The sequence below is a fragment of the Gossypium hirsutum genome, chromosome D01 (genome assembly GCF_007990345.1).
Source record: "Gossypium hirsutum isolate 1008001.06 chromosome D01, Gossypium_hirsutum_v2.1, whole genome shotgun sequence".
Classification (NCBI taxonomy): Eukaryota; Viridiplantae; Streptophyta; class Magnoliopsida; order Malvales; family Malvaceae; genus Gossypium; species Gossypium hirsutum.
In genome coordinates, this window is record NC_053437.1 from 17,755,421 (window position 1) to 17,827,509 (window position 72,089).

At 32.1% G+C, this 72,089-nt stretch overlaps 1 long non-coding RNA gene and 2 other non-coding genes across 3 annotated transcripts; 2 read left to right on the forward strand and 1 right to left on the reverse strand.

Moving 5' to 3' along the window:
• Positions 1-13,265: 13,265 nt before the first annotated feature.
• On the reverse strand, positions 13,266-18,356 carry LOC121213893 (uncharacterized). The gene is made up of 4 exons (XR_005909416.1): positions 18,170-18,356; positions 15,651-15,712; positions 13,500-13,867; positions 13,266-13,424 (listed from the first exon to the last, which is right to left on the reverse strand). It is a non-coding gene; the product is annotated as an uncharacterized lncRNA (long non-coding RNA).
• A 43,938-nt stretch (positions 18,357-62,294) lies between these two features.
• Positions 62,295-62,401, forward strand: LOC121214380 (small nucleolar RNA R71). The gene has a single exon (XR_005909963.1). It is a non-coding gene; the product is annotated as a small nucleolar RNA R71 (small nucleolar RNA).
• Positions 62,402-65,440: 3,039 nt separating this feature from the next.
• Positions 65,441-65,547, forward strand: LOC121214272 (small nucleolar RNA R71). Its single transcript, XR_005909856.1, has one exon. It is a non-coding gene; the product is annotated as a small nucleolar RNA R71 (small nucleolar RNA).
• The last annotated feature ends 6,542 nt before the right edge of the window (positions 65,548-72,089 follow it).

Here is a 72,089-nt window from a genome sequence, read left to right on the forward strand (position 1 = left end):
TTCCCTGACAAAGAACAGGTCCATCTCAACGTGCTTGAATTTTGAGTGTAGGACAGCGTTCCCTGCTACTGTAACAGCAACAGCAGCTAAACTATTGTACCATATCAAAGACTTCTTAGGAACTGGAACATTCAACTCAGTTAGCAATGACCTGATCCAAACCAACTCAGCAGTGAGATGAGCAACACTCCTGTATTCTACTTCTGCCGTCGATTTAGATATTACTTGCTGCTTCTTTGAGCTCCAGGAGATTGGATTCCCCCAAGAAACACACAGTATCCAGAAGTGGACCTACGATCATCCACATCAGAACCCCAACTGGCGTCCGAGTATCCTTCAAGTAGAAAGTTTGACGATCGAATGAACTTCAACCCATAATTCAATGTCCCTTGTAGATACCTTAAAATTCTTTTCACAGCCTTAAAATATACATCCAAAGGTTTATGCATGAACTGACAAACCTTGTTAACAGAATAAGCAATACCCGGTCTCGTGATTACTATATATTGCAAGGCCCCAACAATGCTCCGATAATGATGCTTATCCTCTACGAGGCTGCCTGTAGTAGAAGAGAGATGACATGTGGTGACCATCGGTGTTGGCAGGTTATTCGACCTGTCCATGGAAGCCTGTTGGAGAAGATCCAAAATATACTTTCTTTGGGAAAGAAATAATCCTTGTGGAGTATAGTTGACCTCAATACCAAGGAAGTATTTTAACGTACCTAGGTCTTTTAACGAGAACTTTGCATGAAGTTGGTGAACAAACTCCCCTATGGCATTAGCATCATTTCCAGTGATGATAATATTATCAACGTAAACCAACACATAAACTAATTGAGACTTTGATCGAAGAATGAATAGAGAGTTATCTGCTTTGGAAACTTCGAACTTCATGGACACCAAGAACTCTCTCAACTTATGAAACCAGGCCCGAGCTGCTTGTTTAAGACCATACAATGCCTTCTGGAGCTTGCAAACCGACTGCTCACCGTTTGACCCTTGTTGTTTGAACCCTGGAGGCTACACCATATAAATTTCCTCACTCAAATCCCCATTTAGAAAGGCATTGTTAATGTCAACCTGCCTAAGTGACCAATTGAATGACATTGCTAATGCAAGAACAATTCTGACTGTAGTTGGCTTAACAACAGGGCTGAACATCTCTTGAAAGTCGATACCAGCTTCCTGTAAGTATCCCTTGACCACAAGCCTGCCCTTGTACCGAGCAACTGTTCCATCCGCATGTCTTTTGATCTTAAAAATCCATTTACAACCAACCGCCCGACGTCCTTCAGGTAATGGCATGAGATCCCAAGTACGATTTGCGATCAAGGCATTGTATTCAGCTCGAGCAGCTTCTGTCCAAGCAGGACTTTGAAACGCTTCATTTATGGTCAACGGTTCCTTCTCAATCAGAATTGAAGCTAATATTTTAGGCTTAAAAATTCCACTCTTAGACCTAGTCTGCATGGGGTGAATATTGTCCGTTACTGGAACTCCTATACTACACGCAGTCTGACCACAGGGAGGAGACACTTCTGTGTCTGGAGAAAGGTGAGCAGATGAAGGAGACGGAGTATAACGAGGTTGAACTGAAGAGGAAGATGCCACAGGAGAAGTATAACGAGGTGGAGCTGAAAAAGAAGATACCACAGGAGGAGTGCTGACCGGTGCTAACATACTGCCAGAAGAATTACCAGAGACAACGATAGGAAGCATGGTCTGCTTTAAACAAAATCCCTCGGGGAATTTGCTGGAAACTTGGAACAAAAACCATCATGAAATGGAAACTTGTCTTCATCAAAACGAACATGACGAGTGAGATAAATGCGACCATCTTCAGCAAGACACCTAAATCCTTTTACATTAGGGACACCTCTAAGAAAAACTCACACTTTTGACATGAACTGCAACATATACTTTTGAAAAGGTTTCAAATCGGGGTAACATGCACAGCCAAATACACGAAGAACACCATAGTCAGACTTGCGTTCATGAATGACTTCATATGGACTTAATTGATGTAGCACCGGAGTAGGGAGCCTATTTGTTAAGAAAACCGCATGCGCAAACGCATAATACCAGAACTTCAAAGACATGCCAAATTGAGCAAGAAGTGATAAGCCCATATCAACAATTTGTTTATGCTTCCGTTCAGCAACTCCGTTCTGTTTGGAGGTGTAGGGACAAGTGACCCTATGTTGTATACCTAGACGAGAGAGTTCTTTTGTTAAAACACAATACTCTCCTTCCCAATCAGTTTGTAGCATCTTGATAGATCGACCAAACTGAACTTTGATCATCTGATAAAAGTTGATAAAACAATGAACAACCTCAGATTTATTTTTAAGAAAATAGATCTATGTGTATTTACTATACATATCAACAAACGATATGTAATAGAAAAAACCATTCGAAGGCATGTGAGGTGGCCCCCAGACATCAGAGACCACGAGTTCAAAAGGAAAATTGTATATGGTTTGTGAAGATGAGAATGGGAGCTTTTGAGCCTTGCCCATCTGACAGGACGTACATATACGAGCCAAACGACTTTGTACAAAAAGAACTTTACAAGACTTCAATACATGAGCCAAGACATTAGAACAAGGACGTCCAAGTCTGTTGTGCCATAGAGTAACAGTTGAGAATTGAGCACTGTTGACCAAGCACGAGCTAGACTTCAAACCCGAATTGGCATTGTTGGAGGTAGACTTGGAAAACTGAAACCTGTAGAGACCTTCATGCATGTGGCCCTCGAGAAGAGTCTTCCCTGTCTGAATGTCCTTCACAAAACACAGAAATGGATGAAATTCAAAGTAAACTCCATTGTCTTTAGCGAACTGTCCCACAGACAACAAATTTTTGCACACTGTAGGAACATGTAAAACATGTTGAAGATGTAGAAGTCTAGAACTAGCCATAATAGTAGAACCAATTACAAGTATTTAAAGTATGCAATCTGACAGTAACTAATAACTGAAAATATTAACAGCTTACTAACTAGCAACTGCTTGTAACAGAAACCGTTATTCCTAACATTGGGCAATTTGTGTATTTGATCCCCCCTCTTTGGTGGCGTGTTCAAATCAATTTTTTTCATTTTTTTAAATTCCGCCCTGCATTTTGTTTTTGTTTCATTTTGGCCCAGGTTGAAACACCGCGTTTTGGAGGGACGAGGATTATTCCCCACTTGGTCCCCCAAGTTATTTGCGCATTACATTCGGCCCCTTTGCTTTATTTTGTTTTTATTTTTTCCTTCAATTCTATTTTTATTTTAATTTAATCCTTATTGATTTAATTTGCTTGATTTTCTTTAAATTTTATTTAAGTATTTATTATTCCATAAATTTTAATGTATTTAATTTTAAACTTAATATTATTTTAGTGTTGAAGCTTGATATTAGTTTTATCGTATATTATTATTTTAGGTTTATCATTATTTTAAGTGTATCATTATTATTATTTTAAATTTATCCTTAATATTATTTTAAATTTATTATGTATTATTATTTTGAACTTATCATCTATTATTATTTGTAAATTCAATATAATTTGTACATGTTCTTTAATTTTAATTATAAAATCCTCTTATATATATTGCTATGTTTTAAAATTTATATAATAATATTCTCGTATAATACTATTTTATATACATACATACATAATGTATATTAAATTATTTTTATCTTATGTGTATATTATTAATTTCATATTATTATAATTGACAACTTTAAGTTCTCTTTTAAATATATTTGTATATATATATTCTTTTTTCTTTTCAATCCTATTTTCATATATAATTTATTTCTTTTAAAACCCTACTCTATTATATACTTTGTTTATTTCAACATTTTATATATATTACTACATATATATATTATTTATGTTAAGTTTTTCATTTTATATGTATTACTTATTAGATTAATATATATTATTTTGTATTCTACTTATTTTGAGTTTCTTCTTATGCAATATTTACTTTAAAATTCATTTATATATATTATTTCATATAGTATTTATTTCTAACTCTATTTTATTTTTTATTTTTTATTTTTTATCTATTCCAATATTCATTTTTTATTTATTTTAAAACTTGTTACATTTTATCTGTGTTAATTTGTTTGGTATTTCTTTCAAAATTGGCTTTTAATTCATTAACCTTCGAATGTTAATTTTAGTATTTGCATAATATATGATGTGAGACTATTGCTATTATCTGTATTTTAATTTGTTCTTTGTATTTTCACATTATTGACATTCTTATATAATTTTATTTCCATGTATTATTGTGCCATGCTTGCAAATATATTCTTGTTTCTTGTTATCGTATCGTGAATCAAACTTTAATGTAGGTAATCGATATTAGTCGTTGCTTCTTCTTTTTTTCAAACAATCCAAATAAATGTATTTTAAGGCGGTTTTATAATCACTCTTATTTAAAATCTTCTCAAAATAAAGTCATATTTCACGTTTCGAAGCTTCGAGAAATCGTACCCTAACTTACAGGGTTTTGATTTTCTCGTTAATCCGAAACGATCATTTTTTTAATTTTCAAAATATATGGTTCTTTTAATAAGATTAAAAGCAAGTTATATGTCGTCTTCGGAACTTCGAGAAATCGTGCCCTAACTTACGGGGTTTCTGTTTTCTTGTCGAACTAAAATGACCAAATATTTAGTTTTCAAACACACAGTTTCAATAAAGGTTTTTAAAGGTTAACTTATGCTCGGGAATTCAAATGTTGCATCCTAACTTACTGGATACGGCATTTTGTTGCCTCGGGGTGAGAAAACCTTTCTACATATGTTCAAATTTATACAAATATTGTTTAAAAATATGTTATTAATAAAAAGAGATCATTTTTAATCTTTTCGAATTTTCGACATTTGACTATAAGACATTAATAATCAATTAGGTATCAATTTTGGACGTTACGAGGGTGCTAACCTTTCCTCGTGCGTAACTGACTCCCGAACTCGTTTTCTTACTAAAACTCGTAGACCAAAATTATTTTCAAGGTGATCCAGTAACACCTCAATAAAAGATCGGTGGTGATTCCAATTTTCATTTTCAATAAGTCGACACTATTTTTGTTTTCAAAAAAATGGTTTCGACATGTGAACTTTATTTTAAGTAATAACTGTTGTCAAACTCTTGTTTGGCGAGTATTCGTTGTGGACTCTTGATTTAGAGATAGTCATTGGCGGACTCTACGTGAAGAAGATTCCAACGATTTTGGCTTGATAAAACTAGTTCATACAAACTCTCGTAGCTTGAACATATGAATAAGCCCATGCAATCTCTTGCTTGGAGAATAGTCCATGTTGATTCTTATGAAGCATAGTGCTAAACTAAGCTTTATTTGATAATATGTTTTGATATAACAAATTAAAGTGTTTTTGAAAAAAAAATTCAATCATTACTTTAAAACTCTTAGAAAATTTTTGAATCAATCTTAAAATCAAGTTAAAATTATTTTAATCAAGTAATAACTCTTTCAACTAATCAAACTATTTTTGAAACAAGTCAGAATAGCTCCAGGCCAAAAAATACCGATAGTTTTCAAAATATCGATATCCTTTCTAAAAATGGTACCAAATTGACATTCTGTTTTTCACAAATAGTGCTTACATGAGCTGTAAAATGGGCTTGCTCACACGAATTGTGGAGAATCCGCAACAAATGCAGGACCTCACCCATCGATAGGACATTCAAGACCAGCCCCCGAAATCGTATAACCTAATGACATGTCATTTGTATCCTAAGAATTCTTAAGGTTCAAACGGGATTACTTAACCATCAATTGTTCAAAACATCGTGATATATCTGAGTCTAATTTATATTCAACATATTATAACAAATAATCAAATCAAACTATAATTAATAAGATTATAATTCATGCTAACTTACCTCGATACCACGATCGTTTTAACAGAGTCGAAAACTAATCCAACACCATAGATTTGCCTCGATTTAAGTCCGGTTGTTGCGTATCTTGATCTAAATAATAATTTCATTCAATCAAGTACTTCAATTAACCTCAATTATTCAATTCAATCTATAATTCATATTATCATGAAATTACAAAATTACTCCACTGTTTTAACTTTTTCACAACTTAGTCCTTAAGCTTATAACTTAAAATTTAACCATTTTTAACCTAAACCCATGATAACCGGTTCTTCCCTAAGCTTAAATAATCTACATATTTCCATTATTTCATACACTATACATGGAAATTTTCAATTAAGCAATTTAATGCCTAAACCTTACATTCATAAAAATCCACTTAACAAATTATGGTCATTTAACAACCAAATTTAATTATCTTACACCTATCATCACAAACACATCAATTTTATTCATGGAAAAACCTCTGACCTTTAACGAATTTACAAATTAATCCCCGGGCTAAGTAGATTAAGCTAAAATGAGCTCAAAAACATAAAAAATCATTAAAAACGGGACTCAAACACATACCATGCAATGAAACAAGTCTAAACAAAACTTCAAACCCCTTCTTCAATGGTATTTTTGGTTGAAACAAGCAAAAAGGAAGAAGATGATATCATTTTAGTGATTTATTTTAGGTTTATTTAATTAATTACAATTTTACCCTTAGCTAATAAACTTATAAAATAACTAAATCATGTCCATCATTTCTCTACCACATTTATAAATGGCATATTTACCATCAAAACCCATTAATAAATACTCCTAAATCCATTTAATCCATGTAATTAATAGAACCATCTTTTGCATCTTTTTTTAGTTTAGTTCTTTTTAACTAATTAACCAATTAAACTTCAACATTTCTTAACAAAATTTTAATACGACTCTATTTTTAAAAAACCCACCCTTGAAAATTAAGCTTTATCACTAGATCTAGGCTCCACACTCCAATGATAATAACCAAACTAGACAGATCTCGCTTGATCTAATTAAACAATAACAATATGACACCAAAAAAATATTCATTAGTTTCAGCCTTGAACCATATTATTTATTATTAAGGAATCAAGTAGAGAACTCACTCTAAACACATTTTGGCAAGATAATCCAATTGATTCTCTATAGTTAAAAAGGGATTTGAATGGTCCTGGTTAAATCCTTCAATAACAAATCATGCAACATTAGTCTGCACAACCGGCTATCATAAGAGATGAGAGGATTGATATAAGTTTCATCAGTTAATACTTACCTTAATACAATTGGGTTAGAAAGATTGACGATTCACTACAGTTTCAGTTCGATTGAGGAGTATTGACTAAGGAGAAATCAACATCAAAATAAAAATAATAATGACTAGAAATTTGAAGAGAGGATGAGAAACGAAGGGCGATGAAGGTGGTGGTGTGACGGTGGTAAAAAAGGAGTGGGAAGAGGAAGGGCGGTGGTGTTTAGGTGGTTAATGGTGGTGATGTGGTGGTAAAACAAATAAAAATGATGGCTCAAGAGGATTAAATTATTTATTTAATATAAATTAATTATTTAGATTTTAGTGGGGCTGTGATGGGCTGTGGGCTGCTAATATATATTATATACAATATATATTATCATTTCATTTAATTTGATTAATTACTCAATTTTAAATCGAATTAATCGATAATCGAATTTCCAAAAAAAAATCATTAACTGACCTCCGATCGAATTAGATTGTTTAACCGACCAATTAACCGAATTAGATAGGTTCGATCAATTAATTTTGTTTTAACTGAAATTTATACCCCGTAATTAGGTGTTGAGAGAAGAGAAAATGATGATGGTGAGGGTGAGTTGAAGAAGGTGATATGTCGTGTATGGTGGTTGACAAGAGGATCGAGTAGGGGTGTACTATTGAGAGCGAGGGAGGATCTAGTTGTTTCTTGGTAGAATTTATTAATTTTTTTAGATTTAAGATCAAATTGATGGAATGTATGAACATTGGAGAGCTAAATTTATTATTCGACCAGTAAAGAAAAACTCACATTAGCACAACAACTAGAAGGAGAGCAACTAAAATATTTAATTTCAAAAAGTTGAGTGACTAAATCGAAAAAATTAATACTTGAATGAGTAAAATAGAATGAAGTGCATAGTTAAATGACTATTGTTGTTGTTTGCCCCAAATATAATTATACACATAATTTAAATTAAACCGGATGAAATTGCGATTAAGAAAAGATTGAGTGGACCGAATAGAATTACAAAAACCGAAAAAAATTGGCTAGGTCTAATTGTAAACTTCTAGTGTTATATGTACATATTTTATGTTGGTAGGAAAAAATGTTAAGATGAAAAATGGAAAGCAAAATATACCAATTGGGGTTGGCTTTAGCCCGTCTCTTCCCCATAACTTCTATTCTTCTGCTTCGGTTAAAATGTACTCTAGGTTCCTATACTTTTCAAAATTTTAGATTCCAATCCATCTATTTTTTAGATTTTAAAATAAAGATTCAACTTGCAATTTTCAAAAATCTAAAAGAAACACTTAGTTAAATCGTGTTGAATTGTGGAGGTAAGGTTACACTGATTTGTTCCAAAGAAGCCGTTAACCAGGCTGTCAAAATGCATTACTTCAATTGGTGAATATCCTTGGGTCAAAACAAAATTCTTACAGTTATATTTTAATTACTTAATAAAATTTTAATATATATTTATTAAAATAATTATAATCTACCTACCAATGAAAACAACTAATTGATAACAAAAACATTGAGAGAATACATTTATTTTATTTTCCTTACAGTTAAAAATAAAATATTTCATAATTAGATTCTTCAAAAAATTTAAATTTGCTATTTTTTAAAAGAACACAATAAAAATGACTATGTCAAGTCAAATAATGGTCATGATTCCTCTTCTATATTTTATCTTGACTCGCATCTCCAAATAGTTGACATCTTATGTATTCTGAGATGAATTTTTTTCTCATATTTTACAAAAATGTTATATACTGAATAGTTAAGCAAGAATTAGTGGGTGAAGCAGCAAGCGTAGGCAGGCTAGTGAGTGACACTATCAGGCTTCTTTATACCCATAGCCAGGTTTTGGGCCTAGCTTTAAGGACATAGGCTTTTGGACCCATACATTTGCTTCACTAAAAATATGAAAGAACTTACAACTTTAAACAATGTTGGCTAAACTATATAATTAGTTACCAAATTATTAGCAAAAACATTCTATTTTGTCACTAACATTCTTTTTAAAATTGGTATAATACCACATTTAGTCCTCAACATTTAAATATTTTATCAATTTAGTTCTAATTCTAAATAATTCAACAAATTTAACCTTCTATATTGATAAATTTAATCAATTTAGTCCTAAAACTTTTTTCACCAATCAATTTTTATTTTGACCACTAAATTCTTCTTTTCTTCTGATTCAGCCACCAGCCGCCCGGCCTTGTGTCGACCACCAACCGCCCCTCTCTCATAGCCTTGCTTTGCGCCTCCATCAAACTCTCCACAACACCTACTACCCCATGCCTTTTACCACCATCAGCCTTAAGCCATTGCTCCAACCACCAAGCACACACTACCCAACACAAAACTCAACACCCACAGTTGCGTCCACTACCACTCCTCAAAGCTCTATTGTTCTCCCAACTCCAGGCCGCAAGCAAGCCTTCAGGCAAGCCGCACCATTACACTGATCAACGCTCCTACATTAACATTTCCACCACGTCCAACCAAAGCTCCTTCCAGCTACACAAGGATGTTTATAGTACCACTAGAAAACACTGTAAAATAAAACAAAATGGCCTAGTTATAATAATTCCTAACCGTTTCTATTTTAATTTCCTTTTTTTCTTAAAAATTGGTGTACTTTGGGGGCATCATTAGGAGAAGAAATAGAAGAGAATAAAGGGATACAGCAGAGAAATCAAAATAGAAGAGAATAAAGGAATAGAACAGAGAATTTGATCTTTCTGGGTTTTCCTTTTGGGTGATGAGAATCAAAGGAGAAGAAGAATGAACAACTGCGATCGAGATAGGGAAAGCGATTGTGATGCGAACTAGATGGCGGAAGAAGAGGCGGCTGATGCAGCGGCGCCACTGAAAAAGGATAACAATGGTGATGCGAGAACAACAATAAGAAACAGTGGCTGTCAGGGGTGAACGAGTAGTTAGTTGTCGTGGTGGCTGGGGAAGCGATAGTTAGAGAGAAGAAGAATTTGTAAACATGGACAGTTGAATTTGTTGAATAATTTAATTAAGAATAAATTGGTAAAATGTGTAGTGTTGAGGATTAAATGTGTAATTATATCAATTAAAAAATTTATTAATTTAAAAGACATTAATTAATATTTTTATAATTTGATAATCAAAATTGAAATACATTAATAGTTGAGTGGGTAATTGTATAATAATTGGAATTAAAATCAGCAATCCATGATAAATTTAACCTCTATTTGATTTCTAAAAGTATTTTCTATTTTTTTTAAAAATTGTTTTCAATTTTTTGAAAATAAAAAAAATATTATTGAAAACATATTTGGTACGAAATAAAATAAAATCTTTATATTTATATAAATTCGAACCGCGATACTAAATTTAATATTTGTAAAATTATAGAAGAAAAAGAATATTTTTATATTTATACGAGTTTGAACCAGATTCAATTCATTTAAAGTTAAAACCTTATTTTCATCATTTTTAATTTTACAAAACATTTTTAACGAAAACAATGAGTTTTTTTTCTTCTAATTTTCATTTTTTAAAATTTTCAACTTTTCATTTTCCATAAAAACAAAAATGAAAATGACTTAACTTTTGTTTTCAAAATTACAAATAGCTGATCCAGTAGGCAGTGCATACTTTCTGTTTTTGATAGCAGTAGACCAAAATATATTCAACCATGCCTTTATCAAGATAGCACTTTAATTATGTTTTAAACAGTGGCAATAAGCGTTTAATTAACTAATATTTTTATGTCAATGAAATAATTTTAAAAAACAGTATATATAATATAACAAGGTATAAATGCATAATATTGCTACATAATTTTAGGCGTAAAATACATTTTTTTCCTTAAATTTTGTTGTTTTTTCATGTTAGTATTTAAAATTTGTATAGGTTCATATTGATACTTGAATATATATTTCATCACATATTTATCTATTTTTGTAATAATATTAAAATATAATTACGGGATATTCTGAAATGCACCACATTATTACCTAAAATTTAAAAATAAAATAAAATTTATATAACACTAACAATCATATAAAATCTAAATAACATGAACCCAATGGTCTCATAAGCTCAAAATTCAAGTTTCTTTTTTTTTTTTTGTAATTTCACATTTCAGGTTTCATTTAAAAAAAAAATTGAAATTTAAAATTTCATGACCAAAGTTTAATTAAGTGCCAAAACCTTAAATTTGAATAAAATTGAACCCCAAAAATATTTGAAGTAATCTAGATTTAGGTATGAAATATTACATTGCGATGTAGTAATCTTTTCAAATTTATATTTAATCTATTATCACATATAAATTCATACACTAACAATATACATCACCGTATATATTAAAAAGTTCAATTATTTACATTTATTTATAGATATGAACTATGTGATCATGAAGTTGAATTATCAAGAAATTAAGTAATTTAATCAGGATTTATGAATTACTTAAATGCTTAGTGATTAATTAAGTTTTTAAGTAACATTTAATGAATTAAGTAAATTTTACTATTGTTCACAAATTACTTAACACCTTCAAGACACCTAAAGGTGTTAAGTACCGTTTAAGAAATTAAGCACAATTTCCATTGTTATAATACCTTCTTATATGAGTATATCATCGGTGCTTTGCCGTTCTAAATTCAAAAAAGGTTCGTCAGCTATTCCTTGAAACTTTGTCAACCTCTCGGCAACGTTCCCTCTTTCTTCAACTCTCATTTCAGTGCCTTTTTAATTGCTTCACCGACTCCACACCTCAGTTACCTTTGTGGTCGTTGTTTGTTGTTTGTCAAAGAACTAATAAATAAGGACACGTTTGATTCGCTGTAACGGAATAGAGGTGTAATGAAATAGAGCTGTAATGGAATAGATGCGTAATAGTAATTCAATTGTTTGGTTGAATGGAATGAAATAAAACTGTAATAGTATTATTGTATTTGGTTAAATGGAATGATGTTGTAATAGCATAAAGAAAAAACTAAAATGACTAGAATACCCTTAGCAAAATTTGTTTTAGGTAGATGATTATTGTTATTAAATTTTAATAAGATTATTAATCTAAATAATAAATAATTTAATCATATTTTAACATAATTATTATTAAATATAATTTAATAAAAATATATAATTTAATAAAATTCTTAATATTAAATATTCTTATATGAATTTACTAAAATCATAATATATAATACTATAAAATATAATTTAAAATAATTATTATTAAATATAATTTAATAAAAATATATAATTTAATAAAATTCTCAATATAATTATTCTTATATGAATTTACTAAAATCATAATATATAATACTATAAAAATAATATATAATCTACTTTATTATTTTTAAACTGCAATATATATTTAATGTGCTAAAATATTATTAGTGGAAAAAATAATTTAATTATTCTACAATAAAAAAAATATTAGCAGTAATAAATAACTTGAGAATTATATTTTGCATAAACATAATATTCATATATTAACAAAAGGTTACATGAAATTCATGAAATTCTATGTCATAATCCATATGTTATACATTTTTACAACATTAAAAAATTAGAACATTGTAATGACATACCATCCCAAATATTACAAACAGAAAAAGTTACCAAAATATCATCAACAGGACCATGATTTTTAATGGTAAACAAGAAATCTTCTGACCCATTCCAACCGCACATCAAAAGGTAAACTAAAGAAAATGAGCATTTGCGTTGGATGATTTGGAATTTTGCTCAATGCTCGATAGCGCTCATCCACAGTTAAACCTTCTATTTCACATAATGTTGGACATAAATTTATAGCTTTTTCTTGGATGATCTGGAATTCTTCTGACTTTTGTTGAACTACCACATCGGAGGCAATACTCCTACTGATTTGTTTGCCAATGGCCCGCATGTTTTCCGCCAATAAAGTGGCAGCATAATGAAATGAAGAAGAAATATGATCACTTGCATCAGAATTCTTTTTTTTCTTCTTTGAAGATGTGGAACCCCCTTGGTGACTATCTAGTTGCGGTTCTGTAGCAGAAACATCCATGTCATCCAAAGAGACATCAGCTTCACAGTCATAGAATTCGTTTCTTTCTTCATTAATATCTGTAGTAGGTACATCCTGAACATTTATTTCTTCAATAACATCAGCGGTTGTTTGAGCATCTTTCCCAGTCGCTCGATCTTTTGCGTAGATGGCAGTAAGTTGGTTGTAGTAATGGAAACTACGATGTCTGAATTGACCGGCTTCTTTATGACTCTATAAAAACGATGAATTCATATTAGTTATAAGTTTGGTCAAAATAAGATAATAAAGACTTGAAATAATTCTTACATTTAAATAAGAGTTCCAAACCGCATATTCAGCAACAACGAGCTGCCTATGCTCATCCCAACCAAAACCGCTATTTGGCCATTAAGCATGTCATACACGATTGACCAATCCCTTTTCAGTACCCTAATCCTCGATTCAATATTAAGTCTAACCTTCAACATTGCATTGGGTAAAGCTTTTTCTAATATTTTTTCCAACTCGTTTAAATAACCGGCTTTGAACCCCGTATCAGCATTAAAGGTTCCAACATTGTGCAAGTCCACCATATAGGAAACCAACGCTGCATCTTCTTCTGGAACCCATTTCCTTTTGGTTCCTCGAGAAGTTTGGAAAGAAACATTTGATTTTGAAACACCTAACATAATTATCTTAAGAAAAAAACAAATTAAAATTAAGTTTAATATCATGAATCAAAAGGTGAGCACTTTATAAAATTAAAATTAAGTTCAATATCATGAATCAAAAGCTCAAAACTTTATAAAATTATAACATGATGAATGAAAAGAAATTAAATTATAATTCAACAAGTTTAGTACAATACAAAAAACAATTCAAACACCACCAAAGTTTCACAGACTAGATACATAAAATAACATAAACAAATTAACTCAAACTCATTTTGTCCCTAAACCTAACTAATTTCTAGATGCTTGCCATTCATCAAACATTTGGTTGGCTAGTTCCATCCTCCAAGTAGCCCATGTATCCGATGGATGAATATTTACGATATTTAGTTCATCGTCATCTACCACATTACTAGGTAATCCTTCTCCCAACTCCGCTTCAATAGGATCAATACTCATATGTGTTCGAATAAAATTATGAAGCAAACAACATGCAATAATAATTCTATTGTGCACCATTACAGGATAGAATGATGGACTCCTAAGTATTCCCCATCTAAGTTTTAATAACCCAAAGCATCTTTCAATAACATTACGTGCTGAGGCATGTTTCATATTAAAAAATTCTTCCGGAGTACTTGGCTGATAACCCTGACGCCACTAATTCAAATGATATCGTTGTCCTTTAAAAGGTGCAAGAAATCCCTCACAATTTGTGAATCCAGCATCTACTAGATAATAACAACCTATAAAAAAAACTTTTTTTAAAAATGATTAATTCTCCAATAATGTTTGATCTTAAAGAATAATTCAAAGTCCTCTAATTTTGTACTTTACTATGAGGAACTTTTAGTCCATGTCTCCTACTAATGGCATCTCGAAGAACCCGTCCATCAACAACAGAACCTTCCCAACCAAGAAGAACATATACAAATTGCATATCAGGTGTACAAACACCTAATATATTTGTTGCTATGTCACCTTTTCGCGTTTGATATCTAGGTTTATCAACTGTTGGAACCCTAATCTTGATGTGGATTCCATCTAAAGTACCTAAGCAATTCTATATCACATGTATAAAACCTTGAGTTAGGATACTATATTTAAATCTAAATCAATTAAATTATGTAAAAGCTATATATAGAACTCACTCCAATACCTTAAACCATTTCCATCTTGGGTCTGTAGAATTAGCTCTAATTGGCTCTGCCTTTTTAAATAACATATCTTGTAAATGTATGACATCATTTAAAACATGGTGAAATAATATGCTAATAGTTTCCTCGGACTTATTAAAGTGATGCTTGATAACTCGATTTTTAAGGTGATGGGAAATGATATGTAAAAACATTACCACTTGCTCATCAACAAGCATGTTCCTTGACGACTTCAATCCCCCTAACGTTTGTAACATCTCACATAGTTTAAAAAAGGCAATTCTATTCATCCTAACTTGTTCAATACAAGTCTCGTCACTAGCATTTATAAGCCTTTTCACATAATCTCGTTTTGCATAAAAATCTAAAATATAGGACCTAACCCTTGGTCTATAAGTATGTCGGCTATGGATGGCACCCAATGTAAGTAAGAACCAACTCGCAATTCTACAGATTTGCAACCATATTGTCAATGCAATACCAATTCTTTTATGCCTCACACTTTGTCTTATTAAAGGCAGACGAGCCATTACTGCAAGATATTAAAGTGTTATATATCTTCAAATCATAGTAAAAGGGTCACATTTCTCCAATACTAATTTCAATAACAGTAAAATAAAATTAAAGAATTTAATTGCCAAAGAACTTACAGTATTTAGTGAATACAAGACGCTCAACTGTAGGTGGAGGAAGCAATCAAACAAGCCAAAGACTTCAAGTTGCAATAACACACCATCAAAGAAAAATGAACAATACAAATTTAGAATCTTTACGAAGCAAAAAAATAGAAATTAAAATTATCTTTGCAACTTGAAATTCATTTCTTTATCAAATTAGTTGTCATGATATAAAAGCACTTTAGGCCTCGATAATACACTCACAGATGGCATGCCTTAGTCTATTAACCAAAACCTTATGTAGAATTAGACTATCCTTGTGAGGTGAACAAATTTTGAAAATAGTCTAGAGCAATTTGCATAAATTATTTTTCCTCAAAATCTTTTATCATGTTATTATGTTGATGCTTTGTAGGTATATGTATAATTGAGCTAAAATTAAAATTTCATCTATATATTGAATTAAAATTAAATTTATATTATACAATTGCACCAAAATAAAATTTTTAAATTACATTCTACATCAAATTAAAACAATTAAAGACTTTGTAATTATTAAACGGTATTTAATAATTAAATATATAATTTAATTATTTTTATTTTAATACATTGGAATATTAAAAATAAAAAATATTAAAAATAAAAAATATTTGTTTAAGAGCTGCGAATTGCAATCTTAATCAACCTTAGATTCTGCATGGCATAGAAAAAGGAACGGCATAGAAAAAGTAATTCATATACAAGAGGTATCTTTAGATACAAAAAGTAATCCATAATGTTTTGCACATACATATTTAACTTTATAAAGAGAACAATATAACTCATGGTGAATAAATAAAAAACAGGGCAAGTTTCATATTCATTAGGCGCAAGGTGAACAGATTCTCAGTAGAAATAAACTCTTAAAACTTGATCATTCCCAATGGATCATACTTGGCCCAATCGAAACTTATATAGGACCCAAAACAGTGGCATAAGCAAAGAAACAAATTTATTATAACGGTACATGAAACGAGCAACAACAACTTTCCCAACATTATTGATATCTTTTTGTTGTAAATATAGATTATTATGTGAAGGGAACAAATACATATATCGTGAGTGATAGATATCATGTCCATCTCAAGTGTGTAGTTATTTTTCATTGTTTATTTTTCCTCACAATTAAAGACTAGTATTTCGAAAAATAATGAGGAGCTCCATAGTTGTGAAAGAGCTTTATTTTACTAATACCTACAGCTAATGAAGAATGGAAAGAAATGGTGTAAGTTATTTGCCTAAGAGCTGCGGATTGCAATCTTAATCAACCTCAGGTTCTACAAAAGTGCAAATAATTTCTTTCTAAAATGAGAAACATATTGTCAATACAAAATCTTAATCGACCAACTAGCATCAGCATCCTCAATAAAAAGACTTGTCAATGATTAGACCCTTAAAACATTGACAGGAGGTATGCCTCAATGGGATCAGTATTTTAGTTTTAACATCTATAAACTACTTTAAATCTAATTAGATCACGAAACTGCATGGTATAGAACACAAAAGAAGGGCTAAGTAGAAAAAAAATCATCCATATTAAACTTAGCAAAGGTTTGCAAAACTCTATATGGCAAGCTTAATGAACTTAAAGCGATAAAGGAAACGCTATATTAAACTCTATATTAAACTCAGCAAGTGTAGATAAAAGAAACGCAGGAATCCTGGGGTGGGGTTAGTCATAAACTAATTAGAGATCAAAACAAGGTTAAGCTTTGAACATAGCATCCTGGGACCATTCCATAAATATAGTCCATGAAGAGTTTAAGTGTAAACATAAATTTAAGTGTACACATACATGATGCACTTTCACGTACTGAAATCTCTTTAGATAAAAGGTTGCATTTCTTAAAACCCAAAAAGCTTTTACATCCCATATATCAAATTGGATATGTTAAAAACAATGTTTAACACAAAATTAAGAAGAAAAGCATATAATCTTTATGAAATGCATCTAAACTACTTTGAAGCAAAGCCAGTTAAGAGAAATCAATATCGAACTTCTTTTTCTTTTCCAATCAAGAAATTTCATATACAAAGCATACCAAATTTACAGATCCTAATTTTTTTTTCCTTCCATATCCAAGAAAAAGGAACATTCAAAGTGAATATCAAATTTGCAAATTTGGGTTTGTCTTATTTCACCAAGATAGCCAAAACAAAGCACAACCACAATAGGAAAAGTTCACATTTGTAGAACGACCAGACTTCTTTAAAGCTAAAGTAATCACTTTTAGCATGACAAAGACCTTTTATTCTTTTTTCATTTTGAACATTTTTATACCATTTTCATGTTCATATTTGAAGTTTGAATGGATAAATACAAGCGATAACAGCAATAGAAAGCAAAAAGAGACAGCCCAAGAAGATGTAGAAAGTATATCAAACCAAATAATTGGAAACAACCTTTGCTTTGCTAGTTTATATCCAAATATGAAAGGGGAAAAGAAAAGTTGAATGAACTGAAATAACTTTAACTAAAAAAATCAGAAAAAAATGGAATCAAAGGCACTTACTGTAAATAAGGACGTTCAACTAGAAGGAAGATGAAGATGAAGATGGCGAATGGATGCTTGATTTGTCGTCGATTAAGGAGCTAATTTCTAGGGTTCAGTTTGGGGATAAATGTTGAGAAAGAAATCTACAGAAGTGAGTCAAAACGATGAAGAACAGACACGTGCTATTTTGGTCCAAAAAGGGGAAAATGTTATTACGGGTGGTTTGGAATAGCAATTTAGACAAACGTGCCCGGAATGGCTATTACAAGACCGCGCGGAATAGGGACGGAATAGAATAGTTGGTTGAATAGAAAACTGTGAACCAAACATGGAATAGGGACGGAATTACTGTACCGCACGGAATAGGGATGGAATGAATACCAATTCCATCGAACCAAACATGGTGTAAGTGTGTGGCATTGGAGAAAATATCATGGCACTGTCACAACACATAAGAGGTTACTTGGGAGTTAGAAGAGGCTATGAGATCTTAGTATCCCTATATTTTCTCAAGTAAATTTCGAGGACGAAATTTCTTAAAGAATGAAGAATTGTAACGTTTTCAATTTTAGTAGTACTGGAAAATGTGATTTTGAAACCCTATTTTCGTAAACTGAGTTCGTAAATATAAAATAATAATTACAGAGTTAATATAAAAATATATTGAAAAATGGTCGAGTAATTTAGTCGATATAATAGCTAATTAAAACTCAGGGATAAATTGTAAAAGTCCAATTGCTATTGAGTTTTAAGTAAAGAAAGACTTGAGGACTTAAATAGCAATTATCTAAAGGACCAAAATGGTTATTAAACCATTTTTAAGTGAGACTTAATGAGTGATGATGACATTTTCATTAAGTTATAATAAATTGATTAACATAATTAAGCTCGATTAAGTTAAATTAAACTAGATTAACTAAATCTAAGTAAAGTATAAATATAAGAGAAAGTGGGAAAAGATGACAACCATCATCATCTTCCTCACTTCACCGTCCTTTTGAAGAAGAAAATGCCTAGAATTTAGCTTTGGCATTTGACCATTAATAAGGTGAGAAAACCAAGCCATTTTCTTGTAATTTTTAGAGTTTTTTTTTATTTTTTTATAATGAAAGCTTGATTTAGCTAGCCCATGTACCAATTTGATTAGCTTTTGAAATATTAACATGTTTCCATTATTGATATATTGACGAATTAGGTTTGGAATTGATAGATATTTAGCTTAGATTATGAAAAAGGACTATTAGAAAGTTAGTTAAGTTTGTTTGTTACACTTGTAACATTAGGGATCACGATGAATAAATGTAAAATCTGTCATAATATTTTTCTAGAAATAGAAACTATAGGGTCCCTAATGAAAGAATGTGAAATTGAATTTTAATCCGAAGCTAAGAATCAAAAGATATACTTATCTCAAGTTTAGAGACTAAATTGAATACAATGCAAAATATGTGTGAAATAAAAAAAAGGATTATTTAGGATCATGTAACTCATGACATTGTGTGATGATGTATGGTATTGATTTGGTATATAAAAATAATTGTATAAACCAAAGTGGAGTGTCGAAACCATTTTTAATTTTAAAAAAAATGGATCGACTTTAAAAAAATAAAATAGGAGTCGCCACCAACCTTTATTGAAGGTGTGATCGGATCACCTTGAAAATGATTTTAGGTCTACGAATTTTGAGAAAATAGGTTCGGAAGTCGGTTACGTACGAGGAAGGGTTAGCACCCTCGTAACGCCCAAAATTGGTACCTAATTGATTGTTTAATGTCTTAGTGTCGAGAATTTGGAAATATTTTAAAATATGATCCTTGGAAAAAAAATTGAATAAAATAAATTGAATGATGAGACTCACTTATTTCGAAGAAATAAATTGACACACTTAGTAAGTTAGAGTCCAACATTTTAAATCCTCGAAATTAAGTTTACCTTTTGACTTTTAAAATCTGTGCATTTGAGAAGGATAAACGATTACTTGGGTTGAATGAAAAAATCAAATCCCAATAAGTTAGGGTTCGATTTCACAAAATTCCTAAATATCGAATATCGCCTTTATTTTCATTTGTTAGAAATCCTCGTCTCGAGAAAACAACATGTCATATTCAATGCGTTAGGACACAACGTATTGAATTCTCGAGAATGAGCTTTTTATTTATGTGTTTTGATTAAAGAAAATTTTCGATTATTTAGATTCAACGAGGAAAATTAGAACCCAATGCGTTAGGGCTCTATTCTCTCGAGGATTCCAAATTTCGAGTATCGCGTTATCTTGAAAAACCTTTTGAATAAAAATGCTCTCGATACGTGAATGATATTGAACATAATTTTTAATGTGTATAAGCGCGATGGGATAACAATGTACAATGAGAAGTGATAATTCGTAAGTCGAAATATACATTAATAAACACAAATAATCAATCAATATAAATAATTCAAACAATGCACATAAGAGCAATAATCTCACATCATATATCATGCTTACATTCAAAGGCTAATGAATTAAAGGTCAATCAAAGCACCAAACAAATTAACACATATGAAATTGTACAAATTTTTAAAATAACTTTAAGAAATATGAAAGATGGGAAAGTATAATTAATGAATTTAAAATAAATAATATATATATGAAAATTTGAAATAAATTAAAAATATGGTTAAAAATAAATACTACATCAAATAATAGTATCAAAATAAATTTTAAAATAAATATCATATAAGAAGAAAATCAATTACACAAAATGATATACATATATTAATTTAGAATAAGTAATATGTAGGGAGTGAAAAACTTCATGTAAGTAATAATATATATTAATGTGCAAAAAGTGAAATAAACTAAATATATGTGGATATTTGAAAGAAGTAAAGCATCTATATCGCAATAGGAATATAAAAAATATAAAGTTTAAAATTAAATAATATATATACATTACGTACATACATATATGTATAATAAAACTAATTTAAAGATAATAATGAATAATAAAGTAATATATATGTAAATAGGAAAATAGAAATATAATCAAATATAATAATGATTACAATAGTAAATAGTATAGGTTAATTTTAAAATAAGTAATATGTAAAACAACTTAAAATAAAATAATATATAAAGTAACTTGAAATACTTAGACTTATGAGTTAGGTTAAAATAATAAAAGGTTTAATATAATCTATAAAAGAGAAAATTGGAACTAAAACCATTTGGCAATAAACAAAGTTTTAAAATAACATATACATATAATAAGTAAGAAGAAACCACAATGATGCTAATAATAATCGTAATAACAGTAAATTAATTAATAAGCTGACCAACAAAAGGATTAAATTGAAATAAAAATAGAAATTCTGGGACGACTGCAGTCAAAACAAAATTAACGGGCCACAGATGTAGTTTAAAAAATACGGAGGGTCCAAACTACAATTTGTGAATTACGAGGGGGCCAGATTGGAAATATTCCGCTTCCCCAAAACGCAGCTTAGTGACATGGACCAAAGTGAAGCAAAAGCAAAATGAAGCATGAAATTCATAAATAAGGAAAAAACTGATATGAAAACACCACGAAAAAAGGGGGACCTTATACACAAATAGACCAAACGACCAAAATGTGTGGATCCTTCCCTGGATCGGGTCACCGCTCAGATCGGGTCTTTAACGACGCTGTTTTCAAACCATAGCATTGGCGTCAAACGACGTCGTCTTGTGTTGCTTAAAAACCAAAAAACTTAAAGTATCAATAACCCTCTTTTATTTTGAAAGAAAACCTAAGGCAGAGAGGCCCTCCCCCATGCGACGCTCTGTACGGAGGGCATTTGAACGGTTTCTGAACCTAGCCTATGCTCCGATGACGACGGAGAGGGCCAGGATCTCGTCACCAGGTACGTTTCCCTATCTTTTACTGCTTCCTTCTTTAGGAAACTATTAGCCAACGTGAAAAGCGAAGAAAAAAAGAAAATAGAGAAACAATCTGCAAAAGAAAAAATAAAAGAAACCCCTGGAAATCACCTTTCAATATTTTTTCTCTTTTTGTATTCTAAATGCGTAAAAAAAAGATCCATTTACGGAATTTAGAACGGCTTTTTATAGCCGAAAGAAAAAAAACTAATAAGAAAAATACAGAAAACTCTTTTTCTTTTCAATATCTGATCTCTGGCCTTATATTGCCGAAAAATCAAAAGAAATAATCAAAATCTGAAAATTTTTACAATTGCTATCTGTCCTCTTTTGTTTGGTGCTGCGTTGCGTTTGTTGCATTATAGGTACGGGTACAGAGACTCGCGACGTGGCTCGGCACGTACGAAGGTAGAGGCTGGCGTGGAGCGACTCAGAGGCGTGGCTCGTGGGGCCGAGGGAAAGCCCTAGTGGCTGCGGCGCTGGAGGCATTCTGGAAACCCTCGGGGTTTCTGAAAATTATTCAAATCGGGTCATAGTGTATTGGGCTTGGGGTTTTGGGTATGGTTTAGGCCAATAGGGTTTAGTTTACTGGGCTATGTTGGTTTTGGGTTTGTAAAAACTGGACTGTTCAATAATGGCATTTTAATTTTATTTGTTTTTATATATGGTATATTTTTTGTTTGTGCTTTTGGGCCCAAGCAAATTGGGCCTATTACATGAAGTTAATAGAGGAAAAGCAAAAATTGTGGAATAGTCCTTGAAGAATCTATCAGTTTTGTATTTTGAAAAGATAAGTTCATATGGAACTTACTACCTTTCCTTGTGTTATATGTATGCTTTTGTCTATTTCATTATATTTATGTTTGGACATAAGTTAAGATTTTGTTGGAAATTGGCATACATGGCTAGTAAATATGATTGAATTGAATTGAAATGGGATAAATGATTGATATGTGGCAATACAGGGTATGAATATGTAAATATGAATGACTACATGTATGAATATGCAAATATGAAGGACTACAAGGTATGATTATGCAAATATGAATGATTGATGCCTATGTGAACTTAGTAAAATGTTAGGATACAATTGGAATTCTAATAAGGTCGTATACGCATTTGTGTACAGGATAACTGATGACATGGAGATTATGACAGGTTATTTCGAGATTCAAATTTATTGCGGATCGTCGAATGTTCTTTGTCTCTAAGGAGACCTTGGTGTGGTAGAGGGATGTAATTGAAAATGTTTAAACATTTGATGCCTACGGGCTTTACACTTCGGTGCCTTGGTGTAGTGTAGTTTAAGCTCATACGAGCTATCTTGGTCTGGTGTAGTTCACCTGTGTATCCGAATGTGTTTTATTAGGGTTCCATTAGGTAAAACATTGAAATTAAAATTTGAAATCGAAAAATGAAATGAATCGAATTTTGGTAAGCTGTTATGATGTATGATTTAAATTGAAATGGTATGAACTTGAGAATTTATAATAGTATATGAAATGGTGGTGATTTTGTATGAAACAATATGATTTGAAGGTGTTTTGGACATGTTATAATGCCTAACACAATTGGATACCTATGTTGTTATGCATTTTGTTGTGACATTATGTGTCAAGCTTTAGCCAAATGTATGCCAAAACCTTGGTAGTTGGCATGCTCACTTCTGAGAAAGGTAAGGTTGTAATTTCCATTTGAACGGACTAAGCATTTAAATGCTTACTATCATTATTTCTCCTACATGTAGATCTCCAACTTGCAAAACTCACCAAGACGGATCAATGCAAATGACACACTATCATTAAGACGATAGAAATATGTTCATTTTGGTATCTATTGTTGTGGCATGTATATAGAGTCTTTGATATGAAAATGTTCATTCTTTGTTATGAATGCCAATGTTGAATTTGTGGCTATGGTTGTGAGGTATGTCAAGCTTGGTATATGGCCTAGTTGTGCCTAATTTTTGGTTCATGAGTTGTGAGCCATTTGAGCACTTGGTTTCTTTGAAGATTTCATGAGTTTTGATTGCATAAGTTGGCATGGTTTGGTGACTTGATGAAATTGGGACGAACATTTACTTCGTGATTTTGCTAATATAGGTTCAAAAACCTACCTTATTATGTGAATGATAGGTTGAAACCAAAAAAGATTGAAGTCGTTGTATTCTGCCTACAAAGTCGTGACGCCACCCCATAGATGTCACGACATAAACTTCTAAAGTCGTGACACCCTCTCATGAATGTCACAACACCAACTTTTAATGTCATAACGTCTCCTATTTGAGGTCAAGACATCAAATGGTCTTCAATGTCAAGACATTACACCCCAGTGTTGCGATGCCAACTCGGTGAAGTTTCAAAATTTTACATTTTAGTCCTCGAGTTGTGATGTCAACCTACTGTTTTAGGGGTTGTAACATCACATCCCTGAAGTCGCAACATTTTAAACTTTGTAGTTTAGTCCTTCAATGGTCTCGGGTTATGAAAAGAATTTTCGTATGCTTGTATAAATCCCAGATAAGATAATATATTATAAGATATTGATATAATGATCATGTCAGTAGATATAATATGTTGGATTAACAAAAATTATGTTGCATTTGATTGTAGTTGCTCCGGCAGCAGATGTGGCATCTTGTAGCTCAGACTCGACAATTGGATCAGGTAAGATGTGTTACATTAATATTTTATTAAATTTAATATATGATAATAAAATTTGTTTCTAAAATTTAAATTTTGTTCAGTGATTGGATTAGTCCAAGGGGTAGAGCAATTGCATGATAGTGGTGAAAACTTATCGGGAAGAAATAGAGCGACATGGTCAAACTCATGTATATATTTAATGTTTATTTGTTGTCAGCAAGTAAAAGTTTGATTTAGTGAAAACCAAAAAAAGGTTTGATTTGGTTTATTTATAATGTAAACTAATATGGATTTTATTATGTATAATTCTAATGGCGCCCCTACGAGGATGCTAATATTCGAGACACCATACCAGTAGAGGTGTTTTCTCGATCTGACATATGGTGTACTAATTCATCCATTATTAACTTTGCTACTGTTGAGTGGCATCACCCGGATCAAATTATGCACCAATTTGGTTTGCATCAATTGATCCTTGCTAATCAAAGAAATATAGACAACGCTCATAAGATCAACAAGTGAAACAGGGTGGGGATTGACTAAAGATTGTTCCATCGTGATTGAATTGCTTTGTGGGACAATCATCAGGGGTTAGTGGTGAATGGATTTGATAACCAAGGCAATTACGAGGTGGGCCCAGGTTATATGAAATGGTTCGAAGCTAAAGGGAAACCATTTTTGTTGCCTCAAGCGAAAATCCCATATCGCTCAAGACGTTCTCTAAGGTGGGTTAGGCACTGAATGATGCCTTCATATGCCTTACAGTCTATAGAACCACTAAATGTAGATGATTATTAGTTGGTTACGGTGTCATTCTCCAACTTGAACAGAATGAACGACATAGTCATCAGTCTTTGACGTTTAGTTATTGACCAGATATGCCAGACTCAACAAATTCAATGCAGTTCTAGGGTGCATCTAGCAATATGCAACAACTGCAAATGTCCTAGAATTAGACAGTAGGGCTTGATGATCCAACTATGTGGTTCGGGTTGGATGCAATGTGGGGTCAAGGTTTACAAACATAAAAATTTATAATCATCATTTTTAAACTAGCCAAATCTACATGACAATTTAGCTTACATTTTTTTCCAATGCTTTCTTTTCCACTCTTCGAACCTTAAAAAACAACAATGTTAAACATTTAAAATCTAAAAAATTCAAAATAAGATTTACAATAAAATTTTTTACTTACGTAGGGTTGATAAGTGGTTTAGGGTTTTTCTATATAATTCTTTTTTTACACAACAATTCTTTACAAATGGTGATCGTTTTTTTAGGTCTGTTTTGTTTTGAATGCTTTTGGCTAGAATGTGGTTTTTTTAGGGTTGTTTGAATCATTTCTCACTTTCTTTTTATACAAAAAGTGGTGTTAATTATGGGATTCCTGGAATGATTAGTCTTGTCCGTGGTAGGGGAGTGGAGAATCTTTGCACCAAATCTCCACCTCGAGGGATAATTTGGGTCCTTGAGGCAGCAAAGAGTCCTTGCTCACCTACCATAGACAAGAAGCCTCAAATCGCCACTTCAATGCATGATTTAGGTCTCACATTATTATACCTTCTGTGCGAACACCAATCCCTAATAATATCTACTGATGCTCATTAATACCCCAAATCGTAACCTTAAATGGCGATTTAGCCTTGGTTCAAGTCACCCCATATTATTTATGTTAAAAAAAATTTCAACCTATATTATTTCAGTAATAAGTTTTTTTTTGTATTATTCTAATCAAAAAGCCTGATTGTGGGGCTTATTTGCTTGTGTAGTTATTTTCTTTTCTTATGGGCCTAAGTCCTCCTTCACTTGATACCTGACAGTTCAGTGTCGACTTTTGACTTTAATCTCTGGCTATAGATAGTATTGCTCTCTTATTTCTTTATCATGATTAAGCTCTTTCGTGACTAGGGTGAGCATTTGATTGAATCGAGTGAAAATTTGCTAGTTAATTAAGGTAGCAAGTCCTATTTTATCATCTTAACTTGATTTGAAATTTTTTCGAGTTGAGTTAAGTGAAATTGTTTGAGTTAAATTAAAAATACTAAACACGTCGAATTAAAATCTTGTTACAATATAACTAATTCCATGTTAGAGCACATAAATTTAAAATTATATATATTTCAAAACTTTTTTGAAACAAAATAATAGAAAATAAGATACTTTAGTATGATAAACTTGAATAATTAATTAACTTATTTAGGTCCCAAAATTATTATTTTAGAAAATTTTAAAATTTTTAACTTTCTTTATATTTTTTAGAATTTATATATATTTCTAAAAAAATATAAATTATAGAATTTTTATAAATATTTTGAATTTTAAAAATTATTTTAATTTTTTTGTAATTTTTGTTGAGAGTGATTAATTTGCTGATTTTTAAAATTGATAGGGATCAAACGAGTATGTACACTAATCTGTTATTCGAATTATCAAAATTGTTTGAATTGTAAAATTTAACTTGACTCGAATTTGAATAATTCGATTCGATTAACTCGAAATTTAATTTTTTAAAATTTTTCGAATCGAATTTTGTTCATCCCTATTTGTGACTTCGATTTCCTCTTGTCGCGTTTTCTCTATATGGCATGCAGATTATTTGACCAGCTTCGGCTTTAATTCCAAGGGTTTAGATTCTAGCCTTTTGTACCTTTTAGGTTTGTTGTTTAGGGGTAAACCTTTGAACTTGTTGATGGGGTGAACTTCACCCATTTATTGTTGAATATTATGATGATCACCGATTGTGAAAAGACACCGTCTTTAGAAATCGGAATTCCATTGAATACAACAGACATGATAATGCTCTCTCCACTACGTCTGGTTCTTCAATTCCTTCCAACATCCCCTTTTGATTAAGGGTCATTTGATAGAGAGATAAGCAACGTTGATTACGACAAACATTTCCATTCCTTTAGGCAAAGCGAAACACTCGAGTCAAAATCATCACATGTTATTTCTGTATTCAAATTTAACTTTAAAATCTACTCAGCAACTTTGTCATTTTTAGCAAAGATTGTGGGCGGTGCCGTGGGTCGATGTCAACCAATCTTTTATGCAATAATGCCGCTCACCGGCACACTATCGATACAACTCGGATTATTTTGACCAAACGGCTGGTTGCGTCTACATCGATGTGGTGGGCTCAGTTTCAGCCATTTTCATGCTTTTTAGTTTTATTTTAAGATTGGTGTGCATCTGCTTCAACTAGGGATTTATAAGATGTAATTAACTACGTCTACCTTATAAAACTTTAAAATAGAATAATGGTTCTACTTCCGTGCTTCTTCTTTTTTTCTTTTTTTTTTTCTCAAACTAGTGTATTAAGCAGCACTCACTTAAGGGGTCTCTCTTACAAAAACTTTAAAATAGATAAAAAGTTAAAAAAAAAGTTGATTCAATAATCTAATATTAAGGTTTTGCAACTGAATTATGGGGGTGGGGGGTGGGGAGGCATTCTTTAAAATTATCATTATTGGAATTATCATAATAAATCAATAAAAAATTATCATAATAAGTCTTATTGGATAAGCTACTATTTTGGATCATTAAAATTTATCAAACTAATTATTAGATTTAATATAACATACTATTATTTGATTAGTTTTAGCAAAGTGTAGATACTTTTTAAAACATGAACAACAATTAAAGCAGAAGTTTAATTATCAAGTCAAATATCGATCATTTGCTTGTCCATTATGGGATTGATGAACAGTAAACTTCTAAATTATCAACCTTCGAAAAGATAGGGTTAGAGAAAAAAAATCCATTTGAATGTATTTAATATTTACTTTATAATTAACTTTAATTTTTATGATATAAAAATAACTATATATTTTAAAATATTATATAGATTTTTCTTAAAACTATTATATAAGAATTATTAATTATTTGAAAAAAATTTATTTTTTAGAAAAATTTATAAAAAAAAAGAGTTTGAAGTTTTATTAAATAATATAAAAAAAGAATAAAACATTTTTTTTTCAAAATAAAATTTAAAACTCAAAATTAATAAAAGGAAACAACGATAGACCAAATAATATTAATTATAAGGGAGTATATTTGATGCACGGGTAGTGCATGAAGCCTATGCACCATCAATGCACCACAATTTACTACATTATTAATGAGTTAAATAAAAAAACTGAAGGAATTTTTTAATTAATACTAAAAATTTTACTTAAAAATAATTAAAAATAATTTTGATATTTTCCTTATTTCTCATCTACACATAAAACTAAGAGATTTTACAATTTTCAAAGAAATTAATAAATTTTAGATAGTGCTGTTGGAAAATATGGATATCACATATATAATAAGAGTAATTACATGTGTCATGCTATTTCTTCTTTGTTAATTTGAATACTAAGATCACTTCTTAATTTGTTTCAAAATTGAACCTCCAATTCATATGCTTAGTTAATTTAAATAATTGGGTAATTCATGAATAACTGCTTATTACTTACTTTGATCGACAAGTATTTTTGTAGAATTGAAAATATTGCGGCTAAGCCAACATTTCATAAAAATTGTTGGCTCTTTAAATTTGCCTAATAAAAATACTTGAGTATCATTTAAGTAATTTTACCTAAAAATATATATTTACTCCTGTAATGGCCCAATTATTACTCGGCCCAATAAACTCTAAAAAAACAACCAAATTCAATAAACGGGCAAAGTCCATTTACATAGTCCAGTCCAGATTACAAACCAATTGGCCCAAAAAGGCCTAAACCCCGGCCCGATTACAGAAGCCCAAAACCCAACACAGAAACAAAAGCCGAAAACCCTAATGGCTGATGCGCCGCTGCCGAGCCACTCCCCACGCATGTAGCACCACCACGCGCCTCCAGCTGGCCACCGTACACGCCACGTCCCCGACTCTGTACGCCGTACCTGCAAATAGAGCAAACAACGTAGCAGAAAGGAGAAAAATTGTATTTTCATTTTTGTTTATTTTTTCAGCCTATAAAACAAAAGGCGAAACCTTTATAATCGGTTACACACATATTGAATACAAAAAAAAAATTCAGAGAAATCGAAAAAAGAAAAACTCGAAAGGTGATTGCAAATTTTTTTCTTTGGATTTTTTTATATATTCCATATTCGGTGCAAAAATAAACGAAAATAGGAGTTAGAGGGTCAAAGCTTACCTGGTTGTCGACTTTCCTTCTACTCCGTCGCAATCGGAGTCAGTTGGAAGATGAATGGCCTTCGGTTAGCCTGGGCATGGAGCGGCGCAGAGAACCTTTAGGGTTCTTCAGTTTCTTTTTTTTTTAGAAGAATGATAGGATGCTGGTTTGTTTAGGTTTATTTTAGTTTACATATGTGAAAGAAACAGCGCTGTTTTAAGCATGCCTCAGTAGCTTTAAAAACGACGCCGTTTAGAAGCCTCAGATTCGCGTGGTGACCCGACCCGAGGGAAGGATCCGCGCGTTTAGGCCCTATGGCTTATTTGCACTATGTGCCCTTCTTCATTTGGCTGTTGTTTCGATTCAGTTTTCTTCCTTTTTTAATTTGTACCGTGCATTTAACTGCGATTTCATCCAAGTCCTTAGTCAAGAGACATCGTTTTCACTGTAGGATTTGAATGCCCAGACCTGTGCATTTATTTGCTTTTTTAGTCCCTCGAATTTTAATCAGATATAACTTCAATCCTTTTTATTGGTGTTTGCTGTCTGTTCAATATGGTTTTATTACAAATTAATTTTTATCCCATTATTTATTTTGTCTCGTTTTGTTTTTTCCTTTTAATTTCATTTTGATTTTAGCTAAACTTCTACTAGTTTAATTTTAAATTTAAAATAGTTCTCATGTTTACAAATTTAATTCTTATTTCTAGTATGGTTTTAATGTTTCAAATTAATAGTACTTTTAATTCATCATAGGTTAAATTTTTTAAATCTATCATTTTCTTTGGTTTTCAAGCTTGGCTTGTTGTCATTTAATTCGTTATTGGTTATACTATGTAAATCTTGTGAAATTTTGATTCGATTTGTGTGGGTTTTGATATTTTTATCATATTTCGAAATTCATCTTTTGCATATATTATATATTATATATTATATGTACTTGATAATATTCTTCATATAATATTATTATTCTTTCATATATAACCCATTAAACTAGGCACTTCTAATATATATATAGTTGCTTTAATATTATTTTTGAAATCTTAAAAAAAAAAGGTGTTTCACAAAAGCACTAAAATTATTTTATTTCTGAAATTTTTAAAAATGCTCGGTGTTCGCGATTCTTGAGAGAATTGTGCCCTAACTTACTAGGCTTCGATTCTTCTCGTTGAATTAAAATAGCCAAGTATTTATTTTACAATAAAAGTATGCAATTTCTAAATAAAGCTTTTAGGATTTCAAAACGTTGGATACTAACTTATTAGATATGACATTTTGTTATCTCGAGTTAAGGATTTTAAAAATAAAGGCAATATTAGGTGTTTAGAAATGTCGAGAAATTGAACTCTAACTCACTGGATTCTGATTTCTCGATTGACTCAAATAACCAAATATCCTTTTCAAAATGCATGATTTTTTAAAATTTGAAAAAACCAACCTAATTTACAAGATTGAACTGTTGCACCCTAACTCATTGAGTGTGACAATTTATTTCTTTGAAATGGGTATGTCTTATCATCCAATTCGATTATTTAGGTTTTCTTGTCAAGGGATCGTATTTTAAAATCATTTCAAATTTTCAGCACTAAGACATTAAATAATCAATTCGGTACCAAAATTTAGGCGTTGCGAGGCTGCTAACCCTTCCTCGTGCATAACCGACTTCCGAATCTATTTTCTCAAATTCGACGACCAAAATCGTTATTTTAATAAATCATTATGTTTTATTAAAATCTCAAGGTGACCCGATCACACCTCGGAAAAAGATTGGTGGTGACTCCATTTTCATTTTCAAATTCGATCTCCGTTTTTCAAAAAATGGTTTCGACAACTCCGTTAATGGCTTAGTTATGAGTAAGGATTTCAGAAATGTGACCAAATTGAGTAACGAGGATGAGGTGCTTGGGTTGTTATCTCATTTCGCGTCAAAAGATTCAAGTGACGAATCAAAACTTGTAACACTTCACTAATCGAGTTGCAATAAGTAAATAGAAATAAACTAATTGCAGACATGCCAAATTGAGTAACCAGATTGAGGTGCTTAGGTTGTCATCTCATTTTGCGTAAAAAGATTCAACTACGTCCCAAAATTGTGGAAAAAATTGATTGAGTATGATTCCCTCGCAAGTTTGATTAAGCTCTAATTTAGTGAAGTAGTTGAATTTTGCATAATGTTAGAAATTTTATAAAACGCTTGTTGGTTAAACCTAGCAATTGCTTATTCTTGCTTCATCTAAATTGTTTGCATTACGCTTGGCAGTGGAAGGATACTTGATTTCAGAAAAATTGTCGAATGATTTCCAGTATGGAAATGCACAACATGCTTGAGGACAAACATCAGCTAAGCAGGGGGATTTGATAGCAAGCTAATTTTGTGTGTTTAATGTACTTATTTGTGGTCAAATTTTGAATAGAATGCTACTAACCTTGTGATTTCTTATTTTAACTTCATGACCACTGTCGAAACCATTTTTTTGAAATTTGAAAAATGGGTATCGATTTTGAAAATGGAAATGGGAGTCGCCACCGATCTTTTATTGAGGTGTGATCGGATAACCTTGAAAACAGTTTTAGGTCTACGAATATTGAGAAAATAGGTTCGGGAGTCGGTTACGCACGAGGAAGGGTTAGCACCCTTGTAACGCTCAAAATTGGTACCAAATTGATTGTTTAATGTCTTAGTGTCGAAATTTTGAAAAGATTTTAAAAATACGATCCTTTTGACTTGAATAAATTGAATTAAATAATAAGACTCTCATTTCAAAGAAATAAAATGTCGCACTTAGTGAGTTAGGGCGCAACATTTTTAATCTTCAAAATTAAGTTTATCTTTTGACTTTTAAAACCTAAGCATTTTGAGAAGGATATTTGGTTATTCAGGTCGAATGAAAAATCAAACCCAGTAAGTTAAGGTTCAATTTCCCAAAATTCCTAAATACCAAATATTGCCTTTATTATTTTTTAAAGATCTTTAACTCGAGGTAGCAAAATGTCATATCTAGTAAGTTAGGATCCAACATTCTGAAATCCCGAAAGAGAACCTTTTTATTTAGAATCTGTACGATTTTATAAAAAAGGGATACTCGGCTATCTAAATTTAGAGAAAAGAATTGAAGCCCAGTAAGTTAGGGCGCCATTCTCTCGAAAATTGTGAACACCAAGTATTTGAAAGTTTACGGAATAAAATGGTTTTAATGCTTTAATGAAGCATAATCTTTAAAACAAATGTAATGTGATTGAATGTTTATGTACAACGCAAAAAGGATAATTCGAAAATAAAGTGTACACCAATGAATAACAAACAATTAACAAACAAATACAAACAAGCATAACAACCAAAATTTCAATCATATATTATGTAAATGCCAATATCAACGATCAAACATCAAATGAATTATTAGTCCAAAATTTTAAAGATACACTAAAAAATAGCAAAGGAGAAATTTTAATTTATAAATCCTATGTGCAAATGTTTTAAAAATAAATTATATACATGAATATAATATAGATTCGAAATGGAATGAAAAATGTTGAATAATAGTATTTGAGATAAATTTGAAGCAAATAATATACACATATTAGTTTTACCTAGGTAATACATATGAAGTAAAATATAATAGTAATAATACATAAAAATAAAGAATAGAAATTTACATGAAAACTTAAAATGATAATAAAGCAATAAATTTAAATGATATTAATTATAAAGTTAATGTAATATTAAGTATGTTATTAAAATGATATATGCTTTAAAAAAGAATTAAATATTTTAAGAAAATTATAAGTATTTAAATGAAATTTCAAGAAAGTCACGCATATTAAACTAATAAGAACTAAACTGAAGTTAAAACGAAAGTTAAAGGAAAGAAATCAAAATTGGACAGGGTTAGAGGGTCGAATAGTTACATGCGCGCAATATGAGGGACCAAAAGGGAAATATTCCCTTCCCTAAAAATGCCACGTCTTAATTCGGATTGAATTATAATGAAACATAAAATGTATGGCCAAATTTAAAAAGAATAAAAGGATCAATTTGTGCGTGTTACAAAAGTAAATGACCATTAACAAAAATTACCCTTTAATCCATAGATGCACGGATCCTCCCCGGGTCAAGTCGGATCATCGGGTCTCTTCTTTAAACGGTGCCGTTTTAAAGCTACTAACACAGGCTTTAAACGACACCGTTTTGTACATTAATAAATGCCAGAGCAAAATCCTAAAACTATCAGTCGTTTCCTAATCTAAAAAAAACTAAAGAAAAGAGAGAAAAACTCTTTCTGCGCCGTTTCACAAACTGGCCGCTTAGAGGCTCTCCGAACGCTCGTCTGGCTCCGATTGTAGCGAAGTAAACGTCGTTCAAATAACAGGTAAACTCTCGACCCTTTAACTCCTCTTTCTTTTGTTTACACAAATAATAAAAAAAACAGAAAAAGAAAAAAACGCAGAGAAAAAAGAATAAGGAAACACCTTCCAAAACTCAGTCTATTGCTTTTTGATTCTTTTTTGTATATTGATATTGTGTGTGTCCGTAACAAAGAAGCAAAAAGAGAAAGAAAACAGTGAAAAAAATGAAAAGAAGAACAAAAATGAATATATCTCTCAAATCTTCTGTTTTAATTTTTTTATTCAATATCTCCGTGAAAAAAGGGCCCTTTTACAGCGTTGGAATCAGCCTTATATAGCCGAATCGAAAAGAAAATAAAAATAAATAAAAATCCATCTATTTTTTCTCTACTATTTTCGTTCGTTCCTGCTTGTTTGTTTGTGTGCAGGTACGGTCGTACAGTGACGGACGCACGCGTATGGAGGCTCGCGTGAGTGCAGAGGCCTGGCAAGCGTGGACGAGAGGAGCTGCTGCGGTGCTGGAGGTATTCTGGAAACCCTAGGGGTTCCCTGCTTCTGATTCTCTTGTTTTGGGCTGCGGGTATTTGGGCTAGTCTAGCTTAGGTTTTAGGTGGGTTAATTTGGGTTGTGATATTGGGGCTCAGTGGGTCTAATGTATTTTGGGTTTGTAATATGGACTGATGGACTTTTAATAATTTTTATTTTTATTTTTATTTATTTATTTATTTATTTCTGATTTGAGCAAGGCAAATTTGGGTTATTACAACCACTATGTAACCTCTTACAAAAATTCTTTAACGATTGCGTCCTTGTACACTTGATTGAATTCAAATTATTTATCTTTTTGTACATAATGGTTGTGAAATTTTTGAAAAATCCTTAATAAAACGTATGCAAAAACCTGTATAGCCAAGAAAAGAATGAATTTCCCTTGCTATCGTGGGGTACGGTAGTGAGTTAATAACATTAGTTTTGGCCTTATCAAACACAATCCCTTCAACAGAGACAATATGTCATAAAATTAATCCCTTATCAACCATAAAATGACATTTTTGATAATTCAGAATAAGATTAAATTCTAGGCATATTTTTAGTATCATACTGAGATTTGGCAGACATTCATCGTAAGAATTACCATACACCGTGAAGTCATCCATAAATACCTCTATTATTTTCTCAACATAGTCAAAATATATGCTTACCATGCACCTTTGAAACGTGTCCGACGTATTGCAGAGTCCAAACGACATCCGTTTATAGGCGAACATGCCAAAATGACACGTGAACGTCGTCTTGTGCTAGTCCTTTAGTTCCATTAGAATCTGAAAAAAAACCTGAATAACCATCAAGACAACAATAGTGAGATTGACTAGCTAAACGTTCAAACATTTGGTCAATAAAAGGCAGTGGAAAGTGATCTTTTCGAGTTAAAACATTCAACTTCCTATAATCTATACAGACTCTCCACCAGTTTTGGACCCGAGTGGGAACCAATTCATCTGCTAAATTTTTATTTATAGTCACACCGATATTTTAGGCACTAAATGATCTGGGCTAACCCATTTACTGTCAGAAATTTGGGTATATCATTCTGACGTCTAGAAATTTTTTAATTTCCTTTTTATGACCTCCATCATTTTTGGATTAAGGCGTCTTAGAGTTTCCCTTTTCGAGTTTACATTCTCTTCAATCGGAATCCTATGCATATAGGTTGAGGCACTTAAACCTTTTATATTGATAAACGTCCATCCAATCTTCCCTTTATAGTCCCTCAAGAACTGAACCAAGTTCTCTTCTTGTAGTCTCGAAAGTTTACTTGAAACTATTACTGGTAAAGTGTTTACATCGCCAAAAAGGCATATTTTAAAAGTTTCAGTAACGGTTTGAGCTCCAATTCTGAAGCCTACAAAATGGAAGGCAAAAGTTTAGGTTAACTTTTGGAAAACTTTGGTGCCTCCATGAAAATAACAGCTTCACGAATTGGTTCTTCGATCGTCATCGATTCCTCTAGTTTTTCCATAGCGTCGAGATCTAAACTCCTACAAAGTACAATTTTTAATTCATCTCATTCATTATATTCAAAATGTAACGTTATCAAGGGTTCAATAATATTGATACTAGAGACATTTGTCATTATATTGAGGTGACCCATCGCTTCATCAACATTGAACTTGACCAGTTCACTGTCAAATTCCATAGCTAGTGTTCCACTTCGAACATCAATTTTCGAGTAGAACTGGTATCTCGAGTATAATATCAAAGGAATTTTTTGAGTTGTCATCCTCCATGTCAATGATGTAAAAATCTGTAGGAAAAATTAGTACATTTACCTTGACGATGACTTCTTCTGGATACACAACTGACCTATCTGGTAACTGAATGATCACCCTTGTTTCTTTCAAAGGACTCATGTTTAGCAATTTATAAATACATAATGACATAATGTTAATAGATGCACCTAAATCACACATAGATTTTTTAATGCCAATATTACCAATTTTGCAGGATATAGAAAACATACCTTGGTATTTACCCTTAGGCAAAATTTTCTTTTGTAAAAATGCAAAGACATTTTCTCCTACATTGGCCATCTCGTTACCTAAGAGCCTTTTCTTTCCAGTGCACAATTCTTTTAGAAATTTCGCATAGCGTAGAACCTATTTGTTGAGTAAGGGGATATTAATTTCTACCTTTCGAAACGTCTCTAGGATTTCTTCCTCTTCTTTCTCCTTTCTACATTTGGCGAGCCTTCTAGGAGATGAAGGTGGTACCACGAATGGTTTCTGCGGTGCTGACTTCGTGGTAGCTGTTAGGTCAAGTTTCTGTACTCCCCGTTCAGTGTCGTGATCACGAATCATGCTAGATATTGGCTCCAAAATAGTTCCATATTTTATGGTTATAGCACTTGTATTTTGTTGTGGATTTAGCTTTTTTTGAGATGGCCACTTCCCTTGGGATTCCAACCGGCTGACCGTAAGTGCAAGCTTATTTGCATATCTAATTCCTGTTAGTATATTTCTATATTTTGTTGGAACTTTTCGGTACTAACAGCTAACTTCTCTACTATGGTTTCAATGGATGACTTTGGGGGTTGAAATTGTTTAGTCAGAGGTGGCCTTGGCTGATATGATTGGTTGTACTTAGGATTTGATCCATAGCTCAGATTTGGGTGATTCCATGTGGATCATAACGCCTTTCAGGTGGTCTTGAGAAGTTGCCAATGACATTTACTTGTGTTGTTGTATCCTAGTGTAAAATGGGAAACAAATTTATTGGATGATCAGGCATGGCATAAATCTCACATAACCGAGTTGGGTTTGTTTTTCCTACAAGTAAATTTTGAACTATATTAGTGAGCTTTTCAATTTTATCTTCTAAGGATGGAGCACTTAGCCAATGAACCCGTCTCATAGGTTTTGTAGTTGGTCAGAATTGTTGGGAATTCGCAGCCATGGTTTAAATCAATTCCCTTGCTCTTTGGGGAGTCATGTTAACAAGTGCTCCTCCACTAGTGATGTTAATCATCTTCATTTCCATAGGGAGTAACCTCTCATAGAAATATTGAAGTGATTGTTCAGTTACGCCATGTTGTGGGGAACTTGCACACAACTTCTTTTATCTCTCCCAGTAGTCATAGAGTGATTCAGTCTCATTTTGTATTATTTCGACAATATCTCTCCTTAATTCGATTGTCCTAGCTGCTTGAAAGAAGTAACTTCTCAATTTCCTGTTCAAACTTTAAGGTCCTTGGTTCTGACCTAGTCAGAAGTAAAATAAATTAAAATTAGAATTATTTTCAATCCCCATCAATGACGCCAAAATTTGATAGGTGTCGAAACCACCAAATATAATTTCCTACGCTCTAATTGAATTAAACAGTAGTAGGGTCGATCCTACAGGGACTGAGATTCCTAATTCCCCTATTTACGTGACCAAATTCTTAAGTCTAGGCACACGACCTATACATGTAGAGTTGAAAAAATAAATAAAGGGAGAAATTAGTTGACAAAGGAAAAAAAGTATAAAATAAAATGAAATAATAACAGAATAAAGGTTGAAAAATAAAATCAAATAATTTTAAATTGGTAAATCAATGTGTGAATGCTTAACCTTAGCCTCGGCACACTTCGAACTCGAATCGATTTTTGAAAATAGATTTCGTTCTTTTTAACAATAAGTTGGTTATAGCAATTAAGGACGCCTCAATCGCAAACTATTCCTTATGTAGTTGGTTTCGATACGATCTGCTAACCAACCCTTATCGATTATCTAACCGCTTAACACGTCTGAAATTTAAGATCTCGACAGTCTTGGGATCAAGAAAATCCCAACTCAAATTAACGGCCTCAACCGCGTGGGTTATTTAAATCCGATCATTTCTCCCTTAACGGAACCCTGCTAGCTTTTTCCAATTGGACACACCAATTTGTTTGCGGGAACTCAAATACGGTAGAAGACCAACTCATTTTCCCTACTGTACGCCAAAACAACTCCCTTCCAATACGCACTTTGAACTGAAATTGGAATAACTTTAAGGGATGAATGTGACTATCCTATATACCTAAGAGATAATGAATATCGTGTTGTAAGGATTAGTGTGGGTTTATATCTCATGAATTTTGATAGAAATGATAATCGACCTAAGGTTAAATGGGGTTTAGTTGAGCATGAAATTAATCATTCTCAATTGGGGTTTAAAAGTGGATTTGAACGTAATGGTGATAGGTGAAAAGGAGAAATGACTTATAACGTAATTGAATAAAAAAATAAGGAAATGGAAAAAAATACAATAAACTGGAATAGCTACTAATGCGTGAAAGATAAAAGATAGGAATTGTTGTTTAATTCTCTTCCAGTGTGTCCTTTCCAAGCCACCATTACAAGGTATTTATACACTTTTCATATGCCAAATTTAGTATGATTCCTCCAAAGATTATGCCTAATAACTAACTAAAATTAGATTTTTTTTCTATTCATAGAGTCTGAGAAATTCACAATCAGATTTAATCAGCCACTAATTTTGTAACTTTTCAATTTGGCCCTTTTATGGCTTTTCATTCCAATTTGCTCGTTTATTTGAATATTGGTATTCCAATTGCATCCTGACAAAATTAAAACAATAAATCACAAGCTTAGTAGCATTCTATTCAAAATTTGATCACAAATAAGTACATTAAACACACAAAATTAGCTTACTATCAACATGTTATTATTTACTATCATAAAAGGTTAACCTAAATTAAAAGTGATATAATTTGGTTAAGGTTTATTGGGTTTTAGTTATTAAATAAAGTATAGGCCAAATATATGTAGCTACTTTAGTAATTAATTTCTAATTAATGTTGGAGTTAATGTACAAAACTTATATATTAGGGTTATGGTCCCCAAATTATACATAGGTTAACCTTTCTAATATTCCATCTTTAGAAAAGAGAGAGTCACATTCTCTAGATTACTTATGTGCTAATTTGGAAGATCAAAACCATAAAATCTGAAGATTTCAAGAACTGGATGAATTCAGGTACGCTTTTGCATCTAGCTTTGTTGTTGATTTATTCTTGATGATTTTACGTGACAAATCCTGGTATATGGTTTGTTATGTTTTATATCAAATATTATTTTACAGTTCTAACAAGTGGTATTAAAACCTTGTCAAGTTGAATCATTGAGAATGAATATTTTTATATTAATCCGTTCTTAAGAGTATATGCATTTAATGTTTCCATTATAAAGATAGTAGATCTTTTGAATTTATTTATTTTATTAATTATAGATTAAGTTTTTAGGGTTTTCTTAATATTTTAGATTGAATGTATAACATCGGATTATTGATTGGGAAATCACATGATTGGAATGTAATTCTTGATTTATAATTGAGATCATTTTTTTTCCTTCATTGATTGCTCGTAAAGTTGCTAAAAGTCTTGGTCTTTGTGCCATCTCACCTTTGCTACTCTATTGTTGTCGTTGCCTTCTATTTGTTATTGTGCTTTGTAAGGATAAACAAATCTGATATGAACATTTAAAACGAGGCAATAAAAAAAAAGAAAGATAGAAGGCTTTGATATTAGTTTTTTGTTTGGGAAATAAAGAGGAAATTATGAAATGTGATTTTTTTTCAAATGCTTTGTATTTGACAGGTTTGTTTTTTCTGCCATAATTACTTAAATGCTTTGTATGATGTGTAAATTTAATGGCTTGGTCTATTAGCTGTTTTACTCTTAATGTGCCTGCAACTTTAATGAATGTGGTTTTGGTGCTTTGAATGAAGTGTGGCTTTGGTGGTTAATTAGTAGAGTTGTTGTGTGATTATTTTACGTGGCTAATGTTCAACTGGAAGTTGAACCAGTTGGATCGTAAATTAGTGATTTGATGATTTTGACTATTAGTTTGATTCAGAAAAATATATATTATATATTTAGTTAAATTATGATGATATGGTTTATTGTATGAATTGTGAGATGTTAACTATTATTATTTTACTTTTGAAATTTATTAGTTTGAAAACATTTTTCAAATATTCATGTGAATCTCTATTTAATAATAAATATAATTTTGGATTTACATGGTATATGCAGGGTAAATTTCTCTATTTGATTTTGAATACACATATATGCATAAATTGCGTTGGTGTTTTGTCCAAGCCAAAATTATGAATACATGTACTTGTTAATTATTTAATCTTGAATCACTACATTATTTATGTTTGGTTTTGACATATATGGTTTAACATATATATATCAGTCAAATATTAAGGTTTTCAATTTTGTTATGCTCTATTTAGACAACCTTATTTGGGTTATTCCGGAAACTGTAGTGCAATCAGAAATTTTAGTTTTGACCTTTGATTATTGGGTAAATTTTACATTTTACATTTTAAATTTGAATATTGATATATTGATATATATTTTAAAATAAATTAATTGAAATAATAAGTTGACAAAGTGACCTCTGATATTAAAATTATCTTGTTTCAAAATATAAAAGGTTGTGTGCATGTAACTTAAGTTACGTTAATATTGATTGGCCAAAAGGAATGTTAATATTTTAAAAAATTACATGTGCAATAGTGGTAATAAACTAGTGACAATTATTCGGATTTACATGTGAGCAATAAATTGGTCCAAAGGAATATTTATTGTTCAAGATGTTTGTCGTGTAATGCGAATGTGCATGTATACACGTCAAACCAAGTAATAAAGTGATAAGTGAGATCCTTTCCACCAGGATCGGAATAGATCAAAATGGTTGAGCTATCACTATGAACTATACCAATTAAGCTATAGAAAAATGAATAGAATAACAATTTCATGAGGAGTATTAATATATGAAATATTAAGATAAAATACTGAATAAATTGCTGTGGCAAATCTACGAGACAAAGTTGGGAGGATTTATGCTGTTGAAATGGAAGGTTGGAATTACTCAGATGATAACATAATAATGCCATGGCAAAACCTTAACCAAATTACTGTTCAGAGTATAACTACCGCAGTCTACTTCTTTTGAAAGCTAGGCTTTAAGCTACCATTCCAAGACTTTGTATGTTTACAAGTCTTAAGAACAATACCTAACTCTATCATTCCTTTCTCTGTACAAAACGCAGCTCTATGTCTAAAGTGCTACGAGCATTCGTTCGAGTACTCGCTTGTATCATTCGATTACGATCCAACTCACTTTACCTTTTCAGAATTAAATCAAGTCTAAGAACATGCCATGCATTTATCTATGTCTAGAGCTTGCATGCAAGTATTTAAGATAACCCAAATTGAATGAAACAGTAGATCTACTCAAGATAATATCATGGTCATTAAAAGTAATAAAAATTTATCTAGTAATTCCCACTCGATGAGATTAGCTCATGGGTTGGGAATTAAAATAAAAAATATCAACATCATTCAACATCATCATCTATAGTTTAAAAATCAAAGAAATCAATTAATAGAATGAAGGTAAAACAGCAATAAGCTTTCACCACTCTAGCTTTAACTCCGATGCTACCAAATCATGCAAGACCCAAGGTTGAATGCGTCATTCCCTTCCTTGCGTCTCTACCATCTTCTTAAGCTGCTACCCTTTTTCCTTTTTCTCTAAAAATTCCATGAGATTTTTCTGGAGAGAAAAACTACCCTTCTTCTCTTTCTCTTTCTTCTTTTATAGGGTAGGTCCCCCTCTCTCAGCACACACATTTGCTCCCTCTTTTTTAGGTGAATTTATCTGGTACATGTATAGCTGGCTGAGAGTGACGAGAACTAAGTGTTACGTCAACATCTTCCTTGTAACACCCCTAACCCGTATCCGTCGCCGAATTAGGGTTACGAGGCATTACCAAACAAACACAACCATCTCAAAATCAATACATATATTATATATATTTAAAAATAATACGCTTGGTCTAATATAAAACAAAATGCAAAATTTTAAACTTCTCTCTTCTAACTATTTTTAAATAAAAAAACATTAAAATCTAACTAATAAAGACATTGCAAACTAACAAATCCATAAGAAAATAAACCATTTTAGTATGGCTATTATAATCATATACAATACAACAAAATACAACCTTCAAAACATTTATCTAGTCTATACATGTCATAGATAGAATTTAAATATTTTAAATACCGAAATAATAGATAGGGTGATGAACTTGCTGACAATCCCTAAGCTTGAAGCTTGATCTTTAAGTCTATAAAATAGGAAGACATAAGTAAACAAAGTAAGCTTTTATAGCTTAGTAAGTCTATAGCATAACCACAAATATATATATATATATAAATATATATAAAAATTATAGAATTTCCTGGTACACTAAATGAATTCACAAACACTGCGTATATTAACAAATACTTATAGATAAATGCATACATAATTATCAACAATTTAAACCGAATGTATTTACACTTTTACGTAAATATCCGATTGCATATATATATAAAAATATGTTTAACAATTTTTATAACCGAATGTGTATACATCTTTATTACCTGCATACATCTGAATGAACATATGTACTTATCATATGCATATGCATATAATTGATCATACACATATATACCAATCACATTATATAATCGTTTGTATATATATATACTCATTATAAATTTATACCTGAATGCATAGCTAATATCTACATTCGAATATATATATTCTTCATATACATATAAATGAGAACATTTATATATATATATATCTCAAATGCATACATAAATAATTATCAAGCACATAGGCTCAATATATATATATATATTTAACAACCGCATATCACCATATGTAATTATAAATTCAACAATCACATATACCTAATCTACATATGCTTTTATTAATTGTATATACTGAAAGCATACAATTATATTTAACCAATGCAAAACCCGAATGTAGGTGTATACTTACCAAGCATGTAAAAACTTAATGTTTATGTATTCATCAATTTCATATAATCAAAATCATAGAAATATCAATTGCATATTCTCACATAATTTAAACAGATTCACCGGCACTTAGCCTGCTAGGTTTTAAAACCTGATTCAGTACACCGGCTCTTAGCCTGCTAGACCTATAGTCCGAAATGTATCACCGGCATTAAGCCTGCTAGGCACATAGCCTGAATAACTGAGATACAAAGTTAATCTTTCATATAAATTTTTGCAATACACATAAATCTTTCTCAATAACTATATCTCGATAAGAATTGTTTTATATTCAACTCTTCATAGCAACCTCACATTCGAACCACATATACATTATTCATAACATTAAATTCAACTCAAGAAACTCAAATCCTATTTTCGATTCACATGTATAATTATATATAATTATTAACGTTAAATTCAGCTCAAAGAAACTTGTATCTTACATTCTAACCTCTTATATATATTTCATAACATTAAATTCAATCAAAACATTGCATCATTTATTCGAACCACATACATACATACATACAATTTATATCATTAAATTCAACTCAAAGAATTTGTATTATACATTTGAACATCATCATATATTTATATAATTTATGCTATTAATTTCATCTTATTAAACTCAAACATGCATGATATAACATATACAATATTTGTAAAATAAAATTTCAACCTACCAATTTCAACTTGTATATTCGGCTAACAATATGAAAATAACAAAGTTAATTTAACTTATTAAATGAATGATAGATTTCCATATATATATATATATATATATTCTTGTTTAATAACATTATTTTGCTAATAGACTTACCTCGGACGGTGAAAAGTTGAAACCAGACAATTAATCGACAACTTTAGTTTCCCCGATCCAACTCTGATTTCTTCGATTCTTGATCTAATTATATTCAAAATAAGCTAGTTTAAATATAATTACATTCAATTTAATCCAAAAACACATAAATGGGTAAATTACTATTTTGCCCCTAACATTTACACTTTTTACAATTTAGTCCATATTGGATAAAACACAAAATACACAAAATTTGTTCACAAAATACAAGGGCCGAATGTACCTATTGTTCATAAAAATCCTCACATTTCATTTATTTCATATTTTAGTCCCTCAAAAATTTAATTTCACAATTTAACTCTAATTACTCAATTTCACCAAAATTTCCAATACAAAACATATTAATCTAAAATATATATTTCATTATTCATCATCAAACATCACATAACACAAATGTTCATCAATGACACAACTCAAAATATTCATCAAAATTAAAAATTCAAACATGGGTCGGATAGTACTCGAAACAACGATCTCAAAAACGTAAAAATTATCAAAAATCGAAACAAAAACTAACCTTAATTAAGACTTGTAATTGCCGAATGTTCAAAGTTTCTTTTTCTTTCTTTATTTCTTTTGTAGTTTCGGTGGAAACAAAGATGAATAATAGCATGGTTTTCTTATTTTATATTTTTTTTACATAAAATAATAATAACAAATTATTATGTTACCAAAATAACCTTTAATAAATAATATACAAAACATATAATATAAGGTCATTCTTGACCATTGCCATCCACTAACTTATATAGTGGGCTAATTGCATCACAGAACCTCCATATTATAAAGACAACAACAATTAGACACTTTCATATTTAACCACTAAATTTTCATTTTACGTGATTAAGCCATTTTCTCAAATTAAGCACTCAAACAATAAAATTAATTCACGAAACTTTCACACATATAAATTCACACATAATAAACACAGAAAAAAATATTAAAATATTTTTCAGACTCGGATGTGTGGTCCCGAAACCACTGTTCTGAATTGGGTCAAAATCGGGCTGTTACAACTCTCCCCCCTTAGGGATTTTCATCCCCGAAAATCTTACTGGTGAATAGGTGTGGGTAGCGTTCTTTCATTGTATCCTCTGGCTCCCAGGTTGCTTCCTTAACTCCGTGTTTATGCCACAATACTTTAACTAACAGAATTTTCTTATTTCGTAATTCTTTGATCTTACGAGCCAGAATGCTAATCAGTTATTCTTCATATGACATATCAGAGTTAATTTCAATCTCCGTCGGACTAATCACATGCGAAGGATCGGATCTGTATCTACGAAGCATCGTAACATGAAATACATTGTGAATCTGTTCTAGCTCAGGTGGCAACATCAATCTATAAGCAACCGGTCCGACACGCTCTATAATCTCATACAGTCCAATGAATCTCGGACTCAATTTGCCTTTGCAACCAAATCTAAGTATTTGCTTCCATAGTGAGACTTTCAGAAAGACTTTATCTCCAATCTGAAACTCTATATCTTTTCTCTTTGAGTCTGCATATGATTTCTGACGATCCGATACTGTTTTCAAACTATCCCAAATCACTTTCACTTTCTGCTCAATTTCTTTAATCAAATCGACCCCGTATATTTTATTTTCACTAAGCCCAATCCAATACAATGGTGTACGACATTTACGACTGTACAAAGCCTCGTAAGGTGCCATTTTGATACTAGATTTAAAACTATTATTATATGCAAATTCAATCAAAGGTAAGTATCGTTCCCATGTACCATCAAACTCAAGAATGCAACATCTCAACATATCTTCAAGTATCTGAATGATTCGTTCGGACTGACCATCTATTTGCGGATGGAAAGCTGTGCTAAAGTGCAGCTTTATTCCTAAAGCATCTTGCAGTTTCTTCTAAAACCGCGATGTAAACCTCGGGTCTCTGTCCGAAACAATAGAAATAGGTACACCATGTAACCTCACAATCTGAGACACATATAATTCAGCTAGCTTATCAAGCGAATAATCTATGCGAACTGGAAGAAAATGTGCTGATTTAGTCAATCTATCCACAACAACCCAAATTGTATCTTTCTTGCTTGGTGTCAACGATAAACCGGATACAAAATCCATCGTAACTTTGTCCCATTTCCATTCAGGTATCATGATCGGCTGAAGCAACCCAGAAGGTACCTGATGCTCGGCTTTTACTTGCTAACAGACTAAACATTTCGAAACAAAGTCAAAAATGTCTCGTTTCATACCGTGCCACCAATAGTGTTGTTTCAAGTCGTTATACATTTTCGTGCTACCTGGGTGAATAGATAATCGACTATTATGAGGTTCATTCAAGATCATCTAAATTAACTCTGAATTTTTTGGATAGTTGATTTCTAAATCTCAAACAATCATCAGCATCAACTAGAAACTCTGAATCAACATTTAAGTCACACTGAGCTCATTTTGCAATTAAAACATCATCGACTTTCTGAGCTTCACAAATCTGTTGAACAAATAACGGATTTGCTTTTAACTCAGCTATTATCGCACCATCATCAGACATAGTTATATGCGCATTCATTGCACGTAAAGCAAATAGTGATTTTCGACTTAGGGCATCCGCAACAACATTAGCCTTTCTTGGATGATAATCAATCACAAGCTCGTAATCTTTTAGCAGCTCTAACCACCGTCACTGTCTGAAATTTAGATCCTTTTGAGTCATCAAATATTTCAAGCTTTTGTAATTAGAATAAACATGACATTTTTCACCGAACAAATAATGGCGCCATATTTTCAAAGCAAAAACAATAGCGGCCAATTCGAGATCATGTGTCAGATAGTTCTTTTTGTGCGGCTTTAACTGTCTCGAGGCATAAGCTACAACTTTGCCTTCCTGCATCAAAACACAACCCAAACCATTTAAAGATGCATCACGATAAACAACAAACTCTTTACCCGATTCTGGCTGAACTAAGATTAGAGCTTCGGTCAAAAGAACTTTCAACTGATCGAAACATTTCTGGCACATTTCTGACCACTCAAACTTAACATCTTTTTGTAGTAACCTTGTCATCGGGGTAGCAATCATAGAGAACCCTTTCACGGACCGTCTATAATAACCAGCGAGCCCTAGAAAGCTTCGAACTTCAGAGACATTTTTCGGAGGTTTCCAATCAAGTATAGCTAAAATTTTACTCGGATCAACCCGAATACCCGATGCTGATACAACATGACCCAGAAAACTAATTTCATGTAACCAAAACTCACATTTACTGAACTTTGCATACAACTGTTTATCTCGCAAAGTTTGTAACAAAAGTCTCAGATGTTCAGCATGCTCGGTTTCATCATGAGAGTAGATCAAAATATCATCTATAAATATTACCACAAGCCGGTTTAGATACTGTCTAAAGATCCGATTCATCAAATCCATAAAAACAGCAGGTGCATTAGTAAGTCCGAAAGGCATAACCAGGAACTCATAATGTCCGTACCTCGTTCAGAAAGCTGTCTTTGGCACGTCAGAGTCTTTAACTCGCAACTGATAGTAACCCGATCTCAAATCTATCTTCGAAAACACTGAAGCCCCTTTTAGCTGATCGAACAAATCATCAATACGTGGCAATGGATATTTATTCTTTATAGTCACCTTATTGAGCTGCCAGTAATCAATACACATTCTCATCGTCCCGTCTTTCTTTTTCACAAATAGAACTGGTGCACCATAGGGAGAAAAACTCGGTCGTGCGAAACCTCTATTTGTCAACTCTTGCAGCTATGCTTTCAAATATTTTAGTTCAGTCGGTGCCATACGGTACGGAGCTATCAAAATTGGAGTCGTCCCATGTAGTAACTCAATACCAAACTCTACCTCTCGAACAGGTGGCAAACCCGGTAATTCTTCGGGAAATACATCTGAATACTCACACACAACTGGTACGTATTCAATATTCTTTTTAGTCACTTTACTATCAAGAACATATGCAAAGTAAGCTTCACAACCTTTTCTTACATACTTTTGAGCCAACATCAAGGATATCACTGCCGATAACCATTTAGATCATTAGATTCAATCCGAATAAACTCGTCATTCTGGCATCTTAAATCAATAGTCTTTCTTTTGCAGTTAACCACAGCATCGTGTAAAGTCAACCAGTCTATACCCAAAATTATATCGAACTCGTCAAATGGCAACAACATTAAATCTGCCGGGAAACACAAATCTCAAATCATCAATGGACAATTCTTACACACTTTGTCAACCAAAACACACCAGCCCAGGGGGTTTGATACTTTAATTACAAACTCAGTAGACTCAACAGGTAGAGTCTTACTGAATAATAAAGTCTTACATACATAAGAATGAGTCGAAACAGGATCAATCAATGCAATTACATTAGTATCATAGAGAGTGAAAGTACCAGTAATAACATCTGGAGAAGAAGCCTCCTCTCGAGCACGATGGCATATACTCTGGTAGGTGCACGAGCCCCAGATCGAACTGCCATGTCCTTTGTCCCTCTCTGACTACCACTTACATTACCCAAATGCCTGGGTGGTCTACCTTGTACTGACACATTACTCGGTCTGGTATTCTGTACAGTGTTTTGCTCAGCTACCATCGGACACTCTCGAATGAAATGATCCTTTGAACCACACTTAAAGCAAGACCGATCATGTAATCTACAATCTCCAGGATGCCATTTCCCACAATGCTTGCACTCTGATCTATTTTGTCGAACACTACCAATGCTAGCAACTGAAGTAGCTCGTGAACTCATAGAGGGTCGATCTTGATCATGTTTAGGAAACCCTGCAGTAGCTTTAGATCGGCTATGATCCTCTCTGAATTTCCTTGAGGCCAACTGGAACGATTTACTAAATGATCTTTTACGGGAATCTCGAGCTTCATAGTCAGCTTTTCTCTTCTCTTTCCCGAGTTCCTCGGTTTTACAAGCTCGTTCAACAAGTACTACGAACTATTTTATCTCAAGTATGCCAACTAACAGTTTAATATCTTCATTCAGCCCATCTTCAAATCTATTACACATAATAGCTTCAGTCGAAACACACTCTCGAGCATATCTACTAAGTCTCACAAATTTTCAATCATATTCTATCACTGTCATCCGACTCTGTTTCAATTCAAGAAATTCCTTGTGTTTCTGATCAATGAATCTCTGGCTGATGTATTTCTTACGGAACTCAGTCTGAAAGAATTCCTAGGTCACTCGCTCTTTCGGAACCACCGATACTAGTGTATTCCACCAGTGATATGCAGTGTCCCGTAGCAAAGATATAGCACATTTCAAGCACTCATCAGGGGTGCAAGATAACTCATCAAACACTCGAATAGTATTATCGTGCTAGGATTCATCTCGCTCAGCATCATCATCATTAGTGGCTCTGAACTCTTCGGCCCCATGTTTTCAAATTTTATCAACAAGAGGCTTAAGTAATCTCATCGGATCACTCACTTGAGGTATAAAAGGAACCGAAGATGGATTATCGGGGGTGGAAGTTGTTTTGCAGCCAGATTAGTCCGGATATATTGAGTAAACCAGTCGTTCATCATTTGGTAGAAGGCTTGTTTAGCCTCTCCCTCCTGGTTACTCGAGGTCGGTCTAGAATCTACTGGCTTTGTCCCTTGCACGGGAGCAGGAGTTATACTCTCAACATCATTAGCTACAACTCGATTGGGATCCATTACTATACGAAAACACATTTTTAGATGTCAGAAATCATCACACTATCTCAGTATAAATTATGGCATGTATAGCTAGACTCATACGCGCTACGTTTGTCCTAGAATCGACTAAACCGTAGCTCTGATAACAATCAAATGTAACACCCCTAACCCGTATCCGTCGTCGAATTAGGGTTACGAAGCATTACCAAACAAACACAACCATCTCAAAATCAATACATATATTATATATATTTAAAAATAATACGCTTGGTCTAATATAAAACAAAATGCAAAATTTTAAACTTCTCTCTTCTAACCATTTTTAAATAAAAAAACATTAAAATCTAACTAATAAAGACATTGCAAACTAACAAATCCATAAGAAAATAAACCATTTTAGTATGGCTATTATAATCATATACAATACAACAAAATACAACCTTCAAAACATTTATCTAGTCTATACATGCCATAGATAGAATTTAAATATTTTAAATACCGAAATAATAGATAGGGTGATGAACTTGCTGACAATCCCTGAGCTTGAAGCTTGATCTTTAAGTCTATAAAATAGGAAGACATAAGTAAACAAAGTAAGCTTTTATAGTTTAGTAAGTCTATAGCATAACCACAAATATATATATAAATATATATAAAAATTATAGAATTTCCTGGTACACTAAATGAATTCACAAACACTGTGTATATTAACAAATACTTATAGATAAATGCATACATAATTATCAACAATTTAAACCGAATGTATTTACACTTTTACGTAAATATCCGATTGCATATATATATAAACATATGTTTAACAATTTTTATAACCGAATGTGTATACATCTTTATTACCTGCATACATCCGAATGAACATATGTACTTATCATATGCATATGCATATAATTGATCATACACATATATACCGATCACATTATATAATCGTTTGTATATATATATACTCATTATAAATTTATACATGAATGCATAGCTAATATCTACATTCGAATATATATATATTCTTCATATACATATAAATGAGAACATTTATATATATCTCAAGTGCATACATAAATAATTATCAAGCACATAGGCTCAATATATATATTTAACAACCGCATATCACCATATGTAATTATAAATTCAACAATCACATATACCTAATATACATATGCTTTTATTAATTGTATATACCGAAAGCATACAATTATATTTAACCAATGCAAAACCCGAATGTAGGTGTATACTTACCAAGCATGTAAAAACTTAATGTTTATGTATTCATCAATTTCATATAATCAAAATCATAGAAATATCAATTGCATATTCTCACATAATTTAAACAGATTCACCGGCACTTAGCCTGCTAGGTTTTAAAACCTGATTCAGTACACCGGCTCTTAGCCTGCTAGACCTATAGTCCGAAATGTATCACCGGCATTAAGCCTGCAGGGCACATAGCCTGAATAACTGATATACAAAGTTAATCTTTCATATAAATCTTTATAATACACATAAATCTTTCTCAATAACTATATCTCGATAAGAATTGTTTTATATTCAACTCTTCATAGCAACCTCACATTCGAACCACATATACATTATTCATAACATTAAATTCAACTCAAGAAACTCAAATCCTATTTTCGATTCACATGTATAATTATATATAATTATTAACATTAAATTCAGCTCAAAGAAACTTGTATCTTACATTCTAACCTCTTATATATATTTCATAACATTACATTCAATCAAAACATTGCATCATTTATTCGAACCACATACATACATACATACATACAATTTATATCATTAAATTCAACTCAAAGAATTTGTATTATACATTCGAACATCATCATATATTTATATAATTTATGCTATTAATTTCATCTTATTAAACTCAAACATGCATGATATAACATATACAATATTTGTAAAATAAAATTTCAACCTACCAATTTCAACTTGTATATTCGGCTAACAATATGAAAATAACAAAGTTAATTTAACTTATTAAATGAATGATAGATTTCCATATATATATATTATAGTTTAATAACATTATTTTGCTAATAGACTTAGCTCGGACGGTGAAAAGTTGAAACCAGACAATTAATCGATAACTTTAATTTCCCCGATCCAACTCTGATTTCTTCGATTCTTGATCTAATTATATTCAAAATAAGCTAGTTTAACTATAATTACATTCAATTTAATCCAAAAACACATAAATGGGTAAATTACTATTTTGCCCCTAACATTTACACTTTTTACAATTTAGTCCCTATTGGATAAAACACAAAATACACAAAATTTGTTCACAAAATACAAGGGTCGAATGTACCTATTGTTCATAAAAATCCTCACATTTCATTTATTTCATATTTTAGTCCCTCAAAAATTTAATTTCACAATTTAACTCTAATTACTCAATTTCACCAAAATTTCCAATACAAAACATATTAATCTAAAATATATCTTTCATTATTCATCATCAAACATCACATAACACAAATGTTCATCAATGACACAACTCAAAATATTCATCAAAATTAAAAATTCAAACATGGGTCGGATAGTATTCGAAACAACGATATCAAAAACGTAAAAATTATCAAAAATCGAAACAAAAACTAACCTTAATTAAGACTTGTAATTGCTGAATGTTCAAAGTTTTTTTTTCTTTCTTTATTTCTTTTGTAGTTTCGGTGGAAACAAAGATGAATAATAGCATGGTTTTCTTATTTTATATTTTTTTTACATAAAATAATAATAACAAATTATTATGTTACCAAAATAACCTTTAATAAATAATATACAAAACATATAATATAAGGTCATTCTTGACCATTTCCATCCACTAACTTATATAGTGGGCTAATTGCATCACAGAACCTCCATATTATAAAGACAACAACAATTAGACACTTTCATATTTAACCACTAAATTTTCATTTTACGTGATTAAGCCATTTTCTCAAATTAAGCACGCAAACAATAAAATTAATTCACGAAACTTTCCCACATATAAATTCACACATAATAAACACAAAAAAAATATTAAAATATTTTTCAGACTCGGATGTGTGGTCCCGAAACCACTGTTCCGAATTGGGTCAAAATCGGGCTGTTACATTCCTGGAATTGCCATGGCATTTTTGTTGGCAATCTTTCCAACCTTTTGCCATGGAAATATTTCACTTCTTTCATTCCCTTCCTCCTTTTTCTCATTCTCTTTGTCCTTCCTGCACCTGCTGTATACAACAACCAATTCCTTTCCTCCCAATAATAAAAGTAACATATAATGACATTAAAGGCACAATTCAAGCTTTATTATGTAATATTCTAATAATAACGTAGAAATGCAAATATATCAACTTAAGTACAAGCAACTCATCAAGTTTAGAGGCTTGAGATATAACCTTTTTCAAGAGTTATCACACCTCCAAACCTGAGTTCTTTCTTGTCCTCAAGCAGAATATATATGAATGCATGGATGCAATTTGCCAATACAACACACTTACCTCTTGTACTGCTAAACCATATGAAACATATTTTATACCTTCATTCTCAATAGTCTTCTGTCTCAAAAAATTGTTTCAAATTTTATAGGTTTGTTTAGCATACGAAGTGCAGAAAATGTTACCTAAAAATAAAAGTTCTTAAATATTCATGCAATTATAACTATAGCAAAGACCTCCTAATATACTTAGTTTATCTTTCCTCTAAACTTAGCTTCTCTACTCATAATTTTTTTGTCATTGCATAATTTAATTCCAAAACTTTTTTCTGGGGAATTCAGCTTGTCACATGGTTTTTTTACTTGACAATCTCAACGGAGCATACACTAGATTGCCAGGTATTACATCATGCCACAATTTGAATGTAATTCACTCATTAAGCTAAGGATTTTAACTTAGAAGATGGATGGAGCAAACAATTACCTCTTTAGTTACTCTGCCTAGAATTGCAGTGGAGTGTCCCTAAACTATTTTTTTTTACTCACTCTTGTTTGAACTTGCTTTTCTGGTCAATAATACAATGGAGAAAACAAAATATTATTGACCTAATCAACATTTTCAAACATTGGAGTGTTTCATGGCATTTCTCCTCTTTTTTTTAGCTTGTCATGGTATTTATTAATATTCATTGCCAATTTACTAAACTTGGGTTCAGGAAATTCTAAGTGTATTAAAAGAAACCTACTATATACTAATTGCAATTATAATTAGGTCATTCTACTTTTAGGGATTAATTTTCATACAACTATCCTAAGCTAAACATACCTATTCAATTATCAATATTTTTTAAACTTATTGAACAATTATTATCCTCATCCAACATCATAGATAACAATATACTTATCATAATCTAACAGTATGTACAACACACCCCCAAACCTAAGGGATGCATTGTCCTCAATGCATCATCAGACGTAAATTGCAAAATGCAAAAAGAAACATATATATAAAATGCAATGAAAATAATTATGAATGCATGAAAAACACATGTTATATAATGAAATGTATGAAAATGAAAATAAAAATAAAAGCTTGGAAAGAATTTGGTGTTATTTTAATTGGGTCGAGTAGATTTTCGTACAACATGCTTGTAACGTTGATTTCATTTTAGCAAATTGATTGACAACTCTTCGTATTCATCATCTAATTTAGTAAGATCACCAATCAGTTGATTAATCTCATGATCTTGCTCCGATATGGGCACAATTAATTGAGGTGCAGTAGCAACTTTAGTTGGTGCAGAAGGTTAATTCATTTCATCTTCTTCCTTTATCAGATTCAATGTTCACCGATTTTGTCTTCTCTTCATCCCTCTTAGTTTCTTTGTTGTTCCACTTTTTAGTGGTTGTGTGTGTGGTATGTCCAGTCTTAGCAGCTTTAATTGAATCTTCATCCTCATCCTCTGCGTCCAAAAGTAGATCATTGGGAAATTTGAGAAATGCAGGCATAAGCCTCTTTAATAAGTTTCCAGTTCGTTGATAATGATCGCAAGCTTGGTAAAAGTCATGTGCATCTTTAAACATGCTTGACCAATAAAAAGCCAAATTGGAGAACTTTTGCGGTAGTTCGTATTCCCCCGAAATGTCCTCCATATGATGCTGAATGGTAGTGGTGTAAAATACTAAGAATCTTGTCATGCGTAACACATCTCTAAATTATTTGATCTGCCCAATGTTTGAATAAAATTGACTCATCCCAATAATATTGCTTGGTATCATGGAGAAATTTCCTTCTTCTTTGACTGTTGAGCTCAGGTGGCAGCAATCCACTTACTAGGAAATTAAGGATATCAACATACCAAGGTAATGTCGTGACAATCAACAGTTGCTCATCTGAAAAATCCTCTTTAATGAGTTGAATATTTCCATCTTCAAGTCTCGACAAGTGATCAACCACTTGATTCTCTGTGTCTTTCCTATCTCGAATTTCAAGATCAAACTCTTATGACAGTAATATCTATCGAATTAACCTTGGCTTGACATCTTTCTTGGTCACCAAATACTTAATTGCAGAATGATCCATATAAACTGTAACTTTGGTGCCAACTAAGTAGGATCTGAAATTTTTAAAATGCAAATATCATAGCCAATAGTTCTTTCTCAGTAGTAGTGTAGTTCAACTACATATCTGTCGATGTTCGGCTTAAATAGTAGATGGCATGAAACACTTTATCCTTCATTTACCTAAGTACTCCTCCTACAACGAAATAACTGGCATCGCACATAAGTTCAAAAGGTATTATTCCAGTCAGGTGCTATGACAAATGGTGTTGTTACCAGATGCTTTTTCAATTGCTCAAATGCTTGCACACAAGGCTCATCAAAATTGAAAGCTCTATAGTGTTCTAACAATGCACATAGGGGTTTAGATATCTTCGAAAAATCCTTAATAAATCGTCGATAATCTTGCATGGCCAAGGAAACTTCAAATACCTTTAGCTATAGTGGGTGGTAGCAATTTCTCAATAACCTCAATCTTCAGTTTGTCTATGACAATCCCTTGCTGTGAAATTTTATGTCCCAAAACAATGCCTTTACAAACTATGAAATGACATTTTTCCCAATTCAGAACATTGTTAGTTTCTTCACAACGACAAAGAACTAGCTCCAAATTTTGTAAACTCTCAAAAGTATCGCCTAACACTGAGAAGTCATCCATAAAAACTTCTAAAATTTCCTCCACCATGTCCGAAAATATTGCCATCATGTAACGTTGAAATGTTGCATGGGCGTTGTACAATCCAAATGGCATTCTTCTGAAAGAAAAGGTTCCATAAGGACACGTGAATATGGTCTTCTCTTGGTTAGTGGGAGCTATAACAATCTGGTTATACCCTGAATAACAACCTAAGAAGTAATAAAAGTTTTTCCCCGCTAATCAATTTAGAATTTGATCGATGAATAACTAAGGAAAATGGTCATTTCGAGTTGCTTTGTTAAGTTTCTGATAGTCCACGTAAACTCTCCATCCTGTGACAGTACGAGTTGGAATGAGCTCATTGTTCTCATTGCTCATGACGTTGACACCCCCTTTCTCGGGTACACATTGAACATGGCTCGCCCACGAACTATCTGAAATAAGGTATACTATTCCAGCATCGAGCCGTTTGATAATCTCCTACTTGACGACTTTCTTCGTAATGATGTTCAATCTTCTCTGTTGCTCAATAGAATTGCCATGGAAATTATTTAGTAAAATCTTATGCATGTAGATGGCAAGAATGGTTCCCTTGATATCAGCAATTGTCCGCCCCAGCGCCTTCTTAAATCTCTTCAAGGCTTTTAATATTTTAGCCTCTTGATCAAATGTTAACTCTGCAGAGATAACTACTAGCAAAGTGTTGTTGTCTCTCAAGTACGTGTACTTTAAATGTAGTGGCAAAGGCTTTAACTCCAAAGTAGAAGGGTCTTCTATGAAAAGTCGATGAGGCTTAAAAGAACTATCTGATAAATTTCAAGAATTGAAACTCATCATTGATTTATTCTCAAGTTGCTTGGTCTCCATCAATTCACCAAGTTCTTCAATTATTTCCACTTCACTCAACTCAAATGGGTCTACTTCATTGTCATAATTATTGTGAAAAAAATTTTCCAATTCTTCCTCTACTTTTGTGTCGATAAACCCAATGGCGTGACATTCTTCAGTGTCATCTGCAGACTTTATAGCATGGAACACATTAAAAGTTATTTGTTGTTCATCAAGCCTCATTATTAATTCACATTTCTGCACATCAATTAATGTTCTACCAGTGGCTAAATGTCTTCCAAGAATAACTGGTACATCTTTATCAGCTTCACGTTTTAGAATAATAAAATCTGCTGGAAAAATAAATATGTTAACTCTTACCAACACATATTCAATTTTACCTTCCGGATGTGCATAAGAGCAATCAACTACTTACAGCGTTACTATTGTGGGTCTCGCCTTCCCAATTCCTAGCTTCTTGAAAACAAACATAGGAATTAAATTTATACTTGCACCTAAATTACATAATCCTTTGCCTACATAATGACAATTGAGCAAGAAATAGTAAAACACCCTGGGTCCTTCAATTTTGGTGGCAATTTGTTCATCAACATTGTTGTGCATTTTTTAGTGAGAGCAACAGTTTCAAATTCCCCTAATCTGCGCTTCTTTAACAATATGTCCTTCATGAACTTTACATAATTGGGTATTTGCTCCAATGCTTCCACCAATGGTATGTTGATCTGAAGTTGCTTCAGGACATTCAATAATTTTTTTAAATTGAAAATCTTGCTTCGAATTCTAAAATCGTTGAGGAAAATGTGGTGGCGGCCTTCCTTCGAATTGTTGAGGTTGTTTTGTCGTGGCATTCTTATTGGCAACACGAGCTAGTTCTGCTTCAACATTTCTCTGTTTGATCTTCTCAGTTGTAGATTGATCTTCTACTGGTTCTGAATTCTTCTTATGTGCGAAATCTGAGCTATCTTCTTCAACAGTGGCATCATTAACAAATCCAGGTAAGTGAGTACCACTTTTGAGTGTAATGGCTTTGCAATGCTCCTTCCCTTGAGATCTTGAATTTTAAGTATCACTCGGCAATACTCTTTGTGGTCTTGAGCTTAATGCATTGGAAATTTGCCCTACTTGATTTTCTAAAGCTCTTAGAGATGTAGCTTGACTTTGAATTGCAAGATCATTCTTGTTATGTATTCCTTCAACAATGCTTCCATAAATGAAGAAGATGATACTGAAATTTGTTGAACATTTTGCTATGGCATAGGTTGATTATATCTAGGTGGTGGCCAAACAAGCTGATTGGGTCAGCATGTGGGACGGTAGAAAAAATAGATTAAATGATTCCAAATAAAGACATGTTAAATCCTTACCAATTTTATTTTATTTCTTCATTCAAGATTAAGCTGCAATCATTAAGTTTAACTTATGCCTTCATATGTTGAACATAGCAATTTCTATCCACTAATGTAGGTAGCATAGAAACTTGAATCAATTGGTCTTTAAAAAGGTTGTAACGTAGCTAGGCTAGGGGTAGGTAAAAGATAGATAAATTTAGGCTAAAAACCCTAGACTTAACTTTAATCGGACCTTCGAAATAATTACCTTTAATACACCAACTTACTTTGCTTTCATATACTCTTTTGTACATCTATTTTATTTCAAGTACATATGATCTCTTTTTTTGTTCTTTTTTTTCACGAGCATTTTACTGTATGTCTTACAATTTTTTTGAGCATTTGATACTTCTTTTCAACTCCCCCAAACTTATTTTCAAAGAATATTCTAAATAGTATTAAGTCTAGTGTTTGAGACATTTTAAAAATAATTAAAAGAGAAGTGATGGCGAAATATTGCAAGGGTTCAAATAAAATTAGGTCATATAGTCTCAAAGTTGGTTTGAAGGGATAAAATTTCATCAAGGTTGGCTTGAAAGGCTCAAACGGTCCAAACAAAAGTTGCCTAAATCATTTTCAACATTCCAGGCTTCCTAGGATTTCGCCTCAAGAAACTACTTAGTCAATTCTAGAGACTTAAACTTTCATGCATGCCTAACTTTCCTAAGGAACTAAAAAAATTTTATGGTATGATTTGCATGCTTTATTAGGAGTACATTTATGTCATAATTCAGCGAACATAGCAATTATTGAAATAATAGAATTTTATTCATACTGATGTTTAGCATACTTAACAAAATTTCAAAATTTTGAACAAAATATATCATAATCATAATTAAAAGAAAATTTTATTCTGAGAGGAAATAATTTCAATTTTTCGATCCCCCTACTTAAGATGAACAATGTCCTCATTGTTAGAAGTGAATAGACATTATACACCACGTAGGATTCTAGAAAAGATGAGGTGAGTCAATTTGACTGCTTAAGTACCATGCTCTCTCTAGATCCAATCCTAAACATGTATATATCTATTGCCGCACTTTGTACTTTGCAACTTCTTTATTTTTATTTATGATTTCCACCTCTTTCTTTATTATGCAAAAAATAAAAATCATAATAGAACCTAATCCTAAAACATTAAGTAACCTAGGAAAGAAAATGAAATAAAGGAAAGATCCCTCCTTTTTATTTATTTGCAAATCCCTAAGAATCTGACTCATCATTTTTCCTTCCTCAACATTGGAGTCCATGGTTCGAGTATAAAGTTTGGAAATTCAAGCACAAAAAAAGGGGTTATAAAATATATATTTAAATGCATCTCTGATTTAGTCATCCCTTATTTTTGAGTATCTCTAGTAATCTTGTTGCTGCAACTACATGTGTTGCAGCATAGCCATTATACCAAACTGTTCACTTTGTGGAATGGTGCTAGATAAAAAGGACTCTCAGCGTTGAACTTAGGAAAGCTGTTAAGGGTGATTTCAGTTTTGGGCAGGTGGGTGAGTAGTTAAGGGTAATGTTTAGAGTTGAAGAGGGTGGCAGTTTTAAGGATAGTTTAGGTGCGATAGTTGGTGACTTTGAACAAAGGTGTTTGGCGTGGTGATTCAGGGAGTTAAGGGTTGCAACATTAAAGGGTTAAGTGAGATGCACTATTGGGATACTTGGGAGTGGCAGTGGAGCAAGGTAAGGGATATAGGTTTGTGCAGAAAAGGGTTGAATATTTCCCTTCTTAGTAGTGTGTAAACTCAATGACAACTCTTTTTTGGATCTTAAGCTTCTGTACTGAAAATAAACTAAAAAACTCAAAGAAATTAGTGCTTAGGTTAAAAGTTGACCCTTTATTTAACAAAACAAATACTTAGATTCTTTGGGCTCCTTAGAAAAATATGTTTTTTGAAAAATTACATTAAATTAAACTCTAAGGAAAGACTGGAGGGGTCACAGATGGTCCCGCTTAAGTCTCAATCTCCTAGACAGAGTTTTAATTAATGTAATGAACCAAAGAAAATTTTATCTAAGCCTACCATTTTATTCAAATGAGAAAAAAAACTAAAAATATAAAATAATGATAGAGAAAGTGAAGAGAACTCCCTCCATTTTATTTAGGATCGTCATTGACTATGGTGGTGCCAAATGGCCATTTGTCATACCAAGCATAACCATCTAGGAAGAAATCATATTCTTTCCCATCAAATCTGTCCAACATCTTATTAGGGAAAGAAAACTTCGACTGATCTTTCTTAGTGGCCTTGTTTAACTTCGTGTAATTCCTACAAATCCTCCAACACGTGACTCGAATATCTGCAATAACCCATTTGACACCCTTCTTCTGCTTTTCCAAAACAACAAATGACTCTTCTTCTTGATTCTTGGTGAACTCAACTGGAATCATGATAGGACAAAATGGATATAAACCTAAATAATCATATTTCAAATGAAGAGGCAAAGTTTTTTATTCCAATTCTACTGGCTCTTCAATAAACACTTTTGGTTGTGTGTACTCCAGAGATAATAACTCTAATGATTTCAGTGGAACTTTCTATGTGAATCCCTTTGTTTTAGCTTCTAAAAAAGCCAAACATTCCTCGTCTTCATCATCACTTGGAAAATCCGCTGGTAAAATACATTCTAACGGATAATCTACAGAATTGAGCTCTAGCTTTGTAGAACCCAGCAATTCCATCTTGGAAATAGTAGAATAGTCTTCAACTACATCTGGGGATTTATCAGCATTGAAGTCATTAAAAGTCAACTCGTCATCAAAAAATTCTTTCAATTAAGTATCCCTTTATGCTTCTGGAATCGTTGAGGATATTGCAATGGTGGAATCTTAGCTTTAACCGGACAACTCTTCTGTGGAAATTTTTCTGCATCTGACAAGAGTGTTAGATGATAAGAACTAACTGGTTTAGAGTTTACCTCATCAAGGATCACTGAATTTGACTTTTGTGATATAGGAGTTTCAACACTTGGTTGAACTTTCTCTTTGTCTTGAGCTACAACAAGCTCATCTTAAACCTCAACCACCTCGAGCTCCAATGTCTTTCCATTTGGCAAAGAGACTTCTTTGCAATGTTTTTTGCCCAAAATTCTTGGATTATCTGTGTCGTTCGGCCAAATACCTTGGGGTTTATTTCGAAGTTCATTGGTTAGCTAACCCATTTGATTCTCCAGACTTCTTAAAGTGGTATTATTCTTCGTTATGCATGCCTTCAGTAGATTCTCAAAATCACTTAAAGATTCAGTTGGTGGGGGTTGTTGCACTTGTTGAGAATATTTCGACTAATAATTTGGTCGAAATGGCATAACAGAGTCGCTATGGCCCTCCCATTAATTACTCAATGGAGAATTGGATGATTCTACCATGAATAGTTGTAAAAATTTGATTGCAGACCATTCCAATTCTGATTTCCCATGTAATAATTTGACTCTTGATTCGATGGGCAATTTCCAAAGAAATGGTCATCTCCAAAGTATTCATAAGAAATATTCTCGAACTGGTTCGGCTACTGACCTGACAAATTACCATTGAAAGCATTAACAATTATGTTCTTAAGCATAAGAGACATAGAGGACACCTGGGTAGCCAAAGAAATAAGTGTGTCCACTTCATGTGCTCCTGCTACTTATCTTTCTAAGGCTGCTCGATTGGTTGGTCATTGATAGTTATTGTTGGCAATTCCTTCAATAATCTCATAAGCATCGTTATAAGACTTAGAAAGAAGGGCTCCATTTGTCGAAGCATCCACCATCATTCTAATATGAATATTAAGACCAATATAGAAAGTTTCTATTTGAATGCGGCAAGGAATGCCGTGATGAGGGCACTTTCATAATAAATCCTTGAACCGCTCTCATGCCTCATATAAAGATTCTTCATCAAGTTACTGAAATAAAGTGATTTCATTTCGGATCTTTGCAGTTAAAGATGGAGGAAAATATTTCATTAAGAAACGTTCAACCAACTCTTGCCATGTAGTTATCGAACCGGGCAGTAGGGAGTTCAACCACGCTCGTGCTCTATCTCTTAAGGAGTATGGAAATAATCTCAGTCCCAAGGCGTCTTCAGTCACCCCCACTAGTTTAAATGAGTCAGTCACTTCCATGAATAGCAGAATATGAAGATGTGGATCTTCGGTAAGAATCCCACTAAATTTACCCATATTTTGCAACATTTGGAACATGACTGGCTTCAGATTGAAATGTTGTGCCTCGATTTTGGGTCTTATAATACTCGGATTGAGCTCATTGAATAGAGGAATGGCATATTGTTGAATGGCACAGTTTCTGTCATCGGCAAGAATGATCGGATTGTGAGTATTATAAGTGAATGTTCCTCCTAGATTTTGGTTTGGATTTTTGAAATTCATATCTTCAGTCCTTCTTTGGTTCGCTTGTCTTCTTCGTTGTCAGAAAGTCCTTTCAATTTTAGGATTTGATCAATACTAATAAACACTCGAAACAAACACAAAAAAAAAATTAAAATTTAACAGAAAAAATAGACCAAAATGCAAAATTAACAATTTCACAAATAATGTCTTTTAAAACAGTCCCCAGCAACGGCGCCAAAAACTTGGAACGACGAAAATGTGCAAGTGTACACAACCGCAAGAAGTAATAAAGTGACAAGTAAATGTCGAGTTATTGTACCCACAAGGACTATGCAAAGAATTATTTATGAATGCAATTTAAAAACACTTTGGTGAAGAAAAATATTTTGACTTGAGGAGATGATAAAAAAACTAGGAATTTAATTAAGTAAAATAAATAAAAATAAAATAAAAGTTACAATGCACAATTTCAAATGATGATTTTAATCAAGATGAGATAATTGTGCTAGATTAATTACATTTCTTAACTTAGAATTATTAAACTCATGTTTCTGTTGTTACGAATAAATTCACGGCAACTCAGAAATGTGCTAACTTATGAACATCCTTACTTACATAAAATTCATTTATCTCTTGATTATATCTCTATGCCAATTCAACCGATTAAACAAATTTTAATAAGCAAATGTGTTAATGCACATACATACTTATGAAATTAAAATAATCTCTTGTACATATCACTATGTCAATTCAAACAATTAATTCAATCTCATAAGCACATAAAAGATTACGTGAGGTAACAATGTATTTCTACCTTGAAACAGTTTAATCAAAACAATCTTGCAAGTTATGCAAGGCTAATGTATCGTTAGATCCCGTTGCTAATTTAACCCTCAGCTACCTTAGATGATTAAACATGCACTGATTAAGTATCGTGTCAACTAATTACAATTTCAGTCCGTTTAAATAATTAATTCATTAGTTACCTTAAAATTTCAATGCAAGAATAACTTAGTCATGGTTTTACTTAATCAAACATCTTACCGAGACCTATAACAACATAAATGCATTTTTAATAACTCAAGTAGACAAAATGCAATCAACCTAACACGAATTAAATTTAAGCCATATTAATTAAATTAAACATATCAACATCAAAAATATTCATAGACATGTGGTGTTTCTCCGAGGCTTAACTAATTTGCTCCACTCCTCTTTCTCCACTTGTTCTTGTTGAACTGAGGCTTCCACGAACACTTGAATACTGCTCCAAATGGTGGTTGAATGAATCTTTTTTAAGAGGTGAAATAGACAAGGGAATGGGGAAGAAAATGAAGAACAATAGAAGGTAATGAAGAGAGAAAAGTGAGAGACAAGTGAAGAAATGAATTGGTTTGAGATGTGTTTGAAATGAGCAGCCAATGGGGTATTTATAGGTTGAGAATGCTGCTAAAAATAGCCAAAATCAGCAGCCAAAGACTCCCCCCATGGCTAGCCACACATGGCATGTTTGAAGATTTCAAACATGTTATTTTTAGGTAGGGGCAAATCTTGAAAGGCATGAATAGTGGAGGGGTTTGAATGAAAATTGAAGGAGTCTTCAAGGGCCATTTTGCAAGCCAAGTAATCAGCCAAACAAGCTAATTGGGTCAGCATGTGGGATGATTTTGGGCTGCCTAGTGCTCGGTTGGATCGATTTTCTCGGTTCAGCTCAACTAGGCCCCTTTTCATAATTAATTAATAATAATTTATTTAACCCAAATTAAATTAGATTAAAATTAAAATTAATTATATTATGAATTAATAAACATAATTTGGACTGCCTTAGGCTGAAAAATTAATTCGTCTTGATGCTTCAAAATTGCTTCTCGATTTTGCGCTTCTAGCAGTGTCTACCGAGCCATTTTTCGCCCTTTGTGCAAATCTGTTGAAAAGAATCAAAATTAATCAAAATTTGATATAAAATTAATTAAAATTCAACATGTTCATAATTTGAGTGCTATTTAATTATTTTATAATTATTATATATTTTTCGACAAGAATTTTATCGAAACTCATGAATTTGAGTTAAAAAAAGGCATGAAAAAGTGTGTATATTTTCGTGTTTCTAGTGTACTTGTGACATTTTGTTGAGCAACATTACTAAAATTTCTCACCCATTGATTACTCCAACTGAAATTAGGATATTGTTTCCAACATGGATTATATATATTGGAATATGGGTTATTATTTTGATTGAAATTTCCAATTTAATATACTGAGGATGAGTTCGATGGGCATTCATCAAAAACATGATCTTCTCCACAATAAACACATGTTTGCTTAATTGCTTTCATTTCTTGCACTACAGGTGGTCTCTTCAATGTTTTAATCATACTAGTTAGGGATGATACCTGATTTGTTCACGAAGTGATCATATCAAGCTCCATAGCTCTAGCAACTCTTCTGTCAGTCCCTACTCTTGTAGTCGGATATTGATAATCAATGTTCGCTATCCTTTCTAGAATCTCATATGCCTCATTATGTGATTTATCCAACAAAGTGTCATTGGAAGATGCATCAACTTCCATTATTGTATGTGCATTTAATCCATTGCAAAATATTTCCATCTGCGTCCAGTATTGGAAGCCATGCATCGGGCATTTTCTAATTAATTCCTTGAATCTTTCCCAAGCTTCATACAACGTCTCATCCTCAGATTTTTGAAAAGAGGTAATATCATTCGTTAATTTGGCATTCATATTTGGAGGATTGTACCTTAACAAAAACCTCTGACAAAGTTCATTCCAAGATGCCACCTTAACAAAAACCTCTGACAAAGTTCATTCCAAGATGCCACCGCTCCTGGTGGCAAAGCCTTCAACCATGCTCTAGCACGATCTCACAATGAATAAGAAAATAGCTTGAGTCTCAAGGCATCTTCAAGAATTCCCTATTGCCTGAATGAATCACAAACCTCCAAAAAGAGTCTTAAATGCAACCGTGGATCTTCAGTAAGTAACCCACTGAAATGTCCCACTATTTGTAGCATTCGAAACATTGTTGGTTTCAACTCAAAATGGTGAGCTTGAACATGTTGTCTAACAATCATTGGATTCAAATCGTCCAATATTGGCACTACATGTTCTCTAATAGGTTTATCTCTATCATCTATCACACGAGGAATATCAGCATCCCTACAATTCGGATGTAATGAATCTTCTTTGTTAGGATCATTTCCAATCCTTGCAATTTTTCTCCTTCTCCTCAAAGTTCTCTCAATTTTTGGGTTAAAATAATACTCTTTATTTTCGGGAATACCTGTACTCATAAATTAGCAGCAAACCAGAAAAAGAATAAAAAACAACTTAGTAAGCTAAAACTAACAAAATTAAATAGATAATAGCAACCAAATTTCATCAAATTGCCAATCTCCGGTAATGGTGCCAAAAACTTGTTCCATATGAATATTTAATGTGAATGAGCAAGTATACACGTCGAATCAAGTAATAAAGTGATAAGTAAGATCGTTTCCATAGGGATCGGAATGGGTTAAAACGGTTGATTTATCACTATGAACTATACTAATTAAGCTATAGAAAAATGAATAGAATAACAATTTGATGAAGAGTATTAATGTATGAAATATTAAGATCAAATACTGAATAAATTGTTGTGGCAAATCTCCAAGACAAAATTGGGAGGATTTATGTTATTGAAATGGAAGGTTGGAATTACTCAGATTATACCTTTATAACATAATAATGTCATGGAAAAACTTTAACCAAATTACTGTTCAGAGTATAACTACTGCAGTCTGCTTCTTTCGAGAGCTAGACTTTAAGCTACCATTCCAAGACTTTGTATGTCTACAAGTCTCAAGAACGATACCTAACACTATCCTTCCTTTCTTTGTACAAAAGGCAGCTCCATGTCTAGAGTGCTACGAGCATTCGTTCAAGTACTCGCTTGTATCATTCAATTACAATCCAACTCACTTAACCTTTTTAGAATTAAATCAAGTCTAAGAACATGTCATGCATTCATCTATCTCTAGAGCTTGCATGCATGTATTTAATAGAACCCAAATCGAATAAAATAGTAGATCTACACAAGATAATATCATGGCCATTAAAAGTAATAAAAATTCATCTAGTAATTCTAACCTTATGAGATTAGCTCATTGGTTGGGAATTAAAATCTAAAATATCAACATTATTCAACATCATCATCTACAATTTAAAAATTAAAGAAATCAATTAATAGAATGAAGGTACAACTCCAAGAAGCTTTCGCCACTCCAGCTTTAACTCTGATGCTACCAAATCGTGTAAGACCCAAGGTTGAATGCTTCATTCCCTTCCTTGCGTCTCTTCCCTCTTCTTAAGCTGCTACCCTCTAGGAGATTTTTCTGGAGAGAAAAAACTACCATTCTTCTATTTCTCTTTCTTCTTTTATAGGGTAGGTCCCCCTTTCTCAACACACACATTTTCTCCCCCTTTTTTAGGTGAATTTATCTGGTACATGTACAACTGGCTAAGAGTGACGATGACTGAGTGCTACGTTAGCATTTGTCTAACATTTTGCCATGGCATTTTTGTTGGCAATCTGTCCAACCTTTCGTCATGGCAATATTTCACTCCCTTCATTCCCTTTCTCCTTTCTCATTTTTCTCATTCTCTTTGTCCTTCCTACACCTGCTGTATACAACAACCAATTCCTTTCTTTCCAACAATAAAAGTAACATATGATGACATTGAAGGCACAATCCAAGCTTTATTATGCAATATTCTAATAATAACCTAGAAATGCAAATATATCCACTTATGTACAGGCAATTCATCAAGTTGAAAGGCTTGAGATATAACTCTTTTCAAGAGTTATCAATGTTCTTATTGTCAATGTTTTATTACTACACCAAGATATCAGTTACAAGTCAATATTTTGTCCATTTTGACATGAGATTTACCTTTATTCAAATTATTTTGGCTTAAATTTGAAATATTTTGAAACAAATAAAAAATTCATATTTTGACTTTGGGATTTAATTAAAGATGCCTAATATTTTAAATAGTTTAGTTGAAACAAAATGCCACCAAAGTGACTTTGTGACATCCTGTTTTTCAGTGGTGTCAGAAATAGTGGTTTCGGGACCACAAATCTAATGTGTCAGTTAGTCAATATTAATTATTTAATATTTACGAGATCCTTAGTATTGTATTAAATTTTGGTTAAGAAATTATATCGTTTGGATAGTTAATAAGTAAAAAAAGATTAATTGTAAAAGCGGCAAAAATTGAGTTTATAAATTAAAAGAACCAAATGAATAATTTAACCTGTGGGAGTTAAATTAGTGGATTTAAATGTTGATATACACATGTGGATAAGTTTAATTAGGCCTAATAATAGTTAATTAATAATTAATTATGAAAGTTCAAATATTTACAAAAAAACCTAAGTGTATAAAATAAATTAAAGTAAAATAAAGATGGTAAATGTTTCATTTTACTCATCTTCTCCACAGAACACAAGGGAAACTAGGGTTTCCATAGTTTTCTACTTTGAAGCTTTGATTTGTAAATGAATCCTAGCCCATTTTTAGTAATTTTTATGTTTTTTGGTTCGTATTAACTTAATCTAGCTAACTCGATGATTTATTTGTGAAACTGTTAAGTGTTTTAGATTGTGCCATTGTTGAGTTAGAGTTATTCTTTAAATTTTATGGAGGATTTTTAAACTTTGATGTTATATTTGGTTTTTCAATAAAGTAATTTTAATGAATTTAATGTTTAGGGATTAAACTGCTAAAGTATTATAAATCCAAAGACTTGATATGAAATTATTACAAAATTGGGTTGTAATGGGAGCTATTGATATTAGGTTAGATTGGGTTTTTAATAAAAATGGATAATTTTTATGATTAAGGCCTAGGGACTAAATTGAATAAAAATGAAAAGTTGAGGGTAATTTTGTAAAGTAGTAAAAATGACTTAATTGCATAAAATGAGTTAATTTTACTGTTAGATTTAGTTAATTAAATGAAACTATTGTTTAGATCACGAACATGTAGAGGACCGAAGAAAAGACAAGGTAGCGAAGTAGTCCTTGTACTTTGGCTAATATTGCGAATCAGCCAGTAAGTTCGTATTTCTAACTTTATAATTAGTAGTTCTTTCCATAAAAGATTTATTGATTAAGTTGTATAATTTCTAAGTTTATTTGATCAATTTGAGAATTGATAAAATGAACAATTAAGGTGATTAGGCCTCGGGTCGGGATGTGAAAAGATAAAGTGATCATATTTATGTTCTGATGTTTGGACTAATCCGATGGCTAAGAATCCTATGTAAGATATGGATTCTCGACAACTTGTGTGAGCAGCATCAAGATATAGTGTAACAACTAATGCTCTGTTCTAATGAATGAACCGTGGCAATGGTTGAGGTCCTGCATACGTTGCAAATCCTCATCAGCTTGTGTGCGCAGCATTGCAAAACAGTTATTATATCTGGAATCTGGTCGAATAAGTGAGACTCTTTATATTTAAAAATGACGAGCTATGATATCTGATCAAACTGATCTAATGAAACGTATAGCTCTTATCTGTGGTGGATTGTGTACGATAAGAATTTATCTTAGTCGTTATTCAATTATGTTGTAAGATAACTTGTGGTAAGCTTTCTTGTTATTTCTATGAATTTACTAAGCTTCAAGCAAGCTTACCTCTGTTTGTTCCTATTTTGCAGATTTCGTGTTCTGTGGACAGAAGATTGAATCAAGCTCGAAGAAACACACTATCCCAAGTATAAATTTGGTAGATTTTGGATATTTTTGTTATATGGCATGTATAGGACCTTGAATAGTAATAGCTCTTGAATGTGTTTATGATCAGTTTGGTACAATTATGCTTTTAAGGCTTAAGTTTTGTTGATAGGTTTTCTTTAGTGTTTTGTTAAGTTAGAATCCTTATTCACTTTAGATACTTGGAATATTTATTTCTTATGGTATGTTTTGCAAGGTTGAAAATGATTGTAAGTGGTATGTTTTGGTAACTAGTGGAATAGGTTATCATGTGTGAAATGGCAAAATAATGATATATTATGATAACTGTTGTTTGGTATAATGTGGTGCCTTTCAACAACATATTGGTTAGTTGAAATAGGATCTCAAAATGGCATTTTGATGTGTGTTTAGGTTATATCTAGGTTCATTTAAAGTGTGCATAAATGGGTTGAAAAGTGGTACATGGAATGGTTTTAAAATAGTTTGATTTTAGATAAATTTAGGTCCACACGAGTTGAGACACGGGCGTGTGACTCAACCATGTGAGGCACACAGCCTGACGATATAGCCGTGTGTCATCTGAGAGTTCTTTAGTATGCAAGATAGTGAGTTAGATGGCCTACCACATGGCCTGGCATACGGGTATGTGGGGCAACTCAGAGAGTTACATGGCATGACACATGGGCGTGGGACACGACTATGTGACTCAACTCAGAGAGTTACACGAGTTAGGACACGGGTTGGAACATGGCTGTGTGTCCCTAGTATAAAGGTTACACAGTCTGAGACACGGGCATGTGTCTCAGCCGTATGAGGCACACGGCCTGGCCACACGGCAGTGTGACCCTTATTTTCAAATTTTTCTACTTTTTCCTAAACTTTCTGATTTGTTTCTAATTAGTCCTGAATTGGTTCAAAGTTATTTTTAGGGGCCTTGAAAGCTCGATTTAGGGACAAGTGTATGTATTTGAATAGATTATGATATGATTAGTATATATAAATGTTATGATATTTAAATGTTTTCAATTGTTCGGTAATGTTCCATAACCCTAATCTGGTGACGAAGATGGGTTAAGGGTGTTACAGACCTCTTTTATGTAAATTAGTTTATTTAAAATACAAAGATAATTATATGTTTTTGTGATTCATGCATTTATTAATTGATCCAAAAGTAAGTTAATATTTGGCAGAAGTTCAACGACGTATGTAATGATAAATGTGTGACAATTATAAGGTATTTAATGTGATCAATATGTTAGTCCAAAGATTAATTCATTGTTTGACATAATTTATTATCAATGTTTGATTACTGCAAAAAAGTACTGCTTACTGTTAATATTACTGTCCAAAGACTTGATATTAATGTTGTGTTTGGTATCTTGAGATGGGATTAACCATTATCTTGAATTTATTGTTTACTTATGAATATTGATGTGAGCTTGTTTTTATTTATTATTTTTATTTTATATTCAAGTAGTTTATCTTCTGCTACCACAATATCTGCTAATATAAATTATATACTTATGCTTAATGGAACTAATTTCAAGGAATGGAAAAGACACTTACTTATAGTGCTTGGTTGTATGGACATAGACCTTGCACTGAGGGAAGAACAACCCGCACCTCTCAATACGAAAAACACCCCTGATGCTAAAAGGGATTTTGAGAGGTGGGGTAATTCAAATCGCATCAATCTAATGATCATGAACACAACATTCCAAAAGCCTTTAGGGGCACAAAATCTGAAGAGATTACTCAAGCCAAGGGTTTCCTTGATGAAATTGAGAAACGCTTTGCCAAAAATGATAAGGTTGATATGACATCACTTCTGAATTCTTTGATGCCTATGAAGTATAAGGGTCAAAGAAATGTTATAGAGTACATTATGGAAATATTCTATGTTGCTTCAAGACTTAAGGCACTTAGGATTGAGCTTTCTAAGGAATTGTTTGTTCTTATGGTTTTGGTATTGTTTCCTACACAGTTTAACCAATTTAAAATTAGTTACAACTACCAAAATGATAAATGGACTTTAAATGAGCTCATTTCTCATTGTGTGTAAGAGGAAGAAAGGTTGAAACATGATAAGTATGAAAGTGCCTATTTGGCCAGTGCCTCTAAAGACAACAACTTACATTCTAAATAGAATTACCCACTAAAGCATCTGCAAAAGTACCTTATGAGCTTTGGACAAGTTAAAAGCCTAGTTTAAAGCACTTTCACATTTGGGATGTCTAGTTTAGGTAAGGCCTTATAGGCCACATGAAAAGAAATTGGACCCAAAATAGTGAATAGCTACTTTTTTGGTTATTCTGAGTGATCTAGGGGATATGAGTTTTATGATCCCACAATTAGGAATATGTTTTAGACAGGAACTGCAATATTTTTTAAGATGTTGAGTTTGGAGAGAGAAATAAGATTAGAGACGTTGCTTTTGATGAGGAAATAGATTCTAACTCAGTTCCTACTATTACTTTTGACGATGTTCAGGATCTCATACCTATCATTGATC